This window comes from Salvelinus fontinalis, unplaced genomic scaffold (genome assembly GCF_029448725.1).
Source record: "Salvelinus fontinalis isolate EN_2023a unplaced genomic scaffold, ASM2944872v1 scaffold_0365, whole genome shotgun sequence".
Taxonomy (NCBI): domain Eukaryota; kingdom Metazoa; phylum Chordata; class Actinopteri; order Salmoniformes; family Salmonidae; genus Salvelinus; species Salvelinus fontinalis.
In genome coordinates this window covers 59,160-113,775 of record NW_026600574.1, presented here as the reverse complement: position 1 = coordinate 113,775, position 54,616 = coordinate 59,160, and the positions used below count along the sequence as shown (strand labels likewise).

Sequence of the window (54,616 nt, the reverse complement as noted above, 5' to 3'; positions counted from 1 at the left end):
AGTAGAACATTCAGACAGATTTATAGCCATTAATCTAAAATAATTCATAGATTTTAAACAAACACTTTCCGTTTGTCATAGACGGACAATATTAATATGAGACGGAAAGTCCCTAACGAGTTCAGGAAGCCAAGCCAGAGCTCTGTGACGTTCACAGATATGGGGGCAGACTTTTTGATCAAGAAAGACCTTTAGAAAATATTAACATTTTCTCTAACACTTGCGAGAGAGAAGGGAAGGGAGAGAGAAGGGAGAGAGAAGGGTTGTTTTCCACTCCAGCTCCCTGCAGCTAGTCTGGATATGGTCAAGTACATGGTGTTTACTCGAGATATAGATTGATTTATGCCATAGAATGAGTTGGTGTTTTTGTACTGTGAGGTACCAGGGACGAGATAAGAGCCTAGTCTTGGGGGCCAAAGTCTGGTTTCCATACAGCGAGAACAGTCTTTACCGCAGATACTGTCTGCCGTGAATTATTCATTTATTTTATACAAAGTTTTACCTTCTGACCCATTCCACACATTTGTTGTTTGTCATGAACATTCAGGAGGATGTACTTTGCTATGAAATGCTGGGGCTCAAATCCGATCGTTAATCAATGTTATTAATACGTTTTGAATAAAGTAATATCCTGATTGGTGATTGACCTTGTCTCTCCTCATTATTGATTAGAATTTCCACAACACACTAAACATACAAATATGAAATCTATTAGATAATCGTTTTCTAATTTGATTATGCATATTTATAACGCGTATGGCATTTTGAGCCTTGTTCATACAGTTTTGTTGAAAGGAACTACAAATGTCCTCAAAAGTGACTACACTTCAGCAATTTATAACTATTTTTACCAGAAATGTGAAATTGTAACCTTTCTTTGAGTATGCAGCATCACTAGTTCTTGTTTATGGCCCTCTCATGATAAATAATTACTTTTGTGGATTACGTAAATTACATTTTGCCTGAACAACACGCCTATAGACAATAGCTTTGTAGTGAGGTGCGTACTGGCGGCAGAGAAGTCAGGCTGCAGGAGAGCGAAAACTGATTTACAACGGTGTTGTTTAACCTTTCTAGTGCAGGTGTTCCGCTAGCGGAACTGCTTGACAACATTCCACTGAAAAGGCAGCGCGCGAAATTCAAAAATATTTTTTTGAAATATGTAACTTTCACACATTAACAAGTCCAATACAGCAAATGAAAGATACACTTCTTGTTAATCTACCCATCATGTCCGATTTCAAAAAGGCCTTACAGCAAAAGCACAACATGTTATGTTAGGTCAGAGCCAAGTCAAAAAAACACAGACATTTTTCCAGCCAAAGATATGTAAAGATGTTCGTCTGAGGAAGAAGGAGTAGACCAAAGCGCAGGGTGGTACGGGTTCATGATGTTTATTCAAACCTGAACACTGGAACAAAAACAAAAGTGGAACAAAACGCAACAGTTCTGTCAGGTACTCACACAAAACAGAAAACAACTACCCACAAAACACAGGTGGGAAAAGGCTACCTAAGAATCTGTCAGTAATTGTGAAAAACTGAGTTTAAATGTATTTGGCTAAGGTGTATGTAAACTTCTGACTTCAAATGTATATAACGTGCGCTACCGTTCAAAAGTTTGGGGTCACTTAGAAATGTCCTTGTTTTTTAAAAGAAAAGCACATTTTTTGTCCATTAAAATAACATCAAATTGATCAGAAATACAGTGTAGACATTGTTAATGTTGTAAATGACTATTGTAGCTGGAAACGGCAGATTTTTTATGGAATATCTACATAGGCGTACAGAGGCCCATTATCAGCAACCATCCCTCCTGTGTTCTAATGGCACGTTGTGTTAGCTAATCAAAGTTTATCATTTTAAAAGGCTAATTGATCATTAGAAACCCCTATTGCAATTATGTTAGCACAGCTGAAAACTGTTGTTCTGATTAAAGAAGCAATAAAACTGTCCTTCTTTAGACTAGTTGAGTATCTGGAGCATCGGCATTTGTGGGTTTGATTACAGGCTCAAAATGGCCAGAAACAAAGAACTTTCTTCTGAAACTCGTCAGTCTATTCTTGTTTTGAGAAATGAAGGCTATTCCATAATAGAAATTGTCAAGAAACTGATGATCTCGTACAACCTGAAGATAGATTGCACATTTGAAAGTTGTGTTGGTAGCTTCTACAGTTTTGTCGCTACTGGTTCCAGTTGAAGGCCGATAATAATAATAATAATAATAATAATACGTATGTTGGATTCTAATAATAATTATAATGGCTTGTAGTAGTTGTGCTTGCTTTCAGCAAGCACAACTAATAATATTAGAAAATGACATTTTCTTCAGAAAATGTGTGTGCTAGCTAGTCTTGAAGTATGTATGGTTGTGAAATGGTAGCAGTAGTTGTAGTGGTAGTAACAGCAGCAATATTTATTTTTATTTCACCTTTATTTAACCAGGTAGGCTAGTTGAGAACAAGTTCTCATTTGCAACTGCGACCTGGCCAAGATAAAGCATAGCAGTGTGAACAGACAACAACACAGAGTTACACATGGAGTAAACAATAAACAAGTCAATAACATGGTAGAAAAAAAGAGAATCTATATACAATGTGTGCAAAAGGCATGAGGAGGTAGGCAATAAATCGAATAATTACAATTTAGCAGATTAACACTGGAGTGATAAATCCTCAGATGATCATGTGCAAGTAGAGATACTGGTGTGCAAAAAAGCAGAAAAGTAAATAACTAAAAGCAGTATGGGGGGTGAGGTAGGTAAATTGGGTGGGCTATATATCGATGGACTATGTACAGCTGCAGCGATCGGTTAGCTGCTCGGATAGCAGATGTTTAAAGTTGTTGAGGGAGATAAAAGTCTCCAACTTCAGAGATTTTTGCAATTCGTTCCAGTCGCAGGCAGCAGAGAACTGGAAGGAAAGGCGTCCAAATGAGGTTTTGGCTTTAGGGATGATCAGTGAGATACACCTGCTGGAGCGCGTGCTACGGGTGGGTGTAGCCATCGTGACCAGTGAACTGAGATAAGGCGGCACTTTACCTAGCATAGCCTTGTAGATGACCTGGAGCCAGTGGGTCTGACGACGAACATGTAGCGAGGGCCAGCCGACTAGGGCATACAGGTCGCAGTGGTGGGTCGTATAAGGTGCTTTAGTAACAAAACGGATGGCACTGTGATAAACTGCATCCAGTTTGCTGAGTAGAGTTTTGGAAGCGATTTTGTAGATGACATCGCCGAAGTCGAGGATCGGTAGGATAGTCAGTTTTACTAGGGTAAGTTTGGCGGCGTGAGTGAAGGAGGCTTTGTTGCGAAATAGAAAGCCGACTCTAGATTTGATTTTGGATTGGAGATGTTTGATATGAGTCTGGAAGGAGAGTTTGCAGTCTAGCCAGACACCTAGGTACTTTTATAGATGTCCACATATTCTAGGTCGGAACCGTCCAGGGTGGTGATGCTAGTCGGGCGTGCGGGTGCAGGCAGCGAACTGTTGAAAAGCATGCATTTGGTTTTACTAGCGTTTAAGAGCAGTTGGAGGCCACTGTTAAGGCTGCGAAGGTTCAACTGAGATAGGAACAATAGCACATCTGAACTTGGTTAAAATAATTGTTTAATTCAAAAGTTAATAAATGGCAAATGCAATTTCCGTATATACGGGTTCACTGTGTCATCACGCAGGATGAAACAGAGAAGTGGCCAACACCCCATTCCCTTCCCCTTTTATACTCCAACAGAGATAGTTCCTGTTTCTGAACAGGCCTGTTAGAGTAGAGGCTCAGCATGGTTTAAACTTACTGGCCTATCGCTGGTGTTGGCGCATAAGCTAGTCCTAGCCTCTTAGCGCTTTTTGGTGTCTCGACGCTGTTGCTGTGTAGATTACGCTCCCTCACCCCAGAGACTGAGGTCAGACAGCTCTGCAACATTGTCTGAGCTATTCGCACCTGCATACAAAGCCCACTGTTCTCGCTCAAGGCTAACCACAGCTTCCCAGCACACTTATCTGGGGCTAACTGTTACTTCCAGCACACACAGATAGACACACTCTAGTTCATATCTTATGCCCTTGTAAATTGTTGCATACACACACATATTTCAGGCTGTGGCCTCATGGTTAGGCTATGAGAACTGTTACTCCTGAGAACAAAGACAAATGTCAGGCCTACATGAGTCAGTAGCTTAAACTTTAATTAATGCAAAATCCTTCTAGTTTATAGTTATTTTAGCACGCTAAGCTTTGCAAAACCCCACACCACGGAAGGAGTGTTGTATGGCATTGAAGCTCGTTTGGAGGTTAGATAGCACAGTGTCCAAGGAAGGGCCAGAAGAATACAGAATGGTGTTGTCTGCGTAGAGGTGTATCAGGGAATCGCCCGCAGCAAGAGCAACATCATTGATATATACAGAGAAAAGAGTCGGCCCGAGAATTGAACCCTGTGGTACCCCCATAGAGACTGCCAGAGGACCGGACAACATGCCCTCCGATTTGACACACTGAACTCTGTCTGCAAAGTAGTTGGTGAACCAGGCAAGAGAGTCATTAGAAAAACCGAGGCTACTGAGTCTGCCGATAAGAATATGGTGATTGACAGAGTCGAAAGCCTTGGCCAGGTCAATGAAGACGGCTGCACAGTAATGTCTTTTATCGATGGCGGTTATGATATCGTTTAGTACCTTGAGCGTGGCTGAGGTGCACCCGTGACCGGCTCGGAAACCGGATTGCACAGCGGAGTTTGGGTCCAGGGTGTCTCCCCCTTTGAAGAGGGGGATGACCGCGGCAGCTTTCCAATCCTTGGGGATCTCAGATGATACGAAGAAGAGGTTGAACAGGCTGGTAATAGGGGGTGCGACAATGGCGGCGGACAGTTTCAGAAATAGGGGGTCCAGATTGTCAAGCCCAGCTGATTTGTATGGGTCCAGGTTTTCCAGCTCTTTCAGAACATCTGCTATCTGGATATGGGTAAAGGAGAAGCTGGGGAGGCTTGGGCGAGTAGCAGCGGGGGGGGGGGGGGGGGGGGCATGGCCAGCCATTGAGAAATGCTTGTTGAAGTTTTCGATTATCACGGGTTTATCGGTGGTGACCGTGTTACCTAGCCTCCGTGCAGTGGGCAGCTGGGAGGAGGTGCTCTTGTTCTCCATGGACTTTACAGTATCCCAGAACTTTTTGGAGTTAGAGCTACAGGATGCAAATTTCTGCTTGAAAAAGCTGGCCTTTGCTTTCCTGACTGACTGCGTGTATTGGTTCCTGACTTCCCTGAACAGTTGCATATCGCGGGGGCTCTTCGATGCTATTGCAGTTCGCCACAGGATGTTTTTGTGCTGGTCGAGGGCAGTCAGGTCTGGAGTGAACCAAGGGCTATATCTGTTCTTAGTTCTGCATTTTTTGAACGGAGCATGCTTGTCTAATATGGTGAGGAAGTAACTTTTAAAGAATGACCAGGCATCCTCAACTGACGGGATGAGGTCAATATCCTTCCAGGGTACCCGGGCCAGGTCGATTAGAAAGGCCTGCTCGCAGAAGTGTTTTAGGGATCGTTTGACAGTGATGAGGGGTGGTCGTTTGACCGCGGACCCGTAGCGGATACAGGCAATGAGGCAGTGATCGCTGAGATCTTGATTGAAGACAGCAGAGGTGTATTTGGAGGGCAAGTTGGTCAGGATAATGTCTATTAGGGTGCCCATGTTTACGGATTTAGGGTTGTACCTGGTGGGTTCCTTGATGATTTGTGTGAGATTGAGGGCATCAAGCTTAGATTGTAGGACTGCCGGGGTGTTAAGCACATCCCAGTTTAGGTCACCTAACAGAACAAACTCTGAAGCTAGATGGGGAGCGATCAATTCACAGATGGTGTCCAGGGCACAGCTGGGAGCTGAGGGGGGTCGGTAGCAGGCGGCAACAGTAAGAGACTTATTTCTGGAGAGATTCATTTTTAAAATTAGAAGTTCGAACTGTTTGGGCATAGACCTGAAAAGTATGACAGAACTTTGCAGGCTATCTCTGCAGTAGATTGCAACTCCTCCCCCTTTGGCAGTTCTATCTTGACGGAAAGTGTTATAGTTGGGTATGGAAATCTCAGAATATTTGGTGGCCTTCCTAAGCCAGGATTCAGACACGGCAAGGACATCAGGGTTGGCAAAGTGTGCTAAAGCGGTGAGTAAGACAAACTTAGCGAGGAAGCTTCTGATGTTGACATGCATGAGGCCAAGGCTTTTTCGATCACAGAAGTCAACAAATGAGGGTGCCTGGGGACATGCAGGGCCTGGGTTTACCTCCACATCACCCGAGGAACAGAGGAGTAGTAGGATGAGGGTGCGGCTAAAGGCTATCAAAACTGGTCGCCTAGAGCGTTGGGGACAAGGAATAAAAGGAGCAGATTTATGGGCGTGGTAGAATAGATTCTGGGCATAATGTGCAGACAGGGGTATGGTGGGGCACGGGTACAGCGGAGGCAAGCCCAGGCACTGGGTGATGATAAGAGATGTTGTATCTCTGGACATGCTGGTCTCAATGGGTGAGGTCACCGCATGTGTGGGCGGTGGGACAAAGGAGGTATCAGAGGTACGGAGAGTGGAACTACGGGGTCCATTGCAAACCAAAACAATGATAACTAGCCTGAACAACAGTATACAAGGCATATTGATATTTGAGAGAGACAAACAGTAAGGCATAAAGTGATTGCAGGTCTTGATTGGGATAATGGTGGTAGTAGTAATAGAGTTGTTAAAGTGAGTTATTTGAAGGTGTTTTTTAGGTGTCGAGTTATTATAGTGGGCTAGTATAGTAGGCTAGAGTGAATACTAAGAGCATCATAAGCCATAGAATGTGATGGAGTTCCAATCATTGTGATTGGAGGATAGCTGTGAGGGTTATTGAATCAGGTCCCGTGTGGCTCAGTTGGTAGAGCATGGCGCTTGCAATGCCAGGGTTGTGGGTTCAATTCCCACGGGGGGACCAGGATGAATATGTATGAACTTTCCAATTTGTAAGTCGCTCTGGATAAGAGCGTCTGCTAAATGACTTAAATGTAAATGTAAGGATCAAATCCTCTGTTCTCCACTCTGTTTAGTATGACAAGGAGTGGCATGAAAACTTGTGCATGCAGGCTTGTACCTAAATATTTCTCTCAAGCTACAGTATCTTCAGAGGTGTGGCCACATCGCTCATGGAGTCCCTGCTTTGGGTAGGGAGGGGCATATGACTTTCAATCATTCACTTGCTGTGACACAAAAGGCCATCCCACAGTAGATGTTTCATGTTGATCATTCATGTTGTCGCTCCTAACACAGAAGGCTGCACAGTATGTTCCACTAACAGGCTACTACAGATCATCGTTTGAATTTACACAAGAGGCCTCACAACATCGCAACACAAAGAAAGTGCTTAAAAGTAAGTTCATATTTGTCATAGGGTCAATATCATAAGGAGCGATATTCACAACCTGGTCTCAGAGCATTTTGTATTATTCTGTATGTATATCCGAGACACTCTATTTAGCATGTTATGTTTCGTACGATATGTATAAAATTGTGGATGTCCATTCTCTATCTCGTATGATATGTTACGAATTACAATCGTATTATATGTTACGATTTTGCAAAACGTACAATATGTTACAAATCTGAAAAACGTCCTAAATGTTAGAAATTTGCAAAACGTACTATATGTTCCAAATTTGCAAAACTTGATATGCTACAAATTCTAGATAGCTGGCTAATGTTAGCTAGGCTAGGGGTTAGGGTTAGGGGTTAAGGTTAGAGTTAAGTTCATGAGTTAGGTTAAAGGGTTAAAGTTAGTGTTTGGGGAAGGGTTAGCTAAAAGGGTTAGGGTTAGCTAAAAGGGTTAAGGTTAGGGTTAGAGGAAGGGTTAGCTAACATGCTAAGTAGTTGCAAAGTAGCTAAAAAGTAGTAAGTAGTTGAAAAGTTGCTAATTAGCTGAAACGCTAAAGTTGTACGTGATGAGGTTCAAACTCACATCCTTTGGGTTTCTAGACATTCGTGTTATATGCCTACCCATCCACCTCGACCAACCACCCTACTTTTGTTATTGCCCTAAGTAACCATCTATCTTATGTAACCATACAAATATGTATTAGTATAATCATACTAATACTAATACATATCATTCTAGTGTTCCGGATTTACATTTACTATGTTACGTCTAGTTTATGAGACCAGGCTGGTATTCAGGTTGGGTACAAATTAAATCATTCAATTGTGATTGTCAGAAAACATGAATTGATTGTGAGCAAAAGTTGTCTTGATCTTAATGTTTTGCCAAGAGAACATGTAATTAAATTCAATAGTTTTGAATTTGTATTTCCCAAATTGAATTGAGTTCATACTTGCACTTTATGATTTAAATATTTAATCGATAGGCCTATTGCATTCAGGTTAAAATGTATATTTCAATGTCTTAAAATAGCCTATTTTAATGTATTACATTTATGTGAATCTATTGAAATATGACAGTATTGGTATATTACATTTAAATAGTCATATGTTACGGCTTTATTGCTATTATTATTTTTATGTCCGTTATTATTATTATTATTGTGTCCGTTATTATTAATATCATCATCATTGATAATAATAATACTTTTGTATTATTATTATTATTATAAATATGATCATATTGGGTGCACATGTCTCTAGGTGGAAATGTGACAGGTTCTAAGGTCTGGGTTGAAAAGCAGTTTGAAGTGGGTGCAGACAACTGGACTGTTTTCAAAATGTTTATGGTTTCCATTGTACTCTACTGATTTAGCAGGTTTCAGCATATTCACAATTCCTCTTCTTTATTTCCATATTAAATCCATATCAAACAATAAGACTAGGCTTTTTATGCAGACAAAAGTCAAATCAACTGTCTCTGACACTCCCAGTCAGTGTTTTTGTTTGTTTTGGACTTTCTTAGCTTAAGGGCTCTATTCATTAAACATGGAGGAAGTTGACATTTAGGCAATGTACGGTATGCCCTGCATATGTCATCTCAATCAGAAATGACCTTTACATCTCTATCATCTCTGTAATGCTTCAGCTTTGTTTTGTTTTTTTTGGGGGGGGGGGGGTTACCTTTATTTGATCAGGGAGTCATACTGAGAGCAATGTCTTTTACAGATGAACCCGGTATTACATAAATTACAGAAAATACACACATCAAAATATAAATACAGAATGCAAGCAGAAAGAAAAACATGGTCTTAAAAAACAAACACATGAATCAGTAATATGGTCCTCAATCAGCTTTTGAATTGCCCTAGAGCAGGGCTGCCCAGCCCTCTTCCTGGAGATTTAACACACCTGATTTTACTAATTAGCTGCTCACCAAGACCTTAACTAGCTGGATAAGATATGCTACTTTAGGGTTGGACTGAAAACCTATAGGTCAGTAGATCTCCAGGAAGAGGGTTGGACTGAAAACCTACAGGACAGTAGATCTCCAGAAAGAGGGTTGGACTGATAACCTACAGGACAGTAGATCTCCAGGAAGAGGGTTGGACTGAAAACCTACAGGACAGTAGATCTCCAGGAAGAGGGTTGGACTGAACACCTACAGGACAGTAGATCTCCAGGAAGAGGGTTGGACTGAAAACCTACAGGTCAGTAGATCTCCAGGAAGAGGGTTGGACTGAAAACCTACAGGACAGTAGATCTCCAGGAAGAGGGATGGACTGAAAACCTACAGGACAGTAGATCTCCAGGAAGAGGGTTGGACTGAAAACCTACAGGACAGTAGATCTCCAGAAAGAGGGTTGGACTGAAAACCTACAGGACAGTAGATCTCCAGGAAGAGGGTTGGACTGAAAACCTACAGGACAGTAGATCTCCAGGAAGAGGGTTGGACTGAAAACCTACAGGGCAGTAGATCTCCAGGAAGAGGGTTGGACTGAAAACCTACAGGACAGTAGATCTCCAGGAAGAGGGTTGGACTGAGAACCTACAGGGCAGTAGATCTCCAGAAAGAGGGTTGGACTGAAAACCTACAGGACAGTAGATCTCCAGGAAGAGGGTTGGACTGAAAACCTACAGGACAGTAGATCTCCAGGAAGAGGGTTGGACTGAAAACCTACAGGACAGTAGATCTCCAGGAAGAGGGTTGGACTGAGAACCTACAGGGCAGTAGATCTCCAGAAAGAGGGTTGGACTGAAAACCTACAGGACAGTAGATCTCCAGGAAGAGGGATGGACTGAAAACCTACAGGACAGTAGATCTCCAGGAAGAGGGTTGGACTGAAAACCTACAGGACAGTAGATCTCCAGGAAGAGGGTTGGACTGAAAACCTACAGGACAGTAGATCTCCAGGAAGAGGGTTGGACTGAAAACCTACAGGACAGTAGATCTCCAGGAAGAGGGTTGGACTGAAAACCTACAGGACAGTAGATCTCCAGGAAGAGGGTTGGACTGAAAACCTACAGGACAGTAGATCTCCAGGAACAAGATTGGACTGAAAACCTACAGGACAGTAGATCTCCAGGAAGAGGGTTGGACTGAAAACCTACAGGACAGTAGATCTCCAGGAAGAGGGTTGGGCAGCCCTGCAGTAGAGACACCAGAACATCACATTTAAGAACATTTTGAAGATTGTTCCACAAATAAGGTGCAAGAAAACTAAAAGCTGATTTACCTAACTCAGTAGAGACCAAAGGAATTTCCAGAGTTAACCATCCCTGAGACCAGGTGTGGTCATTCCTATGTCTAAAGTTTAGTACCGATGTTAGGTTCAGGGGGACTTTTTGTAAAAGGGCTTTATAAATGAGAACATAGCAATGTGTCAACCTACTTGATGTCAAAGGGGGTCAACCAACTTTCTGGTAGAGAATGCAGTGATGAGTGCTAAAATTGTCACCTGTAACAAATCACAGTATGCTATGATAAACTGCATCTAACGGCTTTAATGAAGTGGCAGTTCCATTCATATAGTTTATGTCGCCATAGTCTAGACCAGGCCTGGGCAACTCCCAGTCCCAGCTAACACACCTGACTCCATTAATCAACTAATCATGATCTTCAGTTTAGAATGGAATTAGTTTAAATCAGCTATGTTTGCTAGGGATGGGGGAAAGGTGTGACACCAATCAGGCCCCTGAGGACTGGAATTGCCCAGGCCTGGTCTAGGGCCATAGTCTACGGCCATAGTCTAGGGCCAATAGTCTACGGCAATAGTCTAGGACCGATAGGAACATCGACTGAATAATCTGCTTTCTGCTATTTAGTGAGAGGCAAGACCTATTTCCATAGAAGAAGCACATTTTTATAATCTTTATAAAAACACAATCGGTGTTAGAATATTAAACTCCGCCTACCTGGTGGACCGGGAGATCTGTGGCTAAATGGAGTGCTACTACTGTGCTGGCCAATCGGATAGCTCAAACCACCTTGTCTACCTACAGCTTCCAAGACACAAGTTTGATACTAGCCTACGTGAGATTTCATCACTTTTAAAACCACAGAGAGACTGTCAAAGTAAACAACAAAGAGAAGCTGTTTTTATGAGTGAGTTCATATATACGTGTTATTCAACACTATTACAAAACATACAACGTGCTTCCCTCTACTTCCACTGGCGCTGCATGAACGAGTAGCCAAGTGTATCCATAGCCCTGCGTTTTTATTGTTATTAACATCTCGTCGTGTTTATGTTCATATCGAGGAGTATTTCACTTTCTCTGGTCATGGGAACAACATGAAGTTCTGCCTGAGGCGACTTGATTTTCAAGTGGAAGTGGAAGACTGTGTCCCCTCTATCTGGTCAGGCTCAGCGAAGTAAAGGAAGGAGAGATCAGGGACTGTGAGAGGCGGACCTTCTGCTGATCTCTCCCTCCCTCCGCTGAGACTAATGCCGTGTTCAAAACAACTGAGAACTTGGAAATCTCCGACTTACAACTCCAGTGCGCTCAAGACAACTGTGAACTCGGAAGAAAACGAGATCTGACTGGGGAAACTCATTTTGAACGTTCATCCAACTCGGAGACTCGGGCATCTTTGTAGCGCTCCGACTTTCCGACCCAAAGTTTACAGACGTCATGATTTGACCTTGTTTTTTCCAGAGGACCCAGTTGTCTTGAAAGCACCATGACCATCACATGCAGGTACCATCAGTCCAGTAAAATAAAAAAGCTAATTATTAGCCAATTATTTCAATATATGCTCAGCTGTGCCTCACAAATGCTACACCAACTAATCTATTTTGTCATCAAAGCTTGAATTTTGAAATATAATATGGTCTGAGAAGAACAATATTGGCAGGCCAGGCATATAGGCAATATGCTATGATATTGTATTAGGCCTACTGCACAAACCTCCTTCCTACAGAACTGGTTTTATTCGATTAATGTTACATGTTCTAAGTTATGTTGAAAAAAAATTCTGAGCTGTATATCTCGGCTTGGTTTTTACTGCGAAAGTGATCTTGGCTCAGAAAAGGTTGGTGACCACTGACTTATAACAACAGATGAAATAAATGAAGTAAAGTATGATGGAGAGAATGGGTGAGTTGATGAGCGAGGGTAAGAGAACGATGCATAATTGTGTAATCACCAATTGTGAATGAAGAACAGGTGTGGTAGTTAATTTCTTTACTATCAAATGAGGAGAGACAAACTTATCACACAAGTTTGAGTTATACCTAAACTAAGTCTTTATTTGCTTATTAATAAGGGAGCAGGTCAATACAACATACACATATAAAGTTAATTGAATGAGTGCTCTACGATAATGATGGCTGGTCAACGAATCACCCTCAGATGATTTGTTGAGAGCCCTGAGACAAAGGTACAAAGGCCTTTTATAGTCAAGATATACCCCTTTCAGTCTACGTGACAAACAACAGATGTATGGAATGGGTCACAAGGTTAAGATTTGTATGAAATATACTTATAATTCACAGCAGACAGTATCTGCTGTAAAAACAGTTATCTTTGTATAGAGACCAAGGTCTGGCCCTGGGGTCATCTCTCCCTGGTACCTTATAGAACAGAAACATTAACTCATGATCTAGAATGCGGTCTCTTTAGGTTTTATCACCCAAAAGACATCGTAAATCTCCTGTCAGTGTTAAATCTCCCAGAGGCCCACTTTCAGATCACAGAAACACAATATAGTTATTAGAACCCTCTATTCTGTTGCATAAAAAAACCATTTGATGCAATTACAGTATTAAAACAATCTTGCAATTTTGCTCTCGCACAGGGCAGAACATTGTATTATATTGATTAATTCTAATTCAAATCTTAAAATGGTATGTACCCTATATCTGTCCACCACTATAGTACTCGGAGTAGGCTACACAGTGACAGCTTGCGTAATTGTACAATATCAACATCGGGCAGCAGGTAAGCGAGTGTCAGAGAATGTGGTGATGAGGCTTGTGGAACCTTACCTTGGTAAGGGGAGGATTGTCACCGGGGACAATTTCTTCCTTTATTGGCGAACAAGTTGCTTCCAAAGAAAACAAGTCTGGCTGGGACCAAGAAGAAAGTGAGATGGGAGCTCCCTCCCTTTGCGCAAAATAAGGCACCTTACCAGCCGTTGTACTCAAGACGACAGGGACACAATAAAGAGAAAACAGGAAACATTTACACACTACAACCAAACAAAGTATGTCAAAGTGTGACAAGCAAGTGAAAGTTACGACGATTTTGTCATCTGTTAGAACAAGGGATAACAGCTTAATGAAATACAACTGATGCCATTGGTGAATACACACAAGCACAAGCTGACAATAAATTACTATTGACCGCTGTCATGTGATACTTATACTCATTACAATGCCATTATTGAGTTTCACTATTTATCAAGGCAACTTGGCCTGTCACGATCGTGTGGCGGATTAACGGACCAAAACGCAGCAGTTGGAAAATAAGCCATCTTTCTTTTATTATGAAGAAGGCAAGACACAAAAACACTTTAACAAAACAAGAAAACAACAAAACGACCGTGAAGCTACAAACGTTGTGCACATACAAACAGGCTACAAACGTTCTTACATAGACAAACGTAAACTCACGAACAGGAACGGACATCGAAACATACGAACAGCCAAACAGCTCCAAAAGTGAATACATCGACAACACGAAAACATCACAGGAGACAATCACCCACAAACACACAGTGATAATGCCCTACCTAAATATGACTCTTGATTAGAGGAAAATGCAAACCACCTGCCTCTAATCAAGAGCCATACCAGGCAAACCGAAACCAACATAGAAACAGGTAACAGACTGCCCACCCAAAACACATGCCCTGACCATAAACACATAAAAACTAACATAAATAGGTCAGGACTGTTACAGTACCCCCCCCCCAAGGTGCGAACGCCGGGCGCACCAGCACAAAGTCCAGGGGGGGGTCCGGGTGGGCAGTTGACCACGGTGGTGGTTCCGGTTCAGGACGCTGTCCCCTTACCACCATAGTCACTCCCCTCTTCTTTCTACCCCTTCCACTGACCACCCAAACATTAGCTTCCCCTAAATAAACAGCTAGCACCGGGACAAGGGGTAGCACCGGGACAAGGGGCAGCACCGGGACAAGGGGCAGCACCGGGACAAGGGGCAGCACCGGGACAAGGGGCAGCACCGGGACAAGGGGCAGCACCGGGACAAGGGGCAGCACCGGGACAAGGGGCAGCACCGGGACAAGGGGCAGCACCGGGACAAGGGGCAGCACCGGGACAAGGGGCAGCACCGGGACAAGGGGCAGCACCGGGACAAGGGGCAGCACCGGGACAAGGGGCAGCACCGGGACAAGGGGCAGCACCGGGACAAGGGGCAGCACCGGGACAAGGGGCAGCACCGGGACAAGGGGCAGCACCGGGACAAGGGGCAGCACCGGGACAAGGGGCAGCACCGGGACAAGGGGCAGCACCGGGACAAGGGGCAGCACCGGGACAAGGGGCAGCACCGGGACAAGGGGCAGCACCGGGACAAGGGGCAGCACCGGGACAAGGGGCAACACCGGGACAAGGGGCAACACCGGGACAAGGGGCAACACCGGGACAAGGGGCAGATCCCGGCTGAAGGACTCTGGCAGGTCCTGTTTGGACGGCTCTGGCAGGTCCATGCAGGCTGACGGCTCTCGACGCTCATGGCAGGCTGACGGCTCTCGACGCTCATGGCAGGCTGACGGCTCTCGACGCTCATGGCAGGCTGACGGCTCTCGACGCTCATGGCAGGCTGACGGCTCTCGACGCTCATGGCAGGCTGACGGCTCTCGACGCTCATGGCAGGCTGACGGCTCTCGACGCTCATGGCAGGCTGACGGCTCTCGACGCTCATGGCAGGCTGACGGCTCTCGACGCTCATGGCAGGCTGACGGCTCTCGACGCTCATGGCAGGCTGACGGCTCTCGACGCTCATGGCAGGCTGACGGCTCTCGACGCTCATGGCAGGCTGACGGCTCTCGACGCTCATGGCAGGCTGACGGCTCTCGACGCTCATGGCAGGCTGACGGCTCTCGACGCTCATGGCAGGCTGACGGCTCTCGACGCTCATGGCTCTCTGACGGCTCTGGCTGCTCATGGCTCTCTGACGGCTCTGGCTGCTCATGGCTCTCTGACGGCTCTGGCTGCTCATGGCTCTCTGACGGCTCTGGCTGCTCATGGCTCTCTGACGGCTCTGGCTGCTCATGGCTCTCTGACGGCTCTGGCTGCTCATGGCTCTCTGACGGCTCTGGCTGCTCATGGCTCTCTGACGGCTCTGGCTGCTCATGGCTCTCTGACGGCTCTGGCTGCTCATGGCTCTCTGACGGCTCTGGCTGCTCATGGCTCTCTGGCGGCTCTGGCAGATCCTGTCTGGTTGGCGGCTCTGGCAGATCCTGTCTGGTTGGCGGCTCTGGCAGATCCTGTCTGGTTGGCGGCTCTGGCAGATCCTGTCTGGTTGGCGGCTCTGGCAGATCCTGTCTGGTTGGCGGCTCTGGCAGATCCTGTCTGGCGGGCGGCTCTAGCGGCTCCTGTCTGGCTGACGGCTCTAGCGGCTCCTGTCTGGCTGACGGCTCTAGCGGCTCCTGTCTGGCGGATGGCTTTGCAGGCTCATGGCAGACGGGCGGCTTTGCAGGCTCATGGCAGACGGGCGGCTTTGCAGGCTCCTGGCAGACGGATGGCTCAGATGGCGCTGGGGAGACGGATGGCTCAGATGGCGCTGGGGAGACGGATGGCTCAGATGGCGCTGGGGAGACGGATGGCTCAGATGGCGCTGGGGAGACGGATGGCTCAGATGGCGCTGGGGAGACGGATGGCTCAGATGGCGCTGGGGAGACGGATGGCTCTGGCCGGATACGGCGCACTGTAGACCTGGTGCGTGGTGCCGGAACTGGAGGCACCGGGCTAATGATAAGCACCTTCCTACTAGTGCGTGGAGCAGGGACAGGGCACACTGAACTCTCAAAGCGTACTCTATACCTGGTGCGTGGTACCGGCACTGGTGGCACCTGGCTGAGGGCACGCACCTCAGGACTAGTACGGGGAGAAGTGACAGTGTGTACAGGACTTAGGAGACGCACAGGTGGCTTAGTGCGTGGGGCCGGAACTGGAGGCACTGAACTGGATACACGCACTATAGGGAGAGTGCGTGGAGGAGGAACAGGGCTCTGGAACTGCACTGGTAGCCTAGTGCGTAGTGTAGGCACTGTAGGTACTAGGCTGGGGCGGGGAGGTGGCGCCGGAAATACCGGACCGTGCAGGCGTACTGGCTCTCTTGAGCATTGAGCCTGCCCAACCTTACCAGGTTGAATGCTCCCGGTCGCCCGCCCAGTACGGGGAGGTGGAATAACCCGCACCGGGCTGTGTAGGCGAACCGGGGAAACCATGCGTAAGGCAGGTGCCATGTATGCCGGCCCGAGGAGACGCACTGGAGACCAGACGCGTTGAGCCGGCCTCATGACACCTGGCTCAATGCCCAATCTAGCCCTACCAGTGCGGGGAGGTGGAATAACCCGCACCGGCCTATGCACACGTACAGGAGACACCGTGCGCTCTACTGCGTAACACGGTGTCTGCCCGTACTCCCGCTCTCCACGGTTAGCCTGGGAAGTGGGCGCAGGTCTCCTACCTGCCCTTGGCCCACTACCCTTTAGCCCCCCCCCAAGAAATTTTAGGGAGTTACTCACGGGCTTTTTCGGCTTCCGTGCCAGACGCGTTCCCTCATAATTCCGGTTCCTCTCTCCGGTAGCCTCCGCTCTCCTCAGTGCCTCCAGCTGTTCCCATGGAAGGCGATCTCTACCTGCTAGGATCTCCTCCCATGTGTAGACACCTTTTCCATTCAATACATCGTCCCATGTCCATTGCTCCTTCTTCTGTCCCTTACTCCGTTTAGCATTCCCATACCGCTTGGTCTCTGTATTTTGGTGGGTGATTCTGTAATAGCTGTCGCTCTCCTCATCCTCAGATGAGGTGAGGAGAGAAGGATCTTCGGACCAAAATGCGGAGTCAGGGAAATAAGCCATCTTTATTTTACTTTTGACAACGATGCAGATGGCAACACGAAAACTAAACAAAACACTTTCAAACTACAAAATAACAAAAACGACGTAAAACGGAACCTGAACATAAACTTACATAGACAAACGTAAACTCACGAACAGGAACGGACATCGAAACATACGAACAGCCAAACAGCTCCAAAAGTGAATACATCGACAACACGAAAACATCACAGGAGACAATCACCCACAAACACACAGTGATAATGCCCTACCTAAATATGACTCTTGATTAGAGGAAAATGCAAACCACCTGCCTCTAATCAAGAGCCATACCAGGCAAACCGAAACCAACATAGAAACAGGTAACATAGACTGCCCACCCAAAACACATGCCCTGACCATAAACACATAAAAACTAACATAAATAGGTCAGGACTGTTACATGGCCCTTATAATGATGCTTAGGCTACTGATGTTGTCATCATTTGACCGCGCGTCTTGACTAGACTGGGTGGTTGAGGTATTTTACTTTTTATGTTGTTTTTATAAAAATAATCTGTTACCATGTTCCAACACGTATGCTTTCTGTTTCATAGTTTTAACAAAGTCACTCCACAAATGAAATTGATGTAACGCTTGAATGTTTGTGTTTTTTGTGTTTTTTAGTTTGTACATATAGCCTACAGTGACAAAAACTAATGAAAATGCTATTGTGTTATTTAAAATAAAATAAAAATGGTATTCTAATGTTGTTACCCAAGGCCTTCATAAACACAACCAAATGATTATTTTTGCTTTAGCATGCTGAATATAAAATGTATTAATTACACTTTTAGAATGTTGCTGTCAGAATGACTGCTCATTAGTTTAAAGGGGGGACCTTGAGGCTCAGCAGTTATAGTGTTAATGTAACCTGTGTTGATTGGCCGTCAGAGCCCCCCTTCATTTTCCTGGAGATGTTGAGAAGAAGAGCAGCATGGTCATCTGGACCAGAGCCTGAATCTCTTGACTGCCCCCCTGAAACTCCTGACAACAGAGAGATGAGAGACTCCCCTACAGCCCCACTGAATGACAGAACAGACCAGGAGGTGGCGGATCACACAGCCAACATGTAAGTATGGAGATATCAGGATACAGTGGCGTGCCGTGGGCCTGGGGCCTGGGCCTTCAGTGAGGTACTACACAGTCCCACCCGAATTAATCCACCTCATTATGATGCCATGGCTCTAGACACTATACATTTAGACAGAAACGCAGTATAACCAGGCGTTGCGTCACCTTGAAATTGACAAATTTACATTTTTGGGTAAACAGTGTTTACCCAAAAACATGACACAATCAATGAGTCTTTTCAATATTTCCCTTCACCTTTTCATTGTGCAGCTCCGTTGCCCTGCGCGCTTGTTCTTTGAGCTGTAGATCCACTCCGGTGTCCCCAAAAGTTTTCAAAAGCACCATTGCTTGTTTGGTGTCTCGTTGCTGCCTTGGTTAGACAACTCAAGTTTGCAAAGCCAGTGTGGCTCCAAACACCAAATCGATCACTTGCAAATAATAGGCATTCCCAGCAGTACAGTTTGCAGTGCTTCTCGGAGCCAAGGAGCCTGTGAGTCATTGACAGCGCTCGTAGTTTAAACTTTGAAAGTGGCGAGCGAACGAAGCCCTTTCCCGCCTGTGACAGGCTTTGTGGCGTCGGGCGACCTCTCCTTACAATGTCTAACTTTTCTTGAAAAGTTCGTCTTGAGAATGGCGTTATAATTATATCCTCGACCAAATCGATATCTTCTCCTCCTTCCGCCATTGTGGGTTGAAAAAACAGCTTAGTAGTACGCAAATTAATTCGTTTATCAAATTCAGTTTCCTAGATCTCCATAGGACCTGCCTCTCAATATTAGTAATCCAATCAAAAGACGTGCACGCACTACGCCTGCTAGCTGGCTCCTGTGTAACACTGGAGCCAGCCAGCAGGCGTACAATAGCCAACTCTAAAGCTGATTGGTTGACACTAAATTTTCATTTCCATTCACTATAAGCTACAAGCGCCAGCACTGTTGATTCTGAAGGCCCAAGGGCAGATTTTAGACCCCTGGCAACACATGATGGCTGAATATGATTGGATAAAAGATCTAACATAAAGACCAGCCCTCCAAATCTCAACCTGGGGCTGGAAGCAGTGCAACCAAGAGGAAAGCTATGAAATGATGAGTATAACTCTTACTCTGGGGAATAATTTAAGACATATTTGTGGAAAAATATATTTTTTTTAAAATTAAATTCTGATGATGTTTAGGCCAGCAGAGAAGGCCTTGCAGGCCCTGACGGCCCACCACTGTCAGGATATATGTTTGGGGTGGACCAGATGGATTAGGCTGATTGAAAGCCAGTTGATTTTCCCTGTCTGATTGTTCAGTGCATCACTGATAATATCCATGTCAATGTTTTGATTATGACAGGGATAGTGAGGATGTTGTGATGATGATGATGATGTTGTTATCATCGTTGATTGTTGATTGTGACATGATCCTCCTATAGGTCTCCAACAGATCAAATGGCTGACGTGCACCAATCCAGGAGTCAGAAATGGAAAGTGGTTTTGATCATCCTGTTTCTGTCTGCCACAGTATCTGTCACACTGTCTTCCCCATTGGTGACTTTCAGGATCAACTCTACTCAAGCTCACTCCCTTCCTCCCCATGTTCTCTCTACCTGCCCTCTTCACACAGCCAATGAGACTATAACACCAGTCAAGGGTTCAACTCATCTAATGGTGTCTGCATACCAGGACCACAGGGAAGGGGGAGCCACACGCATCATTGCCATGGTCAACAGAGACCGACCCATGTCTCTGTACTGTGTGTTGTGCTGCTCAGGACACGCCCCCCAGGTTGCTCCAGCTGCTGTCGTAACGCACAGCGTCCATTATGGTTACCCGTATGTGGCCGCAGACATGCTTTGCCTCGAAGAACCAGGATGCCACGCCACGCACGTCACTCTCGGCACATCCCTCGACATCCAGGACACCCTCAACCGGACATTTCTGAGCATCCAGAACCGGGAGAGACGGGAGGAGGACTTCCCCTTTTACCTCACCGTGTGCATGTCCAGCATGTTTGGAGACTACAACAACGTCCAACAGTTTGTCCAGACCATGGAGTTTTACAAGCTCCTGGGGGTGCGGAGGGTTGTCCTCTACCTCACCAGCTGTGGACCTGACCTGGAGAAGGTCCTCCAGTACTACGCAGAGGAGGGCACTCTGGAGGTGATTGGCTGGCCCATCAACCACTTCCTCAAGCCCTCTACTGGGTGGAAGGCCCAGGAGCTGGAAGGGGATATCCACCTCAACGGCCAGCTGACCATCATGAACGAGTGCATCTACAGGAACATGTACAGGTCACGGTACGTCCTCCTGGCTGACGTTGATCAGCTCCTGGTCCCGGCCTCACACAGCTCTCTTCTGCCCCTCATGGAGGACCTGCAGGGGCAGCACCCCGACGCATCCGTGTTCCTGATGGAGACGCACCTCTTCCCTGCCACAGCCGGTACTGCTACGCAAGACCATTCCGCACGGAGGAGGGCGCCGGGGGTGGATCTGCTGGACTACGTCTACAGAGAGCTTATTCTTGAAGATGCCTTCCGCTCCTACAAGATGGTGGTCAACCCCCGTCTGGTGCTGCAGACGGCCATGTTTGAGGTGACACAGAGCTATGGGGACTCTGTCAGGGTTCCGTCCGACGTGTGTAAGATCATGCAGGTGAAAGAGTCTCGGAGAGAAAGCTGGACCAATGAGCAGCTGGTCCTCGACAGAAGACTCTGGGAATTTGGAGATTATCTTGTACCCTCTGTCGATGAAGTTTTACAGAAATTAGAAATTCAGACATCTCAGTGGGAGCGTGTAATACTGTAATTGGTTAAAAGTTTTACAACGTTTTGCATTTGATAGAGATGAGAGAAACAGTGAACTGTTACCTGCCTCTGATCTTCAGTCTATGTTGTTCCACTCAACCCTGAACTTTTCTTCTTGTTTGGATGTGGGGTCATTTTTCCAGGGGGAATTGGACTTAATTAATTATGCATATAATTGTTACTGCTTGTTCTAAACTTTCTTATAGTTTTTAATGCTGACTTTAATGTAAAAGCTCTTGTAAGATTTATTACGCATGACAAATAAACACCACCTTTTTTTAATCAAGATGCCATGTTCATCTACCATTGTGCTCTAACATATCGGCACCCTTGCACTTTACAATGGAGTGCAATAGAGCAGAATATTGTGGTTTCTATTTTCAAAACTGGTTTAATGGCTATTTTGACCCTGTAGGAACCTGCAACTTATCACCTTTAGTCCAGGCCATTTGTGTGAAAAATTTCAGTTTATAACTTTTTTTTCTTGGTTCTGTGCAGTTATAAATCAAACAAATACACGTGTGAACACCAAATGTTTTTTCACTTTCAACTTATTTTTTTGAAGAAATAGTGGACATGTCCCCACCTTCTGAAATTGCTAAAGAAATATAAACATTATGTCCTCCCCTCTTCTGAAATTCAAGTTGTGCCCCTGCGTAATTCAAACACTGTTATTAAATGGGAAGGTATTTGTTTTATTCATCCTGACCTGAACCTTAAACCAGATTGACTGAACAGGGCATGAGATTCATTTTATTGGGTGTAACACCATCAGTCGACAGAAGAAAATATCATCATATCAATAATAAACAGGAATAATAAACGTGTGACGAGCAATTGACATTCTTATGTTGCATTTACATTAGAAAAAGGAATACAATTGTTGTTGTTTTGTCTCTACATCAAGTGACAGTATATCTATTTAGTGGCATTCACTGAGAAACTGGTAAAGAAATGTATGATGGAACGTCATACGACACTGACACTTAAGTTCCATAAATTGTCATGTTTTTAACAAGCTGAAACCTTCAGGCCCTGAAACTCCATCATGACACAATCTTCTTAATACAATACACCTGCATTCTTCAATAGTAATTACTACCAGTACCATTGCACTAACAACTTTAGTTGTTTCTTGGAAAGAAGCAATAAATATTTTAGTAGCAGGCAGGACATATACTGTACTGTCGTTTCTCCGCCCTGCCTTTATGTACAAAGCTGATCGCTTCAGCAGGTAGTCCAAGAGTCTTGGGAATGTTTAACCCTTTGGAGGAGAATGGACGACAACATTCCAACCGATTCTAATTGATGACATCACAAGGGGTTGTTGTTCAGTATTAGTTATTGAACTGAAACCTAATTCTTCAAGGGGCAATCTTTTAAATGAGTGATATATAGCCATTGATTCTTGAAGAATGTAACTAAAAAGTGAGTGTTTTTTTCTTGTTTGAAATCCAGATTGCCTCTTTAAACAGAATGGAGGATGGCGTTCTAAAAAATCACTCCTCATAGGGTTAAATAAATCAATCCATCCATCCATGTGTGTTGGGTTTAGGAGAAACACACAGGTCCGATGTCCAGGCCAAACTCCTGATCCTCCTTGCCTATGTCCATGGGGGCCAAGTCTACGATAGGTAGTCTGGCTGGCGTCTGAGTTCTGTACTCAATCACAGTCTTGCCCCAGTCTCCATTCGATTTCTGCAGACACAGGAGAAGAAGACATACCGTAGCTATAATTCTGAATTCAACTCATTGTCCTATACAACGTAAACAAGTAAACAATAGGACAGAACCACATAATGAGATGATTATGAAGGCATACATGTATGAAAGCTTGTATACTTATTTTAAATGTATGTAGTTCTGTCCTTGTGATGTACTTGTCTCTTAATGTTCTGTATTATATCATGTTTTATGTGTTGTGTTCACCCCAGGAAGAGTAACTGCTGCTTTAGCACTAGTTAATTATACAATCCTGAATACTAAAAGACAGGGTGGGTAGGCTTTTGTTCCCACTTCCCAGACCACTTTGGCACACCTGATTCAGACATTCAACAACGCATGTAGGTAGATGGTTGGTTGGTTGGGCAGGGTGGGGGGGGGGGGGGGGGGGGGGGGGGGGGGTAGGTAGGTAGGCAGGTAGGTATAGATAGGTAGTAGGGGTGTGACGGTCATGACCTTTTTTCAATCACCGTGAGGTGAGTTTTAAAAGCACATACTGTTTTTATATATTTTTTTAAATATGATTTTCGATTGCATTTGCATTGATGTCAGAGTGGTTGGAGGGACAATAGAGCCCTGAGTACCAGACCATTAGGATCAGATGGAGGGACAATAGAGCCCTGAGTACCAGGCCATTAGGACCTGATGGAGGGACAATAGAGCCCTGAGTACCAGGCCATTAGGATCAGATGGAGGGACAATAGAGCCCTGAGTACCAGGCCATTATGACCTGCTGGAGGGACAATAGAGCCCTGAGTACCAGACCATTAGGACCTTATGGAGGGACAATAGAGCCCTGAGTACCAGACCATTAGGACCTTATGGAGGGACAATATAGCCCTGAGTACCAGACCATTAGGACCTGATGGAGGGACAATAGAGCCCTGAGTACCAGACCATTAGGACCTGATGGAGGGACAATAGAGCCCTAAGAACCAGACCATTAGGACCTTATGGAGGAACAATAGAGCCCTGAGTACCAGACCATTAGGACCTGATGGAGGGACGATAGAGCCCTGAGTACCAGACCATTAGGACCTGATGGAGGGACGATAGAGCCCTGAGTATCAGACCATTAGGACCTGATGGAGGGACAATAGAGCCCTGAGTACCAGACCATTAAGACCTGATGGAGGGACAATAGAGCCCTGAGTACCAGGCCAATAGCGATTAGGACCTGATGATAGTTAGCAAGTTGGGTACTCCTAAAGCATGTCCAGAGTGCATAAGAGGATATTACCATGACTCAACAGTCAAGCTGAATTTTACTGCTGTCATGACTGCCGGTGTTGCGGTAATAGGGCCACAGCAACAGCCATAGTAAGTCGGTAGGTAGGTAGGTAGGTACACTATATACAGAAGTATGTGGACACCCCTTCAAATTTGTGGATTCGGCTATTTCAGCCAAACCCATTGCTGACAGGTGTATAAAATCGAGGACACAGCCATGCAATCTCCAAAGACAAGCATTGGCAGCAGAATTGACTTCCTGAAGAACTCAGTGACTTTCAACATGGCACCACCTTTCCGACAAGTCAGCTCGCCCAATTTCTGCCTTGATAGAGCTGCCCCGGTCAACTTTAAGTGCTGTTATTGTGAAGGGAAAACGTCTAGGAGCAACAACGGCTCAGCCATGAAGTGGTAGGCCAAACAAACTTACAGAACGGGACCGCCGAGTGCTGAAGCGCGTAGCGCGTAAAAATCGTCTGTCCTCGGTTGCAACACTCAAACTGCCTCTGAAAGCAATGTCAGCACAAGAACTGTTCGTCGGCAGCTTCATGAAATGGGTTTCCATGGCCAAGCAGCCGCACATAAGCCTAAGATCACCATGCGCAATGCCAAGCGTCGGCTGGAGTGGTGTAAAGCTCACCGCCAATGGACTCTGGAGCAGTGGAAACGCGTTCTCTGGAGTGATGAATCACGCATCACCATCTTCCAGTCCGACGGACAAATCTGGGTTTGGCAGATGCCAAGAGAGCACTACCTGCCCCAATGCATAGTGCCAATTGTAAAGTTTGGTGGAGGAAAAATAATGGTCTAGGGCTGTTTTTCATGGTTTAGGCTAGGCCCTTTATTTCCAGTGTAGGGAAATCTTAACGCTATAGCATACACAGACATTCTAGACAATCCTGTGCAACAGTTTGGGGAAGGCCCTTTCCTGTTTCATCATGACAATGCCCCTGTGCACAAAGCAAGGTCCATACAGAAATGGTTTGTCGATATCGGTGTGAAAGAACCTGACTGGCCTGCACAGAACCCTGATCTCAACCCCATCAAACACCTTTGGGATGAATTGGAACGTCGACTGCGAGCCAGGCCTAATCGCCCAACACCAGCGCCCAACCTCACTAATGCTCTCGTGGCTGAATGGAAGCAAGTCCCCACAGCAATGTTCCAATATAGTGGAAAGCCTTCCCAAAAGAGTGGAGGCTGTTATAGCAGCAAAGGGGGACCAACTCCATATTAAAGCCCATGATTTTGGAATGAGATGTTCGATGAGCAGGTGTCCACATACTTTTCGTAGATGTAGGTATAGGTAGGTAGGTATACTGTAGGTAGATGTAGGTATAGGTAGGTAGGTATACTGTAGGTAGAAGTAGGTATAGGTAGGTAGGTATACTGTAGGTAGAAGTAGGTATAGGTAGGTAGGTATACTGTAGGTAGAAGTAGGTATAGGTAGGTAGGTATACTGTAGGTAGGTAGGTAAAGGATGGGTAGGTAGGTAGGTATACTGTAGTTAGAAGTAGGTATAGGTAGGTAGGTAGGTAGGTAGGTAGAAGTAGATATAGGTAGGTATACTGTAGTTAGAAGTAGTTATAGGTAGGTAGGTAGGTAGGTAGGTAGGTAGGTAGGTAGGTAGGTATAGATAGGTAGGTAGGCAGGCAGGTAGGTATGTATACTGTAGGTAGAAGTAGGTATAGGTAGGTAGAAGTAGGTATACTGTGGTAGAAGTAGGCAAAGGTAGGTAGGTAGGTAGGTATGTATACTGTAGGTAGAAGTAGGTATGTATACTGTAGGTAGAAGTAGGTATAGGTAGGTAGGTACAGTGGGTATCCTGTAGGTAGTAGGTTTAGGTAGGTACAGTAGGCATACTGTAGGTAGAAGTACACCACTGGTCAAAAGTTCAAGGGTTTCATTCAAGTTTTTTTTTTTTTTTTTTACTATTTTCTACATTGTAGAATAATAATGATGTCAAAACTATGAAATAACAAATATAGAAACATGTATTAACCAAAAAAGTGTTACACAAATCAAAATATATTTTATATTTGAGATTTTTCAAGTAGCCTTTATGACATCTTTGCACATTCTTGGCATTCTCTCAACCAGCTTCACCTGGAATGCTTTTCCAACAGTCTTCAGTGAGTTCCCATATATGCTGCGCACTTGTATACTGCTTTTCCTTCACTCTGCGGTCCGACTCATCCCAAACCATCTCAATTTGATTGAGGTCGGGTGATTGTGGAGGCCAGGTCATCTGATGCAGCACTCCATCACTCTCCTTCTTGGTAAAATAGCCCTTACACCGCCTGGAGGTGTGTTGGGTCATTGCCCTGTTGAAAAAAAAATGATAGTCCCACTAAGCCCAAACCAGATGGGATGGCGTATCACTGCAGAATGCTGTGGTAGCCATGCTGGTTAGGTGTGACTTATATTCTAAATAAATCACAGACAGTGTCACCAGAAAAGCACCCCCACACCATAACACCTCCTCCTCCATGCTTTACGGTGGGAAATACACATGCGGAGATCCGTTCACTCACACCGCATCTCATAAAGACACAGCGGTTGGAACCAAAAATCTCCAATTTGCACTCCAAACCAAAGGACAAGTTTCCACCGGTCTAATGTCCATTGCTCGTGTTTCTTGGACCAAGCAAGTCTCTTCTTCTTATTGGTGTCTTTAGTAGGGGTTTCTTTGCAGCAATTTGACCATGAAGGCCTGATTCACACAGTCTCCTCTGAACAGTTGATGTTGAGATGTGTCTGTTACTTGAACTCTGTGAAGCATTTATTTGGGCTTCAATTTCTGTGGTTGGTAACTCTAATGAACTTATCCTCTGCAGCAGAGGTAACTCTGGGTCTTCCATTCCTGTGGCGGTCCTTATGAGAGCCAGTTTCATCATAGCGCTTGATAGTTTTTGGGACTGCACTTAAAAAAACATAAAAATTTCTTAAAATGTTCCATATTGTCTGAAATTCATGTCTTAAAGTAATGATGGACTGTCATTTCTCTTTGCTTATTTGAGCTGTTCTTGCCATAATATGGACTTGGTCTTTTACCAAATAGGGCTATCTTCTGTCTATCCCCCTAACTCTGGGTCTTCCTTTCCTGTGGCGGTCCTCATGAGAGTCAACCCTACCTTGTCACAACACAACTGATTGGCTCAAACGCATTAAGAAGGAAATAAATTCCACTAATTAACTTTTAACATGGCACACCTATTAATTGAAATGCATTCCAGGTGACGACCTCATGAAGCTGGTTGAGAGAATGCCAAGAGTGTGCAACGCTGTCATCAAGGCAAAGGGTGGCTATTTAACACTTTTTTTGGTTACAACATGATTCCATGTGTGTTATTTCTTAGTTTTGATATCTTCGCTATTATTCTACAATGTAGATACTAGTAAAAAATAAAGAAAACCCTTGAATGAGTAGGTGTTCTACAACTTTTGACCTGTAGTGTAGGTATGTAGGTAGTTAGGTAGGTAGGTATACTGTAGGTAGAAGTAGGTATAGGTAGGTAGGTAGGCAGGCAGGTATAGGTAGGTAGGCATAGGTAGGTAGGTGGGTATACTGTACTGTAGGTAGAAGTAGGTATAGGTAGGTAGGTACTGTAGGTAGATAGTTAGGTGACTTACAGAGCAGCCATCCTCCAGGACAGTGTATCTGAGGCGGGAGTTGCCCTGAACCTTGACCTCCTGTCCGTTGGAGCCCTTGAGGATCAGAGCCTTCTTCAGGTTGCCTGTGGCTCCGTCATTCACGGCCACGCTGTTCTTGCAGTGGTAGGTGACATTCTGGACACCCTCCTTAGAAAGCAGGCGGATCAGCCTAATCTGAATGGTTACGGCGTTGGGCAGCTCCTCCTTGTTGCCGTAGCTAAACTGGAATCAGAAGTTCATTGAAAAAAAGTATTTCACAGGGACACTATTGTACATTAATCAGCATTTCAGTTTTTACATCAATGTTAGAAAAATACACCTGGAGGTGTAACAGTTTTTCACAAACATCTCCAGCTATTTTTTCTGACAGAAAGAAGTCTTCCATTGCTATATAATCAAGGCAGCAGAGGATGTATGTTTTTAAAGCAGTATTGTGCTTGGTGAATTTATTCTACAGTATGGTAGCTCGTTTATTCATAGAAACAGTTGGCCGCTTTAGAGGTATCCACAGTGTAATGCTATCATCTATATACTACATGCCTTCATTGAATAGACATCGTGTATATTTTATATACTCACTTTAGTTCCTCCATTCATATTTGCTCCAAACCAGACAGGTTTGCTGGCAGTGGGAGTGGATTTGGTCCACCATGTTTTGCGAGGGATGCTGGCTGAGATGGGGTGGGCTGAGATGCAGGTCTCACCAGTCTCCATGTTGCAGAACACCTTGATAACATCCTTGGTACTGCCCTGGTTGGGGTCCAGCCAGTAGTCTCCTGGACATGGAAAGACCAAGTATCTCATCATCTATTAGACACACGGACTCCACTTGTCAATAAAGTCAATATCACCTAACGAGTATATGCATCCATTAATTCATCTATAACACCCTAACTACGTCGCAGCAAAACAAAAGCTTGAGTAAAGAATAGGCAAGACAAAAAGCAGTTAAAAACAAGAGAAGACACAGTCTGTGGTGAAAACTGGACCTACCAGTCTTTTTAAGGGAATGGCACTGCTTGATGTCTTGGCAGGTTTTGGCGGGGTTGGCCTGGCTGCCATCGGGGCACTTCATGTTCTGCAGGTTTCCACTGAGGCTCTTCAGCGTGGTCTGGACGCTCTGGTCTGCCCCGAGGACGGTCGAGGCATTATTGGGACGCGCCTCATCCTCGTTGAACTCTGGAGGGGGATGGGGGCCGGAGTCGTTCCAGTTGGACTCTGGAGGGGGTTGAGGGGGGGCTGATTCATCCCCGTTAAACTCTGGGGGTGGAGGTGGTCCATCCTGGTCCTCGCCGTAGTCGTAGTCGAAGGAGCTGCTGAAGCCGAACATATCAGCCCCAGCAGTGGGAGGGCCAGGGGTCCCTGGGGGACCAGGGGGACCAGCATCCCCAGGAGGCCCCTGGAAAAGAGGAGAGAAGTCAAGAAACAGGTATGTTACTGTCCTTTGATATGCCATGTCTCCTTGTTGGCTTTTTTGCATTAGAAACACTGAATGTGTCACAGGTGTCATGACGTTGGCCTGTGGGTAAGGTTTATGATACCCCATAAATACCTTTCTCCCTTCCCTCTCTCTTGACTCTACAGAGGGACTCTTGAATAGCCTTTGTTAAACAGAGATTCTGGGAATATCAGGTGGGGGGAAATGAACCATATTTTGGGAATACAACCAGTTGAACATATCCGTTGGTACTTAATGAATATGATGTCAGTTCAGTTGTCATCTGAGACATTCTCATCAATGATAGGATGACATTAACGGTACAGTGGAAAGTCTACACATTATAGTTATCAGATTCACATGGAATTGTTGTGCAATTCAAATGTTTAAATAGAAAATTATTGGTGAAAAGATTAAATGTAATTTTAGCTTCCAAATGAGAGATTTGGGTTTTCATAAGGTTAGGGCTCTGCTCAATCAGTGGCCCCTGTGAAGAGACATGGGTTATAAAACTATGAAGACACACCCTTCTCCCTCCATTATATAAGCCCTTGACGAAAATGTAACCTTCTGTTCCGGGTACATTAGGATGACGATCCGATGTCAGAAGGGTTCAGATAATAACTACAGAACGAAGCCAACCTCAGCGTGAGCTTTGGTTGCGAATGGTATGAACTTTGAACTCTTATTCACTACAGAAGTGATACCTCCTAGCCGTTGAGTTAGCAGCGGCCGCTTTAAACTGGGCTAGGAGAGGACAGACAGAGTATCCCGTCTACCACACAATGACGTTACTACAACGTATCCAATTTACCACCAGAGACGCTCTTCAAAGGATGGAAGAACTCTTGGGCAACTCGGCCTTCCATCTACCACCAACCTACTGAAGCGCAGCTCAGAGTAAATATTCATTGCCTTTTCCTTTTCCAAATGGGCGGTAATTTAGAATGCATAAGATTCTGTATTTACGATAGAGTAGTTGCCTACGGCCCGATAGAGACATTGCTTCTCCCTTTGTTCTTCAGTCTTCCCGCTCTTTCACTCAAACCCAGCCCCCTTTCCTTTGGGTAACCAGCTGTCATATCTGTTCCGTCCGCTAGGGACGTTTTCCTTTATGACGTAATTTGTAATCAAGGTATGATTCATTCTGTGTATATGTAATTCTGTGTGATTAGTTAGGTATTTAGTAAATAAATAATTAAACCCAATTTTGTATTGCTGATTCAACTTGTTAGCCAGGGTTCATGAAGATAACCAAGAATTTACAACTTTCAGATGAGAAAGAAATAAGGTGACGATTAATATTGACTGCTATTGATGTAAAATATTACTAGGTCTTTAAGAGTTTATTCGGAAGATAACTGCTCTATAAATATTATTTTGTCGTGCCCCGACTTTCGAGTTAATTACATTTACATGACTAGCTCAATCAGGTAATATTAATTACAGAGAAAGGATTTTATAGAATAGCATGTCATATCATTTAATACGGCATAGCCAAAGACACGACACATGTATGAATTATTTGCATGCTTAATCTAACAAGCAATTCTATTGGACAAGCAATTGATCAACATCCAAAGCCTGGTTTGTTCTGACATCCATTTGAAAGTCATAGCGGATCCAACCAGCATAGTGACAACAGAACCACTAGTCTCTAACGTCTCACCTGAGGTCCGATGTCTCCACTGGTTCCTCTTGATCCAGGGGAGCCCATGGGCCCGGTCAGCCCGATTTGGCCATCACCTCCCGCGGGGCCAACCACACCAGGGGGCCCCTGATGAAAAACACAATCAGATTTATAAAGGGAAACAAACAGCACACACAAATTGACCATTATACTGAGGCATTGACAGCTTATTCAGTGTACTTACTCTCTGTCCAGTAGGTCCTACAATTCCTCGAGCTCCAACATCCCCAGATTGTCCCTACAAACAGAAGGCCATTGATTAGCCTGTTATTGGCTGACATAATTAATAATAAAAGCATTTAATTGATTTTGCGAAGTTAATACAATTTTCCATAAATTAAATGACAGATTATGCCTTTTAATAGTGCTTGGGCAGTTTTTACTCACAGTTGTCCCAGGTAAGCCTTGCAATCCAGTGAAGCCTCTGTGGCCTTTCTGCCCTCTCTCTCCTTGGTCTCCTTTGGCTCCCCTGTCTCCCTGTGGCCCTTGAGGCCCCTAGGATAAAAAAAAATCATGATCATTTGCTGTAAATTACTGTGAGCAGATTTATCCAGATCAACACTCATTGAGACTTATACAACATGGGTTTACTGGTCTGTCAATAAATACAGGTTCCTGTGTCAGTATCATAGGTTCATGTTAGTGCTGGGCATCAATATTGAGAATTCAATATGATTTCGATATCATTTGATATTGATATCAATACGAGCAAGGCATATCGTGATAGCGGTTCTGTAGGCACAGAACCCTCTCACAGGCTCTTTAGTATACTTCACTGCCTGTTGATGGGCGATTAAGTGGTCAAAGACTCCAACCCCCCAAGCCATAGACTATTGTCTCTGCTGCCGCACGGCAAGAGACACCGGTGCATCAAGTCTGAAACCAACAGGCTCTTGAACAGCTTCTATCCTCAAGCAATACGACTGATAAATAGCTAACAAAATAGCTACACAGACAATCTGAGTTAACTCTGTATCTTTATTGCCCTTTTATTTAAATCTTTGCACTGTCTCTGCACACTCACAGGGACCTACACACTCACACTCACTGTCACTCCAACACACACACACAAACACTCACTCCATCATTTGCACACTCACACATAATATGCACATACATTTTTACTGACTCTACACACCTACTCACATGCAAGCTGCCGCTACTCTGTTCAACTTATATCCTGTTGCCTAGTCATCTTACCCCTATACATATCTACTTCCATCACTCCAGTATCCCTGCACATGTAAATATGGTATTGGAACTGACTTTTAAAATATTTCCTGTATACAGTATAGTATGCTTACTTACTTTATTGTGTATATCATATTTCTTATTCTTATTTCTTGTGTTTTTTCCCCTAGTAATACATTGTTATTGATTATTGCGCTGTTGAGTTTGCAAGGCAGACTTTTCACTGCATGCGACATTAAAACTTGGAACGAGCTTCCCATTGTATTCGAACTGGTGGGGTAGGTTAGTACCACGGGCATTCACACCTGACCCAATGGGCAATCAGCAAGCAGCTGTCTGAGCTACAAAGCCTTGGAAGTGCAATGTTATTCAACTGTTTTGATGCTATTCATTTAAACCGATATGATACCAATATTGGTTCGGGGGAAAAGTAAACAGATTTTGCATATCACTAGTTTATACAGTATGTACTAATCAACAGGCATACTACTACCACTAGTAGTGTACTCTACTTCATTAACAGGCATACTACTACCACTAGTAGTGTACTTACTTCATCAACAGGCATACTACTACCACTAGTAGTGTGTACTCTACTTCATCAACAGGCATACTACTACCACTAGTAGTGTGTACTCTACTTCATCAACAGGCATACTACTACCACTAGTACTGTACTCTACTTCATCAGTAGGCATACTACTACTACCACTAGTAGTGTACTCTACTTCATCAACAGGCATACTACTACCACTAGTAGTGTGTACTCTACTTCATCAACATGCATACTACTACCACTAGTAGTGTACTTACTTCATCAACATGCATACTACTACCACTAGTAGTGTGTACTCTACTTCATCAACAGGCATACTACTACCACTAGTAGTGTGTACTCTACTTCATCAACAGGCATACTACTACCACTAGTAGTGTGTACTCTACTTCATCAACATGCATACTACTACCACTAGTAGTGTACTTACTTCATCAACATGCATACTACTACCACTAGTAGTGTGTACTCTACTTCATCAACAGGCATACTACTACCACTAGTAGTGTGTACTCTACTTCATAGGAAATGTAAGAGAGGTGTTCTTACCAGCTTCCCCCGGATCCCTGATTGCCCCTGGGGTCCTGGAGGCCCTCTAGCACCCTGGTGTTGAAAAACAAAAAAACTATGTCAAGGGAAATCAAATCATAGAACCTGAAATGAGTTTACTACTACCAACCTTGTCACATCTACTCAGAGCATGACAGCTCGTAACCCTGAAACATTACATTTTTACATTTTGTCATTTAGCAGACTCTCTTATCCAGAGAAGACAGTAGTGAGTTACAGTAGTGAGTGCATATATTTTCATACTGGGTTTTGACCTCAAACACTGTAGACTCCTATGACCTCTAACGCCATAAGGGTCTACAGTCATGTCTCAAGGCTAGAAGGCTCTGAACGTTGGTGTGGCAATTAACTCTGCGATGGCATTGTGGCAATGTCCAGATTACTCACATTGTCTCCTCTCTTCCCAGGGACACCAGAGGTGCCGACTGGACCAACAGAGCCATGAAGCCCCGGAGTTCCAGCAAGACCCTCAGCACCAGGATTCCCTCTATCTCCCTACAGACAGACAGACAGACAGACAGACAGACAGACAGACAGGACAGATTTTCTGGTGAAATGGTTTGATCATACATTTCCATAAAGTTTCTTGTCCATCTGTAGCTGTGTCTTACCCTGGCTCCTATAAGTCCATCCTTGCCAGGTACCCCATCAGACCCAGCATTACCCTGTAAAGACAGATTGCTGCATTAAGTTTACCTGTGCTGTATAGTACAGTATCCTTCTGTTACAGTACAGACCTGCTTTTCAGGGGAACTATTATAATTCCCACATGAATGAAAGGTGTCAGTATGTTTTAATCCACAGTTGGTTTAATGGAAATGTGTTCACTGAACCCACAGACAGAACAGTCATGGGTCAATTAAGTGAAAACACATACCGTAAGACCAAGGTCCCCTCTTGGTCCGGTTGCCCCTGGTAACCCGACTGCACCGACAGCACCCTTGCCTCCCCGAGTTCCGGGGGCACCTGATTTTCCGGGTGCACCCTGGGGAAAAAGTGTGACATCACTGGTCAGGACACAAATGGAAAGTGTATGAGTGTACTGTATATCTGACTGAGTCTTGGATTGGGACTCTGTTCAGTGTATAATGATACTACTCTCAAGACTATAGAAATGAATGGTGAATGTGAACTTGAGTTCCATACATACAGCAGTACCGGGGGGCCCAACCATCCCGCTCTCTCCTCTGACTCCAGGTATGCCCACAACACCTCGTTGTCCTGAGATGCCTGGTGGTCCCGCCGGCCCATTAGGGCCCTGTCAGAAACAAAGACCATCCCATTGGCCAATGGTAACTTCAGATATTTTCTAGTCTATCAAAAGAAGTATAGCGTAATGGAGGATGGCAGAGAAGTCTCGCTCTGTAAACCACTTTGAACAATACAGCTAAATGTTTTACTTCTGTAACTCTCTCATATTTACCCCTGGTCCATCCTCTCCAGGCTCTCCCTTGTCTCCTGGGGCACCTGCCGGGCCCGGGGCCCCTCTCTCTCCTACACGCCCAGGGCCTCCATTCTCGCCTCTAAGTCCAGGAGTACCTGCCTTCCCTGGGGTACCAATGTCTCCAGGCACCCCTACCTCACCCTGGAAGAGGGGAAAGACAACGTGAGTAATGGAATAACATATTTCACTATATTGCTATTGTTTATGAAATAATTTATTGGTGATCTCATAGGTAGAAAGTGATTTGATTGGTCGATAGTAGGATTAACTCACAACGGAGCCTGCTGGACCAACTCCCCCAGGGAATCCTGGGAAACCAGACCCACCCTGAAAATGACAGATGAAATTCTTATCAGAAAATATCAACATACTGTACTACATATTCAGTGAATTCCCTGGAAAAGCATTCCTACTCTGTGCTGAGTAGCCATGATCAGGTCTATTTCTACAGTAAATACCATGGTGAAGTGTTTCTATGAATGCTCCAGCCGTTATATGTCACCCTCAGTACGACGCACTCACCGCGGCCCCTTGTGTTCCTCTGGCCCCCTTTAGTCCAGTCACACCAGCAGGACCCTGGGAACCAAGTTTACCAGCTGTTCCCTGGAGTCCCTGTGCTCCAGCCTCACCCTTCTGACCCCTCTCTCCTGGTTCACCTTTGACCCCGGGTTGCCCATCAGGACCCTGCGAAGAGTCGGACACAATGACCATGATTACTGGGCAGATTCATCGCAATGCGAAACGACTTCCAAGTCTTACCATGGAAATATTTACTATGTGGTTATATGGAAATGCTTATTAACTTTGACCATTACTGAAATTTGTATTCAACATTATACAGGAGGATGTTTGCAGCGTAATCTGTTCAGACATCACCTGTAACAACACCAAGCCAAGGTTGACAAATTAACAGAGCATGAAGGGACACAATACAACAGGGAAGGCGCCTGTCATAGCTGACACTATTGGGCGTGACAGACCGCCACATTGTTTGAAAGCCACTCACAGGAGACCCAGGGAATCCTACTGCACCGGTTGGACCAGGCTCCCCAGAAGCTCCCTATAACAGATGTTGGGTCAGAGGTCAGTACAGAGGTATATGATAACTATTAACAGTATGTTGCAATTGTCTTTTTTTACTATGGGACAATTGTACACAATTGTACACAAGACAACTTACAGTATTTCACGTGTCAATAGTTTTACAAAATGAATCGCAGTACTTACGGCCACTGCTCGCGCTCCTCGACGTCCAGGGGGCCCTTTAGGGCCGGCCTCTCCCTAAAACAAACAAATATAATATATTGTCTGGGTATCTGTGGTAGGCACTGAGGCCTTAATATGGATAGGTGTTCTCTGCTACAGTGTATGTTCATCTAGTCTGTCTGTCTAAGTGCTGTTGGTGACTGTATGCTGGATGCTCCTTTAGGGTCTAGGCAGGGTTACTGTTAAAGCACTATGTGACAACTGATGATGTAAAGAGGCCTTCATGAATACATTTGAGTGAGTGAGTGAGGTGAGTGAGTGAGGTGAGTGAGTGAGGTGAGTGAGTGAGTGAGTGAGTGAGTGAATGCTTTACCTTATCACCATTGAGCCCAATGCCTCCTGTTGGTCCAACTGGACCAGGAAGTCCCTTCAAATGAAAAACAAACAGGATTTCAAATATTCGACAACTTGCTGTGAACAACTTCCTATGGTTATGAAACCAATGAAACTAGAAGGTGCATCAAAAGGTCACTCCACTCCACCCAGGGCCTACAACTGGTTATGATGACGTCACTACATTTTGACATATCATTCAACTTGAACCTAACAGAATTTTGTTGTGGGTGACATTTTAAGATGTTATTTTTGCTTAAATCCTTGATGTAATCCATTTAGGTGACTCAGAAAGGTATGTGTAGACATGTATGTGTAAGGCAACTCTCACCCCGGGCCCGTCGTTTCCAGCAGTACCCTCGGTTCCTTTCTCACCAACTGAACCCTAAGGAGAGAAGAGGGGTCAGCAGAACAGGACTGCAGAATGAACCCACCCAGTTATAGCATGGAATACACCACTTTGAAGGGTTACAACTTGTAGTTCCTTCTAGTGTCTTGGACTCTGGAGGTACTTTGTGGACTTTACCAAGTTTTGGTTGATATTTTCCCCTCCAACACAGATACTTACCACATCTCCTTTAGGACCAGGAGAACCAGGGATACCCCTCTCCCCTGGCATCCCCTGCAGGCCTGCAGCTCCTATGTCCCCAACGGTTCCTTTAGTTCCAGACCCACCCTGGGGGAAGAACACACACAGAAACAACTCTCATATCATGTTTGTGGGAAATAACATGGATATATGAGGTTATCATTACATTGTTAATCTGCATTAGGCCTCCATCGTGGAAGAGATATCATTTGACAACCTGGTTAAATGACTGAATGAATAAAGACACAAATAAATACATCTTTTAAAGTGATGTGTTCTAGACTTACCTTTGATCCCTCTGGTCCTGGCCCCCCTGAAATACCTTTGGGCCCCGGTAGTCCGTTAGTTCCCACATCACCTCTCTCTCCTGGGATGCCACGCTCACCCTGCGATACAATCACCCACTGGTCAGCTACAAACAACGTCTTTACAGCACTGTATGTTATAAACAGGGCCTTGTGTTTTAGTTATCATGTCACATGACCTGGATTTTAAGCTTTTTCCAGAAATGAGAATTAGACCAAAAAATTAAAGCAATTGTCTGAAGATGGTGCTGGACCTTCTGACATTTTAAAAATGGGACAGTTTGATGAAAAAGCTTTACATGAAGATTAAAATTCAGGTCATGTGACATGATTAACAAAAACACAGTGCCCTAGTTACAAACCTTATTTTAGTAGTGAAGATAAGGACTGAACTCAAACAAAACCGCATTGGGGAAAAAAATGAATTTTGCCACACGATAGGTGTCCATTATGTATTAGGTAATTGTACTTCTGTATTGAAAAAATATCAATATGATTATAATTTCAGTTGGAAGATGCATTTTCTCTGCAGAGGGGCAGGGTTACTTTTCCCCTATTGCGGGTTGTATTCAAATGGGCATCAAATGAATAGATAAATCAGCTATTAAGATGGCTTACCCTTGGCCCTGTGAGACCAGCAGCCCCTCCCTCTCCAGCGATACCCTGGGAATGACAATACCAAAACCATTTCATCAACACAACAGACAGGCAGTTTCAATCCCCTCTTCCACCTTCATTACTGACCAATCCCCTTCCCTGACACACTTCCTGCATTTATACTTATGCTACATTTTTATTATATTCTACTGAGTTCCTTTCCTTATTATTTTTGTATTCTTATCTTTTGCTATTTCTTATTGTTGTCACATTGTCGAGAGGGAACCTGCAAGTAAGCATTTCATTGGACTGTGTATACCATGTGTATCGAATACGGGCATACGACAAATCAACTCGAACTTGTTTACACAGGCAGCCTAATTTTGATATTTTTCCACTAATTGGTCTTTTGAACAACCAGAACAGCAATTTTGCCAAGAAGCAGGTTGACGTTTATGGGCCAGATTGAAAGTCAAAATTGGTGATATATCATAAACATTTATAAAAACAAAAATGGTCTTAATTTAAGGTTAGGGTTAGGCAAAAGGTTAGCATTGTGGTTAAGGTTAGGTTTAAAATCAGATTTTCTGACTTTGTGGCTGTGCCAGCATGTAACTACCCTGCAGAGCTGCCTCCAGAACATGAGTCATCCCAATAAATGCCAACCTGCTATCAATAATAGGGTAAAATATCAGAATTGTGCTTCCTGTGTAAATGCAGCATTAAATAACCCGGAAACGTTGCTGAACCTAATAGTAGTGTTGATCTATAACTCAACTCAAAAACCTGTTACATTTCTAGATTCTTACTGTAGATAATGAATGGACTGTGTTTCGTTATGTTGGCAGACTCATGACTGGTTAACATGTGCCTTTGTTTGGTCCATTGCAGGCAAAGGCACACATACCCAGTCATGAGTCTATCAAACGAACAACATTTAGTTCATTATCTAAAGAAATTATCTATTGTTGAAATGTAACATAAATAAGCTGTAAACAAATCAACTGTAAATAGAGCTTATTGTATGTCACAGTCGGGCGTGATGTCATACCGTACCTCAGCACCTGGTTTCCCAGACTCTCCAGGTGGACCAGCAGATCCAGGTAGACCCTGAAATACATCACACCATTATAGCTCTCATTTCCCCTTTATTGACTAGAACTATCACTAGTCTCTATTCTAGTAAACACAAGGTGAATAAATCCCATGTGAAACAGCATACCTGGAAGCCATTCATACCAGGAGGTCCTTGTTCTCCTCTCTTCCCTGCAACTCCCTAAAAGAAGTCAAGTATGGGCAGGACAACCAGCAGCGGTTTAAGCTTACCATAACCCCATACAGTATTTCATGTTTAAACTGTGTTGGTATATATCGTTTAATTGAAACATATTAACCAGATACTTACTGCTGGACCAGCAGTGCCACCAGCGCCCATCTCTCCAGTTTTCCCATTAACCCCCTGTATGAGAAACAGTCCTCAGTGGTCAGTGTGTACTATGAGGTACTACAGCAGAGTTCTACCAGCTTATAATGGGAGAAAGCTTAGAATGGAAACTGAAAATGTTTTATTTAAGCAATAAGGCTCGAGAGGGTGTGGTACATGGCCAATATACCACGGCTAAGAGCTGTTCTTATGCACGGCGCAACGCGAAGTGCCTGGACACAGCCCTTAGCCGTGGTATATTGGCCATATATCACAAACCCCGAGGTGCCTTACTGCTATTATAAACTGGTTACCAACTTAATTAGAGCAGTAGAAATAAATGTTTTGTCATACCCGTGGGATACGGTTTGATATACCATGGCTGTCAGCCAATCAGCATTCAGGGATCGAACCACCCAGTTTATATTTGGAAATGAACCAGTTTGAGGGGCAGTTCCACCACCTACAAAATCCTATTTGAACCCCTGATGAGTGTAGTGTACTTACCCTCTGTCCTGCAACACCTGGGGTCCCCACTTCTCCTGCCTTACCAGGGTCTCCCTGAGAGGACAAATGAACAATGATCCACAATCAATAACATGTCAATGTTTCCCTCAGCCTATATCATATAAGTAGCATTCCTGTGTCTCTCCTGACATCGTATGGTCCATGGTACACGTATTCAAACAACTACAGTATTTCATTCATCATTCTAAATGTGATGGGTTTAATGGAGCTGCTTCTACTGTATATTGTGGAAAGGAACACACACACATGATCTCCATAAAGTGTGGGTTACTTACAGTAAAGCCTTTTGGTCCTACTACACCCATGGTTCCAGCTGGACCTCTGGTACCATCTGACCCTGCTGGCCCTGGACCCCCATCCTCTCCTCCTCCTCCCTGAGAGAGAGAGGGAGGGAGAGAGAAAGAGAGAGAGGGAGGGAGAGAGAAAGAGAGAGAGAGGGAGACAGAAACAGAGGTAGGTTGACGTTTGGCCTGTTTATAGATAAAAACATGTATTATACACTCCCCTGCGTATTTAATATGTTTCTTAACACTTCTACATTAATGTGGATGCTGCCATGATTACGGGTAATCATGAATGAATCATGAATAATGATGAGTGAGAAATCTACAGACACACAAATATCCTACCCCCCCAAAATGCTAAGCTATTGTAATGATGAGAGGTTAGGATGTTTTGGGGCCTGATCTGTGTGCATCTGAAACCTTCTTACTCATCATTCATTCAGGATTATCCGTAACCATGGCAGCATCCACATTAATGTAGAAGTGTTCAGAAACATTCTATTCTTATTTATAGTAAAAGTGACTCCAAAATTACACAATACATTATTCACCATTCATTTCTATTGGGCAAAACGTAATCTGAAACACAACCAAAACAAACTGCAAATGCATCCAACAAGACTGTAGAGTCATTGCGTGCTAGAAATATGTGACCAAATACTAAACTTTTGACCTAATTTTAATACACTATAAGTGAATTTGTCCAAATACTTATGACCCCTTCAAATGGGGTACTAGATACATAAAGTGCATTTATTTCAAAACGGTAAAACAGATACCGGTATGTATGAAATCACCTCATATAAAACATTTAAACTCAAATTGACTCCCGAGTGGTGCAGCGGTCTAAGGCAGTGCATCTCAGTGCTAGAGGCGTCACTACAGACCCTGGTTCGATTCTGGGCTGTATCACAACTGGCCGTGATCGGGAGTACCATAGGGCGGTGCACAATTGTCCGGGTTAGGGGAGGGTTTGGCCGGTGTAGGCCGTCATTGTAAATAAGAATTTGTTCTTAACTGACTTGCCTATTGAAATAAATATAAAAAAATCCAAAATTCTGTAGTACAGAGCCAAATTAAATGTTTTAACATCACTGTCCAAATGAATAGTGAAGTGAAGAGTCAAGCAGTGAAGTGAAGAGTCAAGCATTTCGCTACACTCGCATTAACATCTGCTAACCATGTGTATGTGACAAATAAATTTGATTTGAATAGGCAGGGGAGTAAATATAAACTCAGCAGAATAAGAAACATCCCTTTTTCAAGACTTTTCAAAGATAAAACGTAAAAATCCAAATAACTTCACAGATCTTCATTGTAAAGGTTTAAACACTGTTTCCCATGCTTGTTCAATGAACCACAAACAATTAATGAACATGCATCTGTGAAACGGTCGTTAAGACACTAACAGCTTACAGACGGTAGGCAATTAAGGTCACAGTTATGAAAACTTAGGACAATAAAGAGGCCTTTCTACTGTCTCTGAAAAACACCAAAAGAAAGATGCCCAGGGTCCCTGCTCATCTGCGTGAACGTGCCTTAGGCATGCTGCAAGGAGGAATGAGGACTGATGTGGCCAAGGCAATAAATTGCAATGTCCGTACTGTGAGACGCCTAAGACAGCGCTACAGGGAGACAGGACGGACAGCTGATTGTCCTCGCAGTGGCAGACCACGTGTAACAACACCTGCACAGGATCGGTACATCCAAACATCACACCTGCGGGACAGGTACAGGATGGCAACAACAACTGCCCGAGTTACACCAGGAATGCACAATCCCTCCATCAGTGCTCAGACTGTCCGCAATAGGCCGAGAGAGGCTGGACTGAGGGCGTGTAGGCCTGTTGTAAGGCAGGTCCTCACCAGACATCACTGGCAACAACGTCGCCTATGGGCACAAGCCCACCGTCGCTGGACCTGACGGGACTGGAAAAAAGTGCTCTTCACTGATGAGTCGCGGTTTTGTCTCACCAGGGGTGATGGTCGGATTCGCGTTTATTGTCGAAGGAATGATCATTACACCGAGGCCTGTAGTCTGGAGCGGGATCGATTTGGAGGTGGAGGGTCCGTCATGGTCTGGGGCGACGTGTCACAGCATCATCGGACTGAGCTTGTCATTGCAAGCAATCTCAACGCTGTGCGTTACAGGGAAGACATCCTCCTCCCTCATGTGGTTCCCTTCCTGCAGGCTCATCCTGACATGTCCCTCCAGCATGACAATGCCACCAGCCATACTGCTCATTCTGTGCGTGATTTCCTGCAAGACAGGAATGTCAGTGTTCTGCCATGGCCAGCGAAGAGCCCGGATCTCAATCCTATTGAGCACGTCTGGGACATGTTGGATCGGAGGGTGAGGGCAGGGCCATTCCCCCCAGAAATGTCCGGGAACTTGCAGGTGCCTTGGTGGAAGAGTGGGGTAACATCTCACAGCAAGAACTGGCAAATCTGGTGCAGTCCATGAGGAGGAGTTGCGTTGCAGTACTTAATGCAGCTGGTGGCCACACCAGATACTGACTGTTATTTTTGATTTTGACCCCCCCCCCCCCCCCCCTCTGTTCAGGGACACATTATTCAATTTCTGTTAGTCACATGTCTGTGGAACTTGTTCAGTTTATGTCTCAGTTGTTGAATCTTGTTATGTTCATACAAATATTTACACGTGTTAAGTTTGCTGTAAATAAATGCAATTTACAATGAGGGGACGTTTCTTTTTTTGCTGAGTTTATATATATATAGAAATGGGTAGGGGAGTATATATATATCCTGACTCATATCCACACACCATTGGTCCTTGGTGTCCCTCAGGACCCTGGGAGCCGAGAAGACCCGACAGACCCTGAGGAAAGAAAAGGGAGGATTTTAATAAAATGTTGACTCTTTTTTAGGTGGTTCTGTTCATGTACTTCTCATGTCTGTTTCATCTAGGATCAACATAAGCGTGATGATCACCACAAAGGAATTTTCTTCTGTGATAGAGAATGCTGACGAGAGGTAGAGGTGTGTTATCTCACCCGTGCCCCTGGAAGACCTGGCTCTCCAGTGCGTCCTGGGTCACCATCGGCACCTTTGGCACCAGATGACCCACCCAGTCCTCGCTCACCTTGGGCACCCTGATCACAGAATGGAGTGTGGCGTTTGAATGGCATAATATTATTATTCAATGACTTAACCCGGCTGACTTATTCTATAGATTGAAAGAGAAATCAACCTACCTTTTGACCAGGTAGCCCATCCTGACCAGGAAAACCTCTACTGCCAGGAGCACCCTGGAAATTACACATTGGTTTTAACAGAATTTGCTAAATGGTTTTGATTTTAATCAAATAATTTTGCTGTTTGCTGTTATTGAATGTACTGAGGAAAGACAGAGAGAGAAAGAGAGAAAGAGAGAAAGAGAGAAAGACAAGAGACAGAGACAGACATAGTTCTTGTAGTGAGTGAAAGAGCTGATTTACTCTCTCTCCATTGGGTCCAGCGGCGCCTGAAGTCCCGGCGTCACCCCGTTCTCCCCTCTTCCCCTCCTCTCCCATGGGACCCAGCGCTCCATGATCACCAGGTGCACCCTGCAATGACGTCATAATCAAACAAGATGGCTGCCACATCATACATTAGTGTTTGTTATATTTTACTGTATGGCCTTTTAAGAGTGCCATAAAATGAATTGAATATATTGTTGTTGCACTCAACTTTGGGTGTGGATAAACTTACTTGTCCCTAGGAGCATCAAACTGCTCAACATGCACTAAGCACTTTAAAGCTGGTCTAGACTGAAGGAATAGCCAAGTGGAAAATGTTGCTACCCTTGATGTTGTCTTTAACTCATTGCTCGATAATGCAAGAGACATTTCTGTCAAAGGCCCAATAAATGAAGTGAACAAGCTGAACTTTGGAGGAAGGCTCAGATAGATATGTACCCCATTCAGAAAGAAACCAGCGCCAGCATAACCTGCCTTTCAACATAACCTGCCTTACAACATAACCTGCCTTTCAACGTCACATGCATGTGACATGCATGTGTTGAAAGGCAGGTTGTTGCTATTGTACATTATTAAACCATGTAATTAGAGATACATTCATTATGACGGATTGTATATCTTACAGATTCTCCTTTGAATCCAGCCTCTCCTTTGAATCCGGGAACACCTAAATCACCCTTGTGAGAAGAGAAGAATATGATGGATAGATGTTTCACATGACATTGTTTTTCAAGTCTACTGACAATGTACGATCTCAAGGTTTGAGAGCTAGCTTTTCCTGACGGCGTTATGAACATGTAGCCATATGATAGCATTTTAACTGGAGCATGGAAACCAGCAGTAGTTCCTATGACCTTTGTAACAGCTAGGGACCTAACAACCATTCTTGAGCAAAACAATGAAATGAGTGGTCAAAATTAAACAACAAATCTCTTACCAGTTGGCCCTTAGGCCCGGGCAGTCCAGTGGTTCCCTGTGGTCCGGGGGGCCCCGCGGGGCCAAGCAGTCCAGTCAGACCCTGGATACCTGGAGCTCCCTGGGGTAGAAATCACATCATTATGCCTAAAATAGGTATATAATCTGTGTTCACAAATTGACATCAATGAATGACTTTTCTTACAGGACAGGCTGCCTTTTGTCTCTGTGACTCTGTGCCAGGGCCCATTCTAACAGGACAGGCTGTAGTCTACTGTCTCTGTGACTCTGTGCCAGGGCCCATTCTAACAGGACAGGCTGTAGTCTACTGTCTCTGTGACTCTGTACCAGGGCCCATTCTAACAGGACAGGCTGTAGTCTACTGTCTCTATGACAGGTCCCATTCTAACAGAACAGGCTGTAGTCTACTGTCTCTGTGACTCTGTGCCAGGGCCCATTCTAACAGGACAGGCTGTAGTCTACTGTCTCTGTGACTCTGTACCAGGGCCCATTCTAACAGGACAGGCTGTAGTCTACTGTCTCTGTGACTCTGTGCCAGGGCCCATTCTAACAGGACAGGCTGTAGTCTACTGTCTCTGTGACTCTGTGCCAGGGCCCATTCTAACAAGACAGGCTGTAGTCTACTGTCTCTGTGACTCTGTGCCAGGGCCCATTCTAACAGGACAAGCTGTAGTCTACTGTCTCTGTGACTCTGTACCAGCGCCCATTCTAACAGGACAGGCTGTAGTCTACTGTCTCTGTAACTATGTGCCAGGGCCCATTCTAACAGGACAGGCTGTAGTCTACTGTCTCTGTGACTCTGTGCCAGGGCCCATTCTAACAGGACAGGCTGTAGTCTACTGTCTCTATGACAGGTCCCATTCTAACAGGACAGGCTGTAGTCTACTGTCTCTGTGACTCTGTGCCAGGGCCCATTCTAACAGGACAGGCTGTAGTCTACTGTCTCTGTGACTCTGTACCAGGGCCCATTCTAACAGGACAGGCTGTAGTCTACTGTCTCTGTGACTCTGTACCAGGGCCCATTCTAACAGGACAAGCTGTAGTCTACTGTCTCTGTGCCAGGGCCCATTCTAACAGGACAAGCTGTAGTCTACTGTCTCTGTGACTCTGTGCCAGGGCCCATTCTAACAGGACAGGCTGTAGTCTACTGTCTCTGTGACTCTGTGCCAGGGCCCATTCTAACAGGACAGGCTGTAGTCTACTGTCTCTGTGACTCTGTGCCAGGGCCCATTCTAACAGAACAGGCTGTAGTCTACTGTCTCTGTGACTCTGTGCCAGGGCCCATTCTAACAGGACAGGCTGTAGTCTACTGTCTCTGTGCCAGGGCCCATTCTAACAGGACAAGCTGTAGTCTACTGTCCAGACAGCATGGCATGTCGGGGCCAACACCCTGTTACATACATTCAAGGATTTTACATAATACATAATAATGAACAATACATCAGATATTAATATTTGGATGATTGGAAGGTGAGAGATACATTAGATTGAGGGGAGGAGAAGGGAGTAGCTGAACAAGGAGATGAACAAGGAGAGATGAAAGTAGGTGAAGTTATACATACGGATGGTCCTTTGGCTCCGGCAGCACCCTCTGTTCCTGTTGGACCCTACAGAAATCAACATGTTTTTTATGTCATTTTTTAAAACTTAATTTAACCCGACAAGTCAGTTAAGCATAAAATGTACTTTCAATGGACGTTTCAATCAGAAACCAGATTCAGGAACATTTTCAGTGAATCAGTCTACACCCTGAAGTGGTGAGTTGTTGATAGTACAGTTACCGTAGGTGTAGAGATTATTAGCATCATGAATTAGCCAAACACCTGAATTCCCGTAGCTCCAGCCAATCCCACGCGTCCGGCCTCCCCTCTTGGTCCTTGCTGGCCCCCTGTTCCTCGTGCTCCTTGGGGCCCTGGTTGCCCCTGGAGACAACAGTGTCACAGTCAGAGTGTGTTTACATGCACTCTAATCAACCGTTGTTGAACAGATGCATAGCTCATAATGAACAAACACCCTCATAAAAACACCCTCATAAAAACATCTTTATCGGAATAGAGTAGTCCGAATGGGCCTGTTTAGAATGAAATGTAATTCTGAGGGGGAAGGACTGGGTTATACGTTTGAGTCACCAATATTTAGTACATGGCTGGTGTGAAGAAGAGGACTATTAAAGAATGAACAGTACTCACCTTTATACCTGGACTACCTGGGAATCCTAGAGCTCCAGTGATCCCCATAGGACCCTAGAATCACATCACATCCAAGATGGTTGGTTGGTACAGTAGGCTGCATGTCATCCACACCTGGGGCTGTATCCAAAATGGCCCCTTATTCCCTTCACACTATAGACACTATATAGGAAATAGGGAGCCATTTTGGACACACTTCTGGTGTTGGTTAGTACTGGAAACATCACTTTTTCCCAGTTAACATCACTGCTGATTTGTAAATGTAGAACACTTTTATACTGGCTTTCAGGAAAATAGTGTATTTTGAGTAGATACAGTGTTGCTTTTCATTTGTTATATTGAATTTGTAATACTGATTTGTGTATTATAATCATTTGATATGAAGGGTGATGTTTTGTTGGATGTTAGAGGTCGTACCTGTGGTCCTGCTTTCCCAATATGTCCAGATTCACCACGTTTCCCCTGTATGGAGAGAGATGCACAACTGAAAGAAGATTTGACAAATTCACCTCTATCATCTCATCCTCAATGCACATCACCATAGGAGGACAGTGGCAGCATAGGCTGTCATTGTAAGCCAGGATGTCATTGTAAATAAGAATTTGTTCTTAATTGACTCGCCTGGATAAATCAAAAATAAAAACAAAGGTTAAAACATGTGTCACTGATAAGCCAAAACAAAACATTTTGAACCTACATATAAACCAATGATGCCTCATGCCACATGTTGAATAACAACTGACCTCAGATCAATTTAATTCAGGTGGGCAATCAATGGATTGAAGAGAGGGAGCTGTGTAATGTAGAGTTATAGTAGTAGTAGTCATATCTCTCTTACCACAGGTCCAGTTGTGCCACTCCTTCCTCTCTCCCCTTGCATTCCTGCTGGACCCTACAATATATAGTATCGTGTTTCACATAATATTACACTCCTCACTAATAGATTGGACACATAACAGGGTATTTACAGCTATTGGTGTGTGTGAGTAACAGGTGTTACAATCATATAATCATTTATTATCAATTAACTAATTGATTATGACCTACCGCAGGACCAGGGGGCCCCATTCCACCAGGAGTACCTGATGGGCCCTGTAAAATAACACACACACACACACACACACACACACACACACACACAGACACACACACACACACACACACACACACACACACACACACACACACACACACACACACACACACACACACACACACACACACACACACACACACACACACACACACACAGAGAGAGAGTCACGATATGTGCAGCAATTTCAAACAGAAACAGATCATTTTTAGATACTAACCTTGCGAAGCAGCACAAATATACAGATATGCATGATGATGAGTTTACCTTTGACCCAGCAGCACCAGATTGACCTCTCGCTCCTAGAAGACCTGTATGACCCTGTTGATGAGACATTAGCTCATCAGTTCTGATCAGGTCTGTTCTAGGCTCTAACGAATCTCACAGAAGTTCATAACAGCACAGTGGCAAGTTAACTATTTAAAGAACTGTACATGCAGCCATGCTTCAAACTACAGTACAGAGATATGAGCATTGTGATCATCCATGTGCTGCTGCTGACCTTAAGGCCTTTCAGTCCAGGGAGACCTGGCAGTCCTGGGAAACCTCTGGCACCCTGGAAATCACCACATTTAATCACTGTTTGACTTTCACATGTATAAGTACATACAGTGGCCCCATTAAAACAACAGTCTATTCTAGTTGTGGACTATTGTTCATTGGTTTTACTTACAAAATGAAGACTATTCAAGTTTAGGTTGAAGGCAATGGTACCTGCTTTCTTAACTAAGTACAGTTGGATGGGAAAATAAAGCACATCCATCCACAGTCTTACAACTCACTCTAATCATATGGAAATTGTTGTAAGTGGTATAATCAAAATCTTAAAATGTCTATCATAAAAGAAGTGTGTAATTAATTGTGTTTTTGCGAATGCCTTTGCATTCAACTGTCATTTGATTTGCAGTGACAGAGAAAGACATTTAATGCAGATAATTGGTTGTTTGAAAGCTGACAGATAGTTGGTTTCAGTTGAAAGACAGTTTGTTACTTACGGCAGATCCAGCGGCTCCTTTATCTCCATCTATTCCGGTTGGGCCAGATTCTCCCTGTGAAGGGAACACATCATATTCACATAACATTCTCAGCTGCTAGAAGATATTACAGTACAGGTAGGTAACAAATAGTGGTAATTTTCACTCTCTCAGATATAGTCAAACAGCATTTCCCTTACAACAAAAGATTGCGGTTTTGAAACTGCAGTAAAAGTGACTTAATTGCAGTCAACTGTGGTATTTTGGATGCAGTGATTGCAGTTATACTGCACTGTCACTGCAATTACACTACAAAATTACTGTAGTAAAAAAGACTGATTTATTTTGGACGCCGTATTTGCAGCCTACTACCGTTATATTGCAGTCTAACTACAGTTATATTACAGTGTACTGCTGTTATACTGCACTCTGACTGCAATATCTTTTCATAAGGGTTCAACAGATGAACAGCACTTCAGAAAGGTAAACAAACAGCACTCCAACATAATGTGAAAGTGATTCTGGATGGGTGTGTAAAGCCTAGATGTTCAATGCAGTAAAGTTTGATGTAGAACAAAGATCAATAAATAACATCTAAATCTCCATGTTGGGTTCGCTAAAGTGACATGCCCAAGAAGCTGGTGTTTGGAGGTGTCGCCACTTCCGCCGAAGTTGGTGCCTCTCCTTGTTCGGGCGGCGTTCGGCGCTCGTCGTCACCGGCTTTCTAGCTGCCACCGATCCATGTTTCTGTTTTCCATTTGTTATGTCTTGAGTGTACACACCTGGTTCCCATGAAGTTATTATTATTTCCCTATTTAACCCTCTGGTTGCCATGATGTTTTGTGCGTGATTACTCCTGGTTTGTGTTAGTCCTGTGTGTTAGGGTTGTTATCCCTGCGTGGATTATTTTGGCTGATTTATTTTTCAGAGTAAAGTACGTTATTTACTCAGTTCTGTGTCCTGCTCTTGACTCTGTCCTCTCCTCTGCACAACTGACATATGACAGGAGGACATATTGCCACGGTTCGTCTCGGGCCTTCAAACCAAGCCAATGTATCCTCCAAACACCAACTTCAAAGGCATTACCACCGTTGTATAATCCTGAACAAAGGTGTGTTAGGTATTTAGTGTTGTCTAATAGTCAAGAGGTTTAATTGTCACTTGGCATTATACCATCTCCGATAAAGGTTAAAAAGAACGAGTTAATGACACAACATGGCATGTTAGGGCAGAGTTAGACACACCAAGGTATTGGTGCTAATGTAGCCTGCACTAACAAGTTTGTCAACCCGCGCCTATTGAAGAAAGTATGCAGAGCTACCTACAATCTACATTAGCATCAAGATATTACACTTCCATAACATTTGTATCTGTTTTGATCAGTGGCATCCATGGTCTTTGGCTGTGTCCTACTTACTTTGGCTTGTCTACTACTTACTAAAACAATATTCGGTGCAATCAATCAATAATCAAATGTATTTATAAAGCCCTTTTACATCAGCTGATGTCACCAAGTGCTGTACAGAAACCCAGCCTAAAACCCCAAACAGCAAGCAATGCAGATGTAGAAGCACGGTGGCTAGGAAAAACTCTGCACTAATCTTACTACATACTATGAAGGAACATATGCAGAAAGCAACCAATATCAACATACCAGGCTCATTGATACTCAGAAGACGTCATATCTAATGTGGGTTGTTCCTCACCACTGGCCCTATGGGTCCTGGTCAAAAGTATTGCACTATATGGGGAACAGGGACATGGACTCTGTTGGAGTGTAGAGTACCTACATCTGGTCCTGGTTTTCCTGGTGGGCCCTCAGGTCCTCTGGAACCAAAGCCACCCTGTATGAAAACAACATGTCCAATCACACACAGTCAATACAACATATAGCTCTGGTGTAACACCTCAATACAACATATAGCTCTGGTGTAACACCTCAAGACAGACTGTGATTGGTAGATATTGCTGTAACACCTCAAGACAGACTGTGATTGGTAGATTTTGGTGTAACACCTCAAGACAGACTGTGATTGGTAGATATTGGTGTAACACCTCAAGACAGACTGTGATTGGTAGATATTGCTGTAACACCTCAAGACAGACTGTGATTGGTAGATATTGGTGTAACACCTCAATACAGTGTGTGATTGGAAGATATTGGTGTAACACCTCAATACAGTGTGTGATTGGTAGATATTGGTGTAACACCTCAATATGGTGTGTGATTGGTAGATATTCGTGTAACACCTCAATATGGTATGAGAGTGTAGCGGAGGTAGTTCAGTGATCCAAGCTGGTGTGATGATGATAACTTTGCCTGAGAACTGAAGACTTGTGTTAGCTCCCTGAGATAATGCCTAAACCAGGAAGATTAGTCAGTTGATTCAGCCGCGGTATGATTTTGTATTGAGGGGATGGTCAGGAACTTAATTACAAATAGTTTGTAGACTGCAAATTGACATCAAGAAGCCCAAACAGATACAAATATTTGACCAAAAAAATAATAATTTCTAACCTTGCTTACATTTGAATGCAATCACAAACTGTTTAACTCTATATTATGCGCGCGAATACTTTGGAACCGATTTCTGATTTCCGTGGACCGCCAGTTGGGGAACAATGGCCTAGGCCCTTTTTTTGTTGAGTTAGCTCTCTGTGCTAATGCCTAGGCTTTAGTTCAATGGGCTAACAGTCTTCAAGCATGTAGGTGACCAGGATTCAAACCCAGTCAAAAAAGCATCAGAGAGATGACTGATGCAGAGATTATGCATGGTTCTTACCATGGATCCTGGGTCTCCAACGTCTCCTGGGGCCCCCTGCCCCCCTGTAGGTCCCTACGAGACAGGGAGGAAAAGGAAATTATCACATATCTGTCTGTTTACTTACAGAAATGATCTCCAGTAAGAAGTGATGTCTGATAGGTAGATATAGTCGACCATCTTTGACTTACTGGTTGACCGGACGCTCCAGGAGGCCCTCTTGGTCCTGCTTCACCCTAAAATATACATGGAGACAACATACAGAGACAGAGTAATGAGTAATGTAGGCACAAACGTAAATGAACTGTCGTTCAATCAAGCCCGCCTAAGACAATGTATAAGACAGGATGCAGCTGGAACGGAGCAAATGGAATGGCATCAAACACATGGAAACCATGGCAACCATTAAACTAATTCTGCTCCAGCCATCAACACGAGCCTGTCCTCCCAAATGAAGGTAACACCAGCCTCCTGTAGTGTATACTCTACAGTATGTCTTTCCTTGTTGACAATCTACTGCCCATGGACACACACACTTAGCAAGGACTACCAGTCAATGAGGTTGTCAGGGACTTTTTTGTATAAGACAGAAGATTTAATAGTAACTCACCCTGTTGTCAGATATCATTCCCATCATCCCAGGTGATTTAATAGTAACTCACCCTGTTGCCAGATATCATCCCCATCATCCCAGGTGACTTAATAGTAACTCACCCTGTTGCCAGATATCATTCCCATCATCCCAGCTGATTTCTCACCGAAGCCTGCTGCCATTTGAGAGACCAGCTGACCCTGGGGGAGAGAGGAGGACGGTCATTCATTCATCATCACCACAGTGTGGAAGTTCTTCACTGGTGACCACAGACTCCGTATGAAGAGAATAGGTGCAGTGACCTCCCCCTCAACTGGACAGGTACAATGAGAAGAGGGATAGAAAACGTTTGGAACCTCTGAGCTATCCCTACAAGCCCCCAAGTCTCTTCATGTTACTTACTTGACGTTTTGGGGTGAAAATGATTTCAGGTACAGCAAGCACATTCGGCCAAAAAGCTAAACAAAATACAAAATGGCTGTATTTTTTCCAAATCCAACCCTCTCAGTCAGTTTACTAACAAGTGTCGGGGGGGAAAGCACTTTTGACCAGAAATTAAGGTTACAGACTGCACCAGTGAAGTGTCAGGCTGGGGAGACAGACAGACAAACTCACTCCAGGGTGTGAGGGCTGGCCGGGGGATCCTGGCTCACCAGGGTTCCCTGGGACTCCTGGTTCCCCATCGATGCCAGCTGGGCCCTGTAAACCCTGGATTTTAGAAAACATATGAAAACTCATGAGTGACAGTATTGAACGTCACTACTAGAGAGATGATTCAAAATGTCTACCAGATTCAACACATAAAGCTATTGAAGAGCAGTGAGTTATCTCAGGATAGTGTGTTAGTCCTAGGTCACATTGAATCCCAGTATTGTAACACGCTTCTCTAGATGTAAATGTCATTGTGTTAGACATACTTTTCTGCCCTTGAAACCAGTGTATCCTCTGTTCCCATGAGCTCCGGGAGGACCCTGAAACATTGACACAGATAACAAGAAAACATGATCACATGATATGTTACACTAGCAGTAGTGTCTTCCCACTGTAGCTGTGGAAAGAGGCTGCAGTAGTAGCATCAGGTAACGCTCCTTGGTTACTGAAACTCTATAGTACCATCTAGTGTGGTAAAGGGAATCTGACTGAACCTCAAAGAGGGGAGGGGCCAGCCGAACTTCTATACAGTATACCAGAGGAGGCTGGTGGGAGGAGCTATAAGAGGAAGGGCTCATTGTAATGGCTGGAATAGAACCAATGAAACGGAGTCAAACATGTTGTATCCATGTGTTTGATGTGTTTGGTACAGTTCCATTGATTCAATTCCAGCCATTACAATGAGCAGCACGAGAAACTTATAACATAATTATGTCAAATATGTTGATTTATGAATTTATTTATTTTTACACAAAAGAAATGTCTACAGAGTGCTCACCATTGGTCCGGGTTGACCTACTGGCCCCACGACCTGGAAACAAAAAACAAACAAAAACAGTTGTTCAGCTATAAAAGTGACAGTATAATGTTTTTGATAACAGTTGTCATAATAGGTGTCAAAAGTCACATGAATTGTTGATTAACAGATGCACTGTCTCTGAGATGTATGAACACAGACTTACGTAAGGGATATCACCAGGTTCGCCTTTCTGACCCTGGAAATCAAATGCATCAAATAACAATGTGACAATCAGCTCAGCTATTCAGGTAGCCTGGTTCCAGATCTGTTTGTGCTCTTACCAACCCCATTGCTCATTGTTAAGCCAAATATGACAATGAGTGACAAGGAGTTGGCATGACAACACAAACAGACTGGCACTCAGGCTAATATTCAGGAGTGTGTCCAAGTAAAAATTGGAAAACCGAAAATTGAGAATATGTTTTATCATTACTCACCTTGAACGCCATCATTTCTTTGAGGAAGGGAAAAGAAGAAATCAGATTTTAATGTAGATCTTTCATCCTTCATTTGATGTGTGATCTTCAATGACTTGATACTGTGTTATATGTTGAAACACTATGAAATCTAGTATGTTTTCCCCTCTTATCATCAGTGAAACACCTCCAGGGAATCCAAACTTAAATCGCTACGTTTCACACTTGGATTTCCATGCAACACCTTGCAGTCACAGTTCGTCTGAGATAATGATGTAGACATGTGAGCCCTGCTCCTTAGACATTTAATTAATATATATGTTGAAGCATGTGCAGTGGGGAGAACAAGTATTTGATACACTGCCGATTTTGCAGGTTTTCCTACTTACAAAGCATGTAGAGGTCTGTAATTTTTATCATATGTACACTTCAACTGTGAGAGACGAAATCTAAAACAAAAATCCAGAAAATCACATTGTATGATTTTTAAGTAATTAATTTGCATTTTATTGCATGACATAAGTATTTGAAACATCAGAAAAGCAGAACTTAATATTTGGTACAGAAACCTTTGTTTGCAATTACAGAGATCA

At 44.2% G+C, this 54,616-nt stretch overlaps 2 protein-coding genes and 1 long non-coding RNA gene across 3 annotated transcripts; all 3 read right to left on the bottom strand.

Moving 5' to 3' along the window:
- Nucleotides 1–22,048: 22,048 nt before the first annotated feature.
- On the bottom strand, nucleotides 22,049–43,713 carry LOC129845781 (collagen alpha-2(V) chain-like). The gene is made up of 31 exons (XM_055913692.1): nucleotides 43,591–43,713; nucleotides 43,348–43,401; nucleotides 43,147–43,245; nucleotides 42,918–42,971; nucleotides 40,125–40,223; nucleotides 39,829–39,882; nucleotides 39,304–39,357; nucleotides 39,121–39,174; nucleotides 38,955–39,008; nucleotides 37,920–37,964; nucleotides 37,284–37,382; nucleotides 36,976–37,083; nucleotides 36,739–36,792; nucleotides 36,388–36,441; nucleotides 36,036–36,089; nucleotides 35,815–35,868; nucleotides 35,331–35,492; nucleotides 35,082–35,135; nucleotides 34,788–34,949; nucleotides 34,515–34,622; nucleotides 34,242–34,349; nucleotides 33,976–34,029; nucleotides 33,752–33,859; nucleotides 33,344–33,397; nucleotides 31,435–31,542; nucleotides 31,232–31,285; nucleotides 31,027–31,134; nucleotides 28,913–29,318; nucleotides 28,499–28,695; nucleotides 27,899–28,141; nucleotides 22,049–23,011 (listed from the first exon to the last, which is right to left on the bottom strand). Exons 1-31 carry the CDS (start codon nucleotides 43,711–43,713, stop codon nucleotides 22,865–22,867), a joined length of 3,186 nt encoding a protein of 1,061 aa, XP_055769667.1. The 3' UTR covers nucleotides 22,049–22,864.
- A 517-nt stretch (nucleotides 43,714–44,230) lies between these two features.
- LOC129845780 (collagen alpha-1(I) chain-like) lies at nucleotides 44,231–51,634 on the bottom strand. The gene is made up of 13 exons (XM_055913691.1): nucleotides 51,587–51,634; nucleotides 50,594–50,647; nucleotides 48,825–48,878; nucleotides 48,332–48,385; nucleotides 48,097–48,150; nucleotides 47,784–47,828; nucleotides 47,575–47,628; nucleotides 47,154–47,198; nucleotides 46,737–46,790; nucleotides 46,371–46,469; nucleotides 46,110–46,154; nucleotides 44,549–44,647; nucleotides 44,231–44,260 (listed from the first exon to the last, which is right to left on the bottom strand). Exons 1-13 carry the CDS (start codon nucleotides 51,587–51,589, stop codon nucleotides 44,231–44,233), a joined length of 690 nt encoding a protein of 229 aa, XP_055769666.1. The 5' UTR covers nucleotides 51,590–51,634.
- Nucleotides 51,635–52,781: 1,147 nt separating this feature from the next.
- On the bottom strand, nucleotides 52,782–53,809 carry LOC129845777 (uncharacterized). Its single transcript, XR_008758102.1, has 4 exons — nucleotides 53,771–53,809; nucleotides 53,587–53,619; nucleotides 53,075–53,128; nucleotides 52,782–52,865 (listed from the first exon to the last, which is right to left on the bottom strand). It is a non-coding gene; the product is annotated as an uncharacterized LOC129845777 (long non-coding RNA).
- Nucleotides 53,810–54,616: the final 807 nt, after the last annotated feature.

What these genes read in the sequence shown, in the direction of transcription:
- LOC129845781 (XM_055913692.1), bottom strand. Translation starts at nt 43,713, where the DNA reads ATGACGTCATTGCAGGGTGCACCTGGTGATCATGGAGCGCTGGGTCCC. An exon ending in CTGGAAACGACGGGCCCGGG is followed by an intron (nt 36,442 to 36,738) that starts GTGAGAGTTGCC and finishes TTTCATTTGAAG; the next exon opens with GGACTTCCTGGTCCAGTTGG. An exon ending in ATGGACTTATAGGAGCCAGG is followed by an intron (nt 33,860 to 33,975) that starts GTAAGACACAGC and finishes GTCTGTCTGTAG; the next exon opens with GGAGATAGAGGGAATCCTGG.
- LOC129845780 (XM_055913691.1), bottom strand. An exon ending in AAGGAGCCGCTGGATCTGCC is followed by an intron (nt 48,386 to 48,824) that starts GTAAGTAACAAA and finishes GGTGATTTCCAG; the next exon opens with GGTGCCAGAGGTTTCCCAGG. An exon ending in CCGGGCCTAAGGGCCAACTG is followed by an intron (nt 44,261 to 44,548) that starts GTAAGAGATTTG and finishes CCGGATTCAAAG; the next exon opens with GAGAGGCTGGATTCAAAGGA.